This window comes from Gossypium arboreum, chromosome 1, assembly GCF_025698485.1.
Source record: "Gossypium arboreum isolate Shixiya-1 chromosome 1, ASM2569848v2, whole genome shotgun sequence".
In the NCBI taxonomy this organism is placed as follows: Eukaryota; Viridiplantae; Streptophyta; class Magnoliopsida; order Malvales; family Malvaceae; genus Gossypium; species Gossypium arboreum.
This window is the reverse complement of record NC_069070.1, coordinates 510018-582106: the sequence shown is the minus strand read 5'-3', so window position 1 is coordinate 582106 and position 72089 is coordinate 510018. Positions and strand designations below refer to the sequence as shown.

General features: G+C 29.7%; 6 protein-coding genes, 1 long non-coding RNA gene and 1 other non-coding gene across 10 annotated transcripts; 6 read left to right on the top strand and 2 right to left on the bottom strand.

Annotated features, from left to right (window-relative positions):
* Nucleotides 1–3885: 3885 nt before the first annotated feature.
* On the top strand, nt 3886–4951 carry LOC128292915 (uncharacterized). The gene is made up of 2 exons (XR_008282992.1): nt 3886–4257; nt 4556–4951. It is a non-coding gene; the product is annotated as an uncharacterized LOC128292915 (long non-coding RNA).
* A 17078-nt stretch (nt 4952–22029) lies between these two features.
* Nucleotides 22030–22872, top strand: LOC108482449 (zinc finger protein 10). Its single transcript, XM_017785581.2, has one exon. It carries the CDS (start codon nt 22096–22098, stop codon nt 22759–22761), a length of 666 nt encoding a protein of 221 aa, XP_017641070.1. The 5' UTR covers nt 22030–22095; the 3' UTR covers nt 22762–22872.
* Nucleotides 22873–32164: 9292 nt separating this feature from the next.
* On the top strand, nt 32165–36303 carry LOC108480089 (acetylornithine deacetylase). Its single transcript, XM_017782940.2, has 10 exons — nt 32165–32570; nt 33499–33743; nt 33843–33951; nt 34041–34179; nt 34631–34688; nt 34770–34787; nt 34900–35022; nt 35111–35264; nt 35349–35382; nt 36028–36303. The coding sequence occupies exons 1-10, from the start codon at nt 32172–32174 to the stop codon at nt 36129–36131; spliced, it is 1383 nt and encodes a 460-aa protein (XP_017638429.2). The 5' UTR covers nt 32165–32171; the 3' UTR covers nt 36132–36303.
* A 1431-nt stretch (nt 36304–37734) lies between these two features.
* LOC108481055 (mitochondrial carnitine/acylcarnitine carrier-like protein) lies at nt 37735–40350 on the top strand. Its single transcript, XM_053025664.1, has 4 exons — nt 37735–38050; nt 38116–38187; nt 38266–38657; nt 39646–40350. Exons 3-4 carry the CDS (start codon nt 38266–38268, stop codon nt 40148–40150), a joined length of 897 nt encoding a protein of 298 aa, XP_052881624.1. The 5' UTR covers nt 37735–38050; nt 38116–38187; the 3' UTR covers nt 40151–40350.
* An 8532-nt stretch (nt 40351–48882) lies between these two features.
* LOC108482130 (abscisic acid receptor PYR1) lies at nt 48883–49817 on the top strand. Its single transcript, XM_053025655.1, has 2 exons — nt 48883–49551; nt 49685–49817. Exons 1-2 carry the CDS (start codon nt 48943–48945, stop codon nt 49763–49765), a joined length of 690 nt encoding a protein of 229 aa, XP_052881615.1. The 5' UTR covers nt 48883–48942; the 3' UTR covers nt 49766–49817.
* A 12690-nt stretch (nt 49818–62507) lies between these two features.
* LOC108480113 (protein HAIKU1-like) lies at nt 62508–64789 on the bottom strand. Of its 3 annotated transcripts, XR_008280046.1 has the most exons (3): nt 64556–64789; nt 62920–64334; nt 62508–62748 (listed from the first exon to the last, which is right to left on the bottom strand). XR_008280046.1 is itself a non-coding variant. In XM_017782988.2 (2 exons), the coding sequence occupies exon 2, from the start codon at nt 64018–64020 to the stop codon at nt 62998–63000; it is 1023 nt and encodes a 340-aa protein (XP_017638477.1). In that variant the 5' UTR covers nt 64021–64334; nt 64556–64789; the 3' UTR covers nt 62508–62997. The 3 variants fall into 3 exon arrangements, 2 of the variants coding, with proteins under 2 accessions (XP_017638477.1, XP_052881611.1); XM_017782988.2 differs by having other exon boundaries at nt 62508–64334; XM_053025651.1 differs by having other exon boundaries at nt 62508–64094.
* A 4197-nt stretch (nt 64790–68986) lies between these two features.
* Nucleotides 68987–69076, bottom strand: TRNAM-CAU (transfer RNA methionine (anticodon CAU)). The gene is given in 2 exon segments: nt 68987–69022; nt 69039–69076. It is a non-coding gene; the product is annotated as a tRNA-Met (tRNA).
* Nucleotides 69077–69161: 85 nt separating this feature from the next.
* On the top strand, nt 69162–71655 carry LOC108480673 (uncharacterized). The gene is made up of 2 exons (XM_017783748.2): nt 69162–69326; nt 70672–71655. Exon 2 carries the CDS (start codon nt 70846–70848, stop codon nt 71314–71316), a length of 471 nt encoding a protein of 156 aa, XP_017639237.1. The 5' UTR covers nt 69162–69326; nt 70672–70845; the 3' UTR covers nt 71317–71655.
* The last annotated feature ends 434 nt before the right edge of the window (nt 71656–72089 follow it).

The window sequence follows — 72089 nt, the reverse complement described above, 5'->3', positions numbered from 1 at the left end:
TTATTTTGTAAAAAACGACATGTTTATCTAATTTACCCTTAATTAAGGAGTCCGCTTTATTAAGTAACAATTGCTTCATTGGGTTGTACAGTAATTTTATATAATGCTATTGATTTTATTACCATATTATTAGTCATGTAACGATTTTGAAGTCAAATATTAAACAAATGTCATGGGATTCCAAAAAGGATGTTTCATGAAATATTATGATATTGAAAATGAAGGATGTGACGTTTATATTATTAATAAATCAATTTTGAAATGCCAATTATTAGATTGATCCAATGTTGGGTTTGGATCTCACTAAATCTTTTCACTACATTTTGTAAAATACTAAGTTGTTTATATTGATATTAATTTTTATTTTCTTTAGGGAATTAAAATAAATGAGAAGTGATTTAAAGGGGTGTGGAAAGATATCTATTAATAAGAAGAGCTAGTTTCGACATAATGATAGTTTATTTTTTTCATTTTATAAGTAGTTTTAAAAAATTGACGTGTTTTTTTTAAATATTTTATTAATTTTATAGGACATTTGTCAACTTTTAATTCTACTTGTGGAGTTTAAAATCTCTACCCATTGTGCATCAAATATTATTGAGTCTTAGCTCAATAGGCATCGGCATTATTACCAATATAAGAGGATGTGAGTTTGAGTGCGCTGAAATACATTACTCTATTATTTTAAAGGGTTTATATAGCCAATTTATAATTGTTGGGGCTACCAAGGCCACAGCTTACTCTAAATACAGTAGATGATTAGATGACCAACCGATGAACAATATCTGGGCAATCTATAAACAAAGTGCGAAGCCAGAAATTGAACATTTTTGGAGCTCACGTTGGTCTTGTAAGAACTTGAACTTGACAATCCAATCCGTTCATGGATTCCATTTCTTTACATTTTTCAACTAAAAATCACCAACCCAATCATCAATCAAGCTTGTTATTTCATCAAACTGTGATTCCACTCTTTCTTTTTAATTTTTTTTTTTTGTTTTCCAAATGCTTAACCAACAAGGAAGGACATTTAGGATGGATTGGATGACTCTATTACATATTCTTGACAACCATGACTTTTAAATCTTGTCATATCTTTACTTTAATTTGCACTTGAACTTTAGTTTATTCTTTAAATTTTGATGGTTACACTAGTAAGATATTTTGCATTTTCGAAGTGAAAATTTTAGTTCAAATTTTAGAAATGACATTGTTAAGAGGAACCATCACAATCCCTAAAAAGATTAGCCAACATGAACCATAAGGATGAAGTCAAATTATTTTTTAGGGGCAGAATTAAGTTATGTATTCTTTTTAGAGCTAAAATACAACTTTATCAATGTATCAGCTGTCGAAACCATCTTTCAAATTTAGAGAAAAACAGGGATTCGACTTTTAAAACCAAATGTGGAGTCGCCACCAATCTTTTTAGTTTAGGTGTGATCGGATCACCTAGAAATTTGGTTATTTTAATAAAATATTTCTTTTTATTAAAACAACGATTTTGGCCTTACGAAAATATGAGAAAACTGGTTCGGGAGTCGATTACGCATGAGGAAGGATTAGCATCACTACGCCCAAAATTGGTACCAAATTGATTAAATACTGTCCTTATGTCTAGAATTTAAAAATATTTTTTGAAATGTGATTCCTTTTATAAACATTTGAATAGCCCAAGTTGGTTGTCAAAATTCTCTTGTTTCAAAGGAATACAGCATCACATCCAACACGATAGGACACGATCCTTTATACCCCCGAAAACACGATAAATTTTGACTTCCAAAAGTTTATATGTCAAAAACCACAAAAGGATGCCCGATTATTTAGTCCGACGAGAAAATTGAAACCCAGCACAGTAGGGCACGACTCCTCGAATTTCTAGACATCGGACATTGCCTTGTTTTAGAATTTAGAGAACATGAGTGAAATTCTAAAGGAATATTCGATTATTTTGAACAAACAGGAAATCACAACCCATCACGATAGGGCACGATTCCCCGAATTGCCAAACATAGAACATTACCTTCGTTTTGAAGAATTTTTAAAGACATGAGTGAAATTCCAAAGGAATATTCGATTATTTTGAACAAACAGAAAATCGCAACCCAGCACGATAGGGCACGATTCCCCGAATTGCCAAACATAGAACATTACCTTCGTTTTGAAGAATTTTTAAAGACATGAGTGAAATTCCAAAGGAATATTCGATTATTTTGAACAAACAGAAAATCGCAACCTAGCACGATAGGGCACGATTCCCCGAATTGCCAAACATCGAACATTACCTTCATTTTGAAGAATTTTTAAAGTCATGAGTGAAATTCCAAAGGAATGTTCGATTGTTTTGAACAAATGAGAAATCACAACCCAGCACGATAGGGCACGATTTTCGAATTTCCAAACACCAAGTATTGCCTTCGTTTTAAAGAATTTTTAAATGGATAATTATAAAAATATCTTAAAATGCGTTAATGCGATTTGAAATAAAATGAAATTAATCTTAAAGATTTGGACCTTACAAAACCGAATTTCATAAACTAAGTGGAAAACAATGATATGGGATAATACACACGCATAAGATACGATATTTGATGAGTGGAGATAATGTGTCTTATTTAATCAACTAACAAAGTAAATAATTAAATATAACTAACCTAAAAAATATAACCCGATTACAATCATGCATGGAAATAATTGATATAATAATACAATAAAGAAAATAATAATACAACAATACAACACAACAAAACAATACATAAAAATGTGCCAAAATAATATACATAACATGATATAAAACAATCAATGCAAGATGTAAAAAACAAAAACAAAATAACAATTAGAAGCCAATGTGATATAAAACGATTTTAAAATAATGACGAATATAATTTACACAATATGTAAATAAATGAATTTAAAATTATTAGTAAAAACAAACTAAAACATATATACATAATTACTAAAACATATGTTATGGGATGAATATTTTAAATCGAATGATATGCAAAGTATTGAAGAATATTGGTTTAAAATTGACGATTTACACGTAATAAAGAAAATTTTAAATTATGGGTGAAGTATAAAATAATAATAAAATATAATCTTTAAAATATAATGGATCTACAAATCATATATATATATGTATATAAATAAACTTATAAATAATTGTTTGTAAAAATATCATAGAAATGTACACAAGATTAAATTATTTTATTATAAATTATAATAGACTTAAGAACATGTTTATGTACAAAGAAGACTATATGTATAAAATGTATAGGTTTAACAATGTATGTAAATCAAATACATGTACTAATATGAATAAGTATAAAAATAATTTAAATTTTATGCAAAACATATATACAAAAACATATTAGAATAGCAAAAATATATGTTAAAATACATGGATAGAGTCAAAAACCACTATATGTATGAAATAACATTAACTTTATTATAAAGTATATATACATGTGTATAATAATGTAAAGGAAATAAACATTTATATAAAATATACAAAATGTGATGATAACATTACAAAACAAATTTACAATAATAATGTAACAATTACCAAAGTTGTTTAAAAAGTAAAAATAATTAATTAAGAATAAAAAGGGCTATAAAACAAAAAGACTTAATTAAAATTAAACTAAAACAAAGGGAAATTTCGAAAATAAAACAATAATAACAATAGGGACGAATATGCCATGCGCGCAAGTGCGTAAGGACTAGAACTGGAAATAATCCAGGCCACAAAACGCATCAATAAAGCGCGGACCAAAACACAAATGTGCACAAATTATAGGGCGGATTAAAGAAAATAAAGAAATCTGGACTAGGCCTAATTAAGCACTAATGCGAAAGGAATCGACTAGATGTGCAAATAACCCTTCACCGCAAAAACACGCGGGTCTTGAGGGTATTCGAGTCGGATTTGATTGGGCGAGCCTACATGGCATCGTTTCAAGGCTATTGAATCTTGCCTGAAACGGCGTCGCTTCATGCCTTCAATTAAAAGGGAAAATCAGCTTGAAAATTAAAACATTTCTGCAGAACTAAAGGGAAAATTGGAAACCCTAGATGATTGCTCTTATTCAGCCCGCCGTTCGGCCCTTATTCCACCATCACGATTGGTGGATAATAGCCTACGGTGGAGCTCCCTCTTTCCTCGACTCTAAGGTTTGATGATTCTAGCCACGAAGTCCTCTCTCCGCCTTCGATATCGATGAAGGGGATGGAGATCTCCATGGCGCACTTACAAAGGTAAAGCTTCTCTTTTCTTCCTTTTCGATTTTTATGTTCAAAATGCGTAATATGTAAATCTGGAGAAACGAGAAAACGGAGAGGAAAACAAATCGAAAAAAAGAACCAAATCTGAATCTCACCTTTCAATTTTTTTGTGCGTTTTGTATTTCAAAAAATGTATCTATTGTGCGTGTCCTCTTACAAGAATCAAAACTCTTGGCTTTATAGCCGAAAAGAAAGAAAATCAAAAAATAAAAATACAATTCTTTCATTGTTTCCTATTTGCTGCTGCTTTGTTTGTCTCGTTCGTTTGCAGGTACAGAGTATGGGGCATGCGCTGGCCCTTGGCGTGAGGTGTACGGAGGCGCGGACTTGGCTACTGGAGTGCTGGAGCGTACAGAGGCGCTGGAGGCTAGCTGCGGCGCAACCATAGGCTAGGGTTTCTACCTTGGTTTTGGCTTTCGAGCGTTGGGCCTATTGTATTTGGGCCGGTTTTATCATTGGTCTTGGTGTGTTGGGCCTGTAAACTGGACACTTAATGGACTATTAACATTTGGATTTTTTGTTTATTTATTTGGGCTTGTATTGGGTTCGGGTTTAATTTTTGTTTATTTTGTATTTTGGTGGACCCGGGCAAATTGGCCCGTTTACATCAGCATATATCTTTATAACTTTTAAATGATTAAAATGTTATCAAATTTTAATGCTAAAATGTCATTTATCATTTTATAATTTTATAAAATATAAAAGGACTAATGTGATGTATATTTTTTATTTTAGAGACTTTAGTTCCTACCAATCTCTTAATATCGCCCTTGATGAATCGTAAACTACTATGAAAAATATCTAAAGATTAGATTTTATTGATTTTTCTAATTTCCTTTAAATTAGAATTGTGATTTGTCTAACCTGTAGACCCTCCTCTTGAGTCAATTAGTTGGAAGCATGAATCATGATGCAGGTAATATGATACTGTTTTTTCTATCATTATACAGTGAAAATTGAAATGTTTTTGCTTAATTACTGTTCTATATTCAGTCAAAGCACATTAATATCCAGAAATTTGGATTACCAAAAATTTATTATGTTTTGGGACTTGGAAACCATATGATAGCTAGCTTTAACCTTCTATTAATTCTAAATCATCACATAAGTTGTATTGCACTTTTTTTGTTAAATTGTGCTATTAATTTTTATATTTTATAAAAGTTGTGGATTTAGTCCCTATATTTTAATTTAATTATTTTAGTTTTGTACTTTATAAATTTTAAAATTTTAGTTTTCATCAAACAATAATTATTAAATTCATTAAATTTTCTATTTCAGAATATGATGCGGAAAATATTATCATGTGTAATGTCATGCCAACTTATTATTTCCATATATTATTTACTAAATAATCAATTAATAAATGTTATTTTGTCTCAAGATTGAAATTTTAAAATTTTAAAAGCATAAGAACTTAAAATGACTCAATTAAAGAATATGAATTAAATCTACAATTATGCGCATAGTACAAGACTAGTAATTGAATTTAACCAAACAAATTTAAAGCTTATTGTTTTGGTCATGACTAAAATTTCAAAATTCGAAAAAGTATAGAGATTAAAATTGATCAAAGTAAAATATAGAGGCTAAATCCACAACTAATTTTTCAAAACATAGAAACTAATAGCAAAGTCTAAACTTTTTTTTGATATGTTTCATGTTCGTTTTATAATTCATGTTTAGGGTCTGTGGCTAATTTTCTTAACAATATCGTCTTTAAAATTCAAATATTTTTTTTTAATATAATAAACTTTATCAGTACACCCAACATTTATAAATAATAAAAAATAAACTGCATTTCCTATGAATTACTTTGAAACACAAATAGCATCCAAACCATTCTTTTTTCTTTGGAAAATCCACACAAAAGCTAACTTGTTAAACATCATATATATTGTTGAATCAATCAATAGTAGTTCCTTTAAAATATTCCTTTAATCGTAACCCCTATACTTGAAAAATAAAAAGGAACCTATTTGCATAAACAAAACCATTAACGCATAGATTCCATGGTGTTTAACAAATTAAAAGAAAAATCATGGATGCAACACTATGATCATGAAGGGAACCATGTGGATGATTAAGACTTTGTTTGTCGTTTTATTATCTTTTTTTTTTTATAATTTTTTCTCACAACTTGCATTTAATTTAAAACATGGGTTTTCAGTTTGTACAATGAAATGAAGCTGGTATATGATTAAGCTTTCTTCTCTCTTTTTTTTTTTTTTAAATATATGGTCAAGAAATCAACGCAATATTTTTTTATTAGCTATGGATTTAATTGAATTTGACAACTTAAACACATGCTTAATAACATGTAATTAAAAATAAGAAAAAAGCCAAAATAAAGGTAAAAAACCCTAATCTTATATATATATTGCATGTCAGCATGTTAAGAGGACATAACTTTATAAGGGCCCTAACTATGAGACATAGCAAATGATGTTTGCAGTTAAGGGAGATAGAATAGGGAAATGAGTATATATTAAAACAGGCATTGCCCTTCACATGATGATGTTATTGTTTATCTATTCACAAGGCAACTGCTTTATTGTTATTATTATTATTAATCAAAAGTAATTGTTAGGTTCAATGCATGTATGCCCCAAAATGCAGGATATGCTTATCCCTAATGTAGTACTTTTACTCTTTAAGTTTAATTTTGTTTAGTTCAAAGGTTGTGTTGAAATAAATTCTTTCCTAATAATGATGATTTAAAATAAGGATCAAAGTATAATTTTATCAATATACTATTAAAATGACTATATAAACATTTTTTTTATTTGGGACTACTTTTACTCTGTCTCCAAATTTTGAATTTAATCGAAATGCTTGAAAAAGAAGAGATTTTCAATTTGACATGAATTCACTTTATTATTTTCTTCGTCCTATAATAAGAATCCAACAAATGTCAATTAGTCATAAGTGTAATGATACATAACTTGCATTGCTTAAATCCTTATTCCTACACCTATTGTTTGGTTCAAAATTAAACAACCCCAGCTATTACCTTTGATTTTAAAGAATACAATATGTCGAAAAAATAAGCAATAATGTTCAATTATTCCAAAAAATTCTCTCATCAATATTAGAATTCTAATTTAAACTTAAAATTTTGATCTGATCAATTTGAGTTCAAACTTGATTCAATTTAATCATAAAAATTTATAATTTGAATTTATTCAAAAATTGATCCAAAATTAAAATTGACTCAAACTTGAAATTACCTGAATCTAAATTAATTCGATTTTTTATTTATCATACTCTAAAATTTGAGCATCATACTCAAATGATTTAAATTCAAAAATAATTATCTAAAATTAATCTAACCCTCCTAATTGAATAAAAACTTGATGAATATGAAATTAACACATAACACATTAGAAATCATCATAAACAAGTCCTTAAACATTTTTCGACCGACCAAAACACCTTTCATTACTAAACTTTAAATTCTTTCATACTCTAATTCGATCTCTAATCTTCTCTTGACACCTACATTTTAACCATCTTTAACTTACTTATAACTCTCACCTTCCAAGTAAGCCATCCTACATCACCATAACCCCACATAAAAACCTGTCAAATGTTTAAATCTTCACATATTCACTTAGGAAAATTGGGAAACCCAATTAAGAAGAATCCCATTAGCAATTAGGAGAAGGAACAATTGGAGCATTAAAAAAAAGGTCATCACTAAAAGTTTGCCACGTGACCCTCTTGTCACGTGTTAGTGAAGAAGAGGCCCAAACATCAATGCGTTTCCATGTGCATTTTGGGTTTTCGTTTCGGTGGCCTATTCCTTACTTTCACGGTCCCACGTGACTCCATTGTTGCCGGTCTTAGTTGAGTTTTTTTTTTTTTTTTGGGGGGGGGGTGGTTATGATTTTTTCTTTTTTAGTTTCTATTCTCTTAATTAACCCTAATTTTTGGTTTGTTGGTTAAGATAAAAGTTTTGAATTCATGAGTATTTGGGCTCCAGTTTCATACTTGAGTGAACTCATAAATTTTAGAAAGATCGAAGTTAAGTTATTTATTAATGTGGGAGTTAAAATATAATTTCATAACTGTATTGACATATATTTTTATAGTTTTTAAAAGGATAAATTAATGAGTGTCAAACTACAATTTTATCATTTATCTATTTATAAATTTATAAATTTTTAAAACTAAAAGCATAATTTTCCATTTGAGCAGGGGCATAACCCACGCTTACTCCCTCCCTTCACCATTGCCGATGTCGTATGTCATGTGTAGATTTTATTTAATTCTTTTCGGATTAGCCTAATTTTATTTAGTTTTTGTTTGATGTGCATTGTAGTAATTAAATTCTATATTATAATTGAACAAATATATAATTATATTTGTATTATCCTTGTAACTATACTAAATTTGTACTAGTAAAACTTTAAAAAAATAACCTTATTTTTCCTACTTTAATTGTAATTTATTTTTATTTATGATTGATTGGTTCAATTCTAACATTTGGAACAATATTAACATTCTAATTTTCAAATTTACTATTTATTTAGTTTTTAATTACAATTATACAAGAAGTTGTATAATATTATTTATAATATTATTAAATCAATGGTTGAATAAAGAAATTGAGAACAGCATTTTAAATTAAAACCTTTGGTTTAGTTTAAATTCAATTCAATTTCGAATTGATTAGTATATAAATATATTTGATTTGATTTTAATTTTAATTTATAAGTTATTATTTGTATAAACCCAAATTTCATTTTATTTTATTTATAATTAATTTTAAGTTTTATAGAATAAAAAATAATCATGACATATTTAAAGTAATGAAAATAATTTAAAAATATTATTTTTAAAAATTATGAACCTCTCTAGGTTAATGGAATCCGAATGATTTGGCTAAATTTAAAATTCAATTTGAGTACAATTTCGATCACTAAATTCACACAATAAACTAAAATTTGCCATGTTATCTTCTTCCATCTTAATCTAAATTTATTTATTTTTCTTTGGTTGTCTAAGACTCTTTGGTATTCATGTCCCAATTAAATTTAAAGTAAAATTAAATTGATTCTCTAAATAAAACAAGTTTTTCTCAATCCATGAGGTTAAAACCTTTATAAAAAATTGAGTTGATCTTGATTAAGTTTTGAAGAACATTTCTTCACTAAATATTGGAAAGTAATGGTTCAATATCGGCATGAAAAGTAAAGATAAAGAAAAGCATTGTAAACATAAAAAAGAAATTAATAATTAAAGCCATCACTAATCTCAATAAAACATGTCCTTAGCTTCAAAAAGGAATAATCAAAGGACGAATATTGTGCCACTTATAATGAAGACACCCCAATTTTGTCTAGCTTTTATTTATTTTTAATTGTTTCAATGTGGAAGAACCCTTTCAAAGCTTTTATGTTATTAGTTGGGGTTTCTTCCAAGAGATAAATTAAGACTTTTAATGAATGGAACAGGAACCCATTCATCAATATTTTAATCAAACAATGACAACCAAAAGTCTAAACAAGAAAGATTATAATATAATATTTTAATTAAGAGAATATAATAATAGGGTAAATAGATTATAAAGCAAATCATAGTTAATGGAGCCAAAACAGTCCAAATAAGAGGCCTCCTTTTGAGGAGCGGAAAGCATAGACGCAAATGAAAGCTGGGTTACATGGTGCCTAAGAGTAGGTAGGGACCAAAAAGTTTGGTAAAATTATCGTTGAAGATATGTATGTTAGATTAAAAAGTAAATTAGTTATTTTAAAAATTTTATCTATTTTCAATGTTAAAAATTAGTTCTTATATGTCAGCATGAGTTACATGTGACATATCATGTATAATTATCTAATTATTTTATCAGTTATACCAGTTTTTAACAGTAAAAATGGATAAAATTTTGAATAGAAGGGACCAATTACTCTTTAATCTAACCTATAGGGACTAATATGCCCATTTTTGAGTATATGAGACAATGCAATTTGACTCTTAGTTTAGGGCTTTCATGGTACTTTTACCATAATTTTGTGTTGGGAGGTCAAAATTAAATCATAAAATTTTCGGAACAACAAAATGTAATTTCATCAATGTTTTAACAAATATTTAATTAGTTAAAACTTGATATTAGTCTTTGTACTTTGCAAAAGTTATGGATTTAATCTCTGGACTTTAATTTAGTCATTTTTAGTCCCTATACTTTTTAAACTGACAAATCACAGTCCTTACCAAACAACAACAGTTAAATTCATTAAGTTCTATTATTTCCAAAATCAAATATGCTGAACATATAATCATATGTATAATGCCATGCCAGCTTGTTATTTTCACATATACTAACTAAAAATCTAGTTAATGAATTAACAACTATCATTTGCATCAAGACTAGAATTTTAAAATTTGAAAAGTATAGGGACTTAAAATGATCCAATTGGAGAATATAGACCAAATCTATAACTATTAGCATAGTACATGACCGATAATTGAATTTAATCAAATGAATTTAACTACTACTGCTCTAGTTAAGATAAAAAATTCAAAATTTGATAAGTACAGAGATTAAAATTAACCAGTTCAAAAGTACAAAAACTAAAATTAGCCAAACTATAAGAATTAAATCTACAACTTTTGCAAATTACGTGGACTAATAACAGAATTTAACTTATTGAAGTAGTATTTGAAGGAACAAGGGAGCTAATGCTTATGTCAACATTTCTTGAATTTGTCCCTGGTAACAAGTCAAGATAAGCTAGTATTCATATTGTGTCCATATAATTTCTATATGTTATAATCATATTTAAAATAGTATTATATTAATAATTTAAAAATTTCTACGGATTAAGATATTAAGTGAATAAATTATTTAATTCATATTAATAATGATAGATATAGTTTAGGTAAATTCTTTCCTAGGTGAATTTTTATATTGTATTGTATTTTAGTTATGGCAAGGTCTAATTAGTTCTCCAATCATCTCTCAATATTGGAGCCCATTGTGTTGATTATGGGCCTTAAGATCAAAACTTGGTTGAGTTGCTTGGTCCAATGTAACCAAATAGGGACAATTTAACCTTGTAAAGCCCAAAAACACAAATAATACTAGAATTCTCTCAACCACTTTGTTGGTGAAAAATATTTTTTAGAAATATTATTTTATAAAAACTAATATTGGTTTTGAAAGGGAAATACATTTTTTAAGTAAAAAATTATTTTTTAAAAAATTTGAAAGGGCTAAATAGTTCACATATGTATGTAAATAAACTTTATTTATGTGCCAAAGTTGGATTCAAAAAAATTTCAAACCTAAATTCGAATTTGACCTTGTCAAAAATTACCAAAACTGGATGGATCAATTGATCGATACATTGATTCGAGGCAAAAAAGAAATCAATTGATCCGAGAATTAATATGAAAATATATTAAATTAAATTATTATTTTTTATAAGGGCTCAAAATGTAATTTTTATTTAATTATAGGGTTGAAATGAATTAAAGTGAATTATTATTTCTAAAAGGGACTGAAAAAGAATATTATACTATTTTATTAAGGGGCTAAAGTTCCTGCCTACCTCCTAGTTACGCCTTATATATCTATATACTAAAAATTGCAACATGTGGATGAAATAATTATTTATAACTGCCGGTTTTTTTAAAATAATGAATGTTAAAAGAAGTTATATATATGATAATTGGTCAATGTAGGTTGTGTTGGTTTCATAAAAATTATTTACAAAAAAATTATTTTGTATTTTTTATATTTGTTTTATGAAAAATAGCTTGATCAACGGAAAATTATTTATAAGTCAATGGAAAATAAGCCTCTTTTCTTATAAATTGACATATCTTTTTAAAAGCATAAGTCATTTTTGAAAATAAGCTCGTTTATAAGTAATTTTGTTTTATATAAAATTAACTTGAACCAAACCTAAAATTATTATATTAATAATAAATTTTAATTTTAATTTTAAAATATTTTAAAAATATAGTTTTAATATCAAATATTATAATATTCAATATTATTAAACATAAATATTTAATTATTTATATTTATTAATATAATTAATATGATTTATTATTTTAATGTTACTACGGTGAGAGCAACTATCCTGGTTAATGGGTTAGCTACAAATTTGGTCGTGGATTACGCCAAGGAGATCCTTTGTCTCCATTCTTGTTCATTCTGGTTATGGAAGTGCTTCACTTATTAAACGATTTCACACTTACAGTTTGCGGACGACACGATTTTGTTTTTAAAGGCAGAGGAAATGGTAGTGGAAAATATGAAATTTATTCTCCGTTGCTTTGAGACTTTTTCGGGGTTGAGTATTAACTTCAAAAAATCGTGTATTGTGGGGTCTGGAGTTAATGAGGAATTTCTTTACCGTTTGGCAGCTATATGTAAATGTAAGGTTGGGGTGTTGCCTATTTGCTATTTGGGTATTCCTTTAGGAGCAGATTCGAGAAGGGTAGCTACTTGGGACGTGGTGGTTGAGAAATTTAGAAAGAAATTGGCGGGATGGAAATGTAGAAGTATGTCATGGGCAGCTAGGATAGTGTTGGTTAACGCAGTATTATCGTCTTTTCCAATCTATTTTATGTCTTTATTTCAGGCCCCGATGACTGTAATTAAAAGAATTGATAAAATTAGGAGAAATTTTTGTGGGGAGGTTTGGATGGCAAACAGAAAATGGCGAAAGTCAATTGGAAGCAGATTTGCAGACCAAAAGAAAATGGAGGATCCGGAGTTGTTAACCTTGAGATTAAGAACAAAGCTCTATTAGCAAAATGGAGATGGCGAGTGATGGTGGATAAAAATGCGCTATGGAGCAAGGTGATTTTAGCTAAGTATGGTTCTAACGCTAAACAATGGCGATTTGGTGCGAACAATTTGAAAGATATGTCGACGGTTTGGAGAGAGATTGTGGACAACTCTTTTGATGCTAGAGTGAATAGATGGATGGGAGATAAAGATTTCAAATGGAAGGTAGGGAATGGATGGGATACGTTGTTCTGGGGGGATCATTGGTGTGGTAATAGTCCATTAAAATTTGAATTCCCTAGACTTTTTCGTCCAGCTAAATTCAAAAATAGTTTGGTTTTTTATTACTCTTTGGATGGTGGTTTTTGTAATGTTAATTAGGAAGGTTTTTTCGTCAAAGCTTTTTTAGATAGGGAATGGGGGATGCTAAGTCATCTCTTGGATTTGGTGGGTGGTGTGGTATTGATCCCGGAGGTGGAGGATCGGATATTATGGATGCACGATAAAAATGGTGAGTTCTCTGTGAAACAGTTGACTAAATTAATGGTGGATGGGGTGGGGGTTGAATTTATTTTTTAATTAGGAAAGGGGTGAAAATTCTTGATACTGTTAATGTATGTCCTTGGTGTAACAGGGAGCGGGAGAAGACGGACCATTTGTTTTTTAACTGCATCTTTATTAATGGATTTTGGAAGAGGATCTTTAATTGGTGGGACATCGGATGGAAAGGGGTGAGTAATTTTGAAGATTTTTATTCATTCTATTTCAAAGTGAAAATTTTAGGATCTTGTAAAAGTCTATGGTTGATTGCAATTGCGGTTGCTGTTTGGTCAATTTGGCTTGCGAGAAATGAAATGGTGTTTGATAATAAAGTGTTGACAATGGATACCTTGGTCTTCCATGCAAAGATGAGGGCTTTATTATGGAGTAGGGCTGTTTTTGATGAGTGCAGGTTTCATGAGAGATTATGGTGGTTTTGTCCATATAAGTGTTGTTTATCTAAGTCTGATTCTAGGGGTTGGTGTTTTTCACCTCATGGTTGGCTTAAATTTAACGTTAACGGTATTGTTTTTGAGGGTGCTCGAGGTGGTGGAGGAGTGTTGAGAGATGAGGATGGAATTGTTAGAGCCTTATTTTCAGGACCAATTGATGCAGGTGATTAAGAGTCAACTGAATTGGGAGCTATAATCAGTGCTCTTGATATTTTTATTGAAATCGGCTAGAAGGGGACTGTTTCTTTGATTATTGAAATAGGTTTAAGGGAGGTTTTTAGTTGGATTCTGGAGAAAACAAGGAGACATTGGTCACATCAAGTTATATTTGCTGATTTGGAAAGGAGGTGGAGCAGGTTGCTAAGGCGAATGGAAATGAAATGGCAGATTCTCTAGCTATTGCAGGGACGAATAGAACTAGTATGTTGAAGGCTTGGTGGTGAGTTGATTTGTAATGTCAGATTTCATGTGTATGTTTTGTGGTTTTGAGTATGTCTTGTAGTACTTTTTGGGTGGTCATTTCTGCTGTGTTGTTTGAATAACTTTGGTCTTCGGAATGTCAAGTTTGTATTGTTGATGAGTGGTCTCAATAAGTAGGATTCGTTGGTCTTGTTTGTGTTATCCATATTTGCTTTTACAAGTTGTAAAGGCAGCAATGAGCAAAAAAAAAAAAAATTGATTTATTATTTTAATAAGTTATTTAATATTTATATTCATATTTGTTTAAACCACGCTTAGCTTCATTTATCCTTCCACTCTAGTGTATCACTATCCACTCTCATATATTTAATATATGTAATTTAAATTAAGTTTTAATTAGGCGTTGTGTATTTAAGTTTATATATGATATTAATTATTATAAAATAAATTCCGATTGTCAAAAGAAAATGATACTACAATATTTTGTAACAAATATATTTATGTTGTGTTTATTTACTTAGAACAATTTTTAGAAAATGGTCTCGGAAAATTTTTCAAACAACGGAAAATATTTTAATTTTTCAAACAACGGAAAATATTTTATCTGAGAATCATCCAAACACCGAAAATATCAATTTTTCTAAGAAAATCAAACTATTTTCCAAATATATATATTTTTGAAAGTTGTTTTAGTGAGACAGTATTAAAGTACTACATTTTTTTAAGAAATAAAGGATTTATAAAAATTTTAAATTACATTTACTTTTTTTTTATGAATGTATTGTTTTAATTTATTTCATCGCATTTAAGTAACTTGATTCAAAAGTTCTATATAGTGGAAATATATTTAATTGGTCTGGCATATAATGGGCCTCATTTATATATTTAGGCATGGCATGTAACATATTGGGCCTCTAGATGGGTTTTAGGAACAATCTGATTTTAATTTAGTAGGTTAGTTATTTTTAGAAAATGTAGACTAGATGTAGGATGAGCTTTATTTATAGGAGTAAAACTATCATGGAGACCTTTGTACTAAGAATTAGATTGTATTTTATTTCTTCTACTAGAAATGGTAAATTAGTTTTTATACATTAGATCAAAAAGCAAACTGGTCTTTCAGTTAGAATTTTCATCCATTTCTATTGTTGAGTGATGATGTGTCATTGTCTGGTTGCTTGAATTAGTCTCTCTACATCAGCATAAGGTGCAAGGGACAAATTAGTTCGTTAAAAATTTTCATCCATTCCATCCATCTCACTATTTGTTAAAAATTCTATATATTTTTAACAAAAGAGCTACTTTACTTTTTAACTTGAGGACAAATTTATCAAATTTTAAAGTGAAAGGGGTTAAACGCGATTTGATTCTCAATAAAAAGACAATGGTAGCTCTACCATATGGAGATAAACAATAGATACATAAGTATGCAAAGCAATAGATATACAATAAAACTAGTGATATTTCTAGATCAAATTCTTTGATGTACTCTTTAGACTAAGAATTTATGTGGAGATCGATCACTTGTTTTGATAGATACAAGGGACAAATTATATTATTAAAGGATATAAAACACATATTATATAGTAGCTAGCTAGGATATGGACTTGTACATTTTCATCCTTTTATCTTTTTACTGATGCCTACTTATCTTTGTCTTAATTGAAACCATGCACAAGTAGAAATGGATTTAATTATTGTCTTACTTTTTCAATTATGTTGAGATTAAATTTGTTTGGGAGGATTTAGGTAAAAATGTTAGGCTCGAAAATAGGTTTAGACAAAAATATTAGGCCTGTTTAAATTATGGGTCGGACTTGGGCTTGAACATTCAAGGCTCGAGCTCAACCCGAGCTGACCCATTTTTAAGTCTTTAAAACTTAATATTATGTTATTTTTATATATTATGTAATTTATAATACATAAAAAATAAATCTATACTAAAAATATAATACTACTCTAATATAAACATTAAAATAATGTTAAGATTGCTATATAAAAATATTCAATAAATAAAAAATATTTAACATTATTAAATATTAAATTAAAATAATGTAATTTTTTTTAAAAAATAATATGGGTGAGTCTAAAATGGGCTTGGGTTAGTCTTTTACAAATATAAGTGGGCTTGAGCGAAATTTTAAGCCTATATTTCAGGCCGAGTCAGGCTTGGGTAAGTATAAAATATGTTAATATCATCTTTAAACTTGATCTGAATCCAACTCATGAACATCTCTAGCTGAAATTTAGGATTTAACTTGTCTGATTTAATTTTGATCAAATTGATAACAATGTTAATTGTTGTGATTTATATATATTATTTGTACTTAACCACTAATAAATTTACATGTCTGATGAATCTTTAAGCTTGTTCTTTTTTTAAACAAAAATTCATATAATCACTTTAACCTAGACTTTTCCATGGGTCGAACTACTCATCCAAGTTCGAAGGTCCACCCAAAATTTGGTAAGGTTTGGGCAAAAAATATTAGACTTGAAAAATAGATTTGGGTAAAAAATTGTCTCGTTTAAAATATAGGTCGGACTTAAGCTTGAACATTCAATGCCTTAGGTTGGTCCAACCTGACCTATTTTCTAATATATTATATTATGTTATTTTTATATGATGTATAATTCATAACACACACTAAAATTAAATCTATAGTAATATATAATACTACAATGTAGACATTTAAAAAATGTTAAGATATCTATATATAAAATTTAAAAAATGAAAAATATATAAAATCGGTTAAATATTAAATTAAAAAAAAGGGGCAAGCCTAAAATGGGCTTGAGTTAGCCTCTCACAAATATGAACGGGCTTAAGTTAAATTCTAGGCTTATATTTCGAGTTAGATTAGGTTTGGACTAGCATAAAGTATGTTAATATCATGCTTGAGTGGGATCTAACTTATGAACACCTCTATTTTAATCGTAACAACAAAAGATGTTATCAGTTCAGACCTATTTATGACGAAACAAATGAAACTAAACTAAAACTAGAATTAAATCACTAAAAATGAACCGATAAGAACTATATTAATAAAATCATAGATGTGGCACATGTCATCCTTAACTAAACCTCGTTACATACTAGAAAAATTATTTAATATTAATTATCCAACTTAATTACAACCAAACAACTCTCTAAAAGTCAACTTGATTGATTGCTTAATTAGTATGTTTCAATGAAAGGAGTCTATATTTTATTAACTAAGCAAAGGGACAACAAATTAAAGTCTTTTTGTATTAACATTTGATGGCAAGCAATTAGAGGACGACGATGCAAACAATGGGTATAGAGAAAAAAATTAAGATTAATTCAAGGAAGTCTGTATTCATTTGCTTCTAAAATCACCTTTCTTTGACATATCCATGGAAAGTTTAAAATATAATAACAGCGCTATTTTCTGGTGCAGTAGTAGTAAATGATGCCGCGGCGGCTGAGATTAGTGCGGTGAAGGTTGCTCTAGAAGTTTTTTTGGCTATGAATTGGAAGATTAATGATTCTTTATTTATTGAAATAGGTTCATTGGTAGTGTTTTTGTGGTGTGTTAACAATGTTATGAGACCTTGGACGCTTTAAGTAATTTTTGCAGATATTGAAAATAATATGTTAAAGGCTGGAACTGTCGTTTTCTCATTGGCGGATAAGAATGGTAACGAAATGGCTTTCTCCTTGGCGATCACAGGTGTTAATTGGGCACAAATGTTTAAAGCTTGGTGGTGAATATTTGTTTTGTTGTATTGCAGGTTTTTTTAGATGGACTGTATTCTTAGATTGTTTGCTGCTCTGTCCGTCTTTGACAACAGTGCAGTTTGAATGAAGCAAAAAAAAAAAAAAGGATAATCTCTTACTAGTGGGTCTTACTAGTCATTTTCTTTTTTAAAAAAGTATGGGTGAAGTTGTTTAGGAATCAAATATGAGATTAATGTGGACTGAAAACATGAACTCAAATTCTTTATTCTTCTTCTTGTGATTTAATCGACGAGTTTTGCTAGTAGCTTTGAAAAGATATTAAATAGGCTATAAATTATAATGGTTAATTTGGGTTTTTAGTAAAACTTGAAATGTTGTTCAACAAAGTAAAAGAAAAAGTTAATTCAAAGAGAATAAACCAACAAGATAGAAAATTTAGATACTAATTTACAAATGTATTGAAAGTTTGGATAGAGAATTTAGATACCAACAAGGTTGAGATAGATAATTTCATTGGAAATGTTTTGCAAATATTATTTGAAAAAGCACATTGGTTTGCATTTCTTCAAGTCGTGGAAATAGATGTTGTAACAAATTTTTCGACCGATTATTTTGGAAGTTAAACATGGGAGTAAAAGAATAGCAAAAAACTATAATTGTTAATGCAATTCGAATTAACAATCTCACCGCTGTAGAGTTTAGCTCAGAGAATGAATTCACTAACTATTATTTTTGGTAAACAGTTGATTAAAGCCCAATCAACTCAACTCTCACATGGATAATTGCAGCATCAGTGTTGTCTAATTGTTTGCACTCACACTCCCCATAATAACTAATAAATGTCAAAAGTAATATATTTTAATTCTATTCTTAATGCATTTTTGAGTGATTAATCAATACAAAATGGTGAATTTTATGCTCCTGATTCTTTAAATTCATGTTTCTATACTTAGTAGAACATTTGGGGGAAAAATGAGTGAAAACGGAGTGTAAATCGAATAGTTGGAGCAGATTTCAGGAGCCACATGGGCTAGGCCTTCCCACATGGCCGTGTGAGCCACACGGCACTGTGCCAGACCGTGTGGATTTCACGATTCGCACTCTAGACACGCAAAAAAATACAATTTTTAGGTTTTTTGGGCATCTTAAGACCTATAAATACCAAATATAAGAAGAGAAGAGGGGGCCGTCAGAGAAGATTGAAGAAAATAACTCGAAAAATGCCATTGAAGTCGATTCTAAAATAGATTTCCATAAAGATTAAAGATCTCCTTTTAATCTCTTTGAAGTTTATTATGAGTTTCTTGATTTCTTGTGGTTATACTGACTTTGAAATGTTTTTATTCGCGATTATGAACTAATTTTCTAAATATCTAGGGAAGATGAACCCTATGATGAATTCTGGTTTTTTATTTCTGTTTTATGCAATAAATACTTGAGTCTTGTTCTCAGTTATATGTGCTTAAATCTTGATTTAATATTTATGAATTATTAACTCATGCTTGGTGTGCTTAATTCAGAGGAGGAATAGACCCTATTTAAGAGTAGATCTAACATAATTGAGTGGAGTTGCATGCAATCTTAGAAATAGAATGACATAAATCTACTGAATTAGAGTCAAATGTAATAGGGGAATTCATAGATCAAGTTAATGCGATAATAGGAGTTTTAATTAGAAAAAAATTTCAATTAATCAACCTAGAGTCAGTTGCTTATAGTTTAATAAATTGTTTAATTCATATTGATAATGATAGATGCAGTCTAGGTGGATTCTTTCCTAGGTATTGTTTCGCTTCTTAGTTATTATTCGATTATTTTCCTGATTTGTTTTTTGTCGAGTTCTTGGTTAATTAATTTAGTAAATTTTAGTTTAATTTAATCACTTCAATTTGTCAGTTAAATAATAGAAAAACGGTAATTACTAGTACTTTTAGTCTTCGTGCGTAAGGATAAATAATACACGGATATAGCAAAATAAAATATATAATATATATTTTCTGCTTCTATTTCTATTAAAACTAAAACTAATAAAAGCCCCTCAAATGACTAACTATCGATACTGGAGTATCCCGTAGTAATGAATGCGCACGTGATTTGGGATAGAGTAATATTGTTTGTTCTATCTATGTAAGACAAAAAAAACTCCACCTCGGAACTTTTAATTGAGATATGAATACACTACACCGGCTGCACAGAAAAATGGGTTTTGCACCAATGTAAGTAAAATCCGAAAAACGTTTTATAAGATTAAAAAGGCTCGTTGAGCGCCTCATGGATATGTCATAATAGATCAGAACACTTGCCTCGGATTGACTTCCAGATCATAATTGCTCTAGTGAATAACTAAAGAAAAAATAATAGATAAAAAATAGATAGATAGATGAGAGATAGAAGAGAAAGAAACTAATTATAAGCGTCTCTCATAGGATCACTAATTGTTGACTGTTGGCGGGTCTCTTTGTATGTGTTGTCCGGAAAGAGGAGGACTCAATGATTATTCGTTCGACGGAACCAGAAGTAAAAATTTTGGTAGATAGGGATCCCGTAAAAACTTCTTTCGAGGAATGGGCTAGGCCGGGCCATTTCTAAAGAACAATAGCTAAGGGACCCGATACTACCACTTGGATCTGGAACCTACATGTCGATGCTCACGATTTCGATAGCCATACTAATGATTTGGAGAAGATCTCTCGCAAAATATTTAGTGCCCATTTCAGCCAACTCTCCATCATCTTTCTTTGGCTGAGCGGCATGTATTTCCACGGTGCTCGTTTTTCCAATTATGAAGCATGGCTCAGCAATCCTACTCACATTGGACCCAGCGCCCAGGTGGTTTGGCCAATAGTGGGCCAAGAAATCTTAAATGGCGATATGGGTGGGGGTTTCCAAGGAATACAAATAACCTTTGGTTTTTTTCAAATTTGGCGAGCATTTGGAATAACTAGTGAATTACAACTCTATTGTACCACAATCGGTGCATTGGTCTTTGCGGCTTTAATGCTTTTTGCCGGTTGGTTCCATGATCACAAAGCGGCCCCAAAATTGGCTTGGTTCCAAGATGTAGAATCTATGTTGAATCACCATTTAGCAGGGCTACTGGGGCTTGGGTCCCTTTCTTGGGCGGGGCATCAAGTACATGTATCTTTACCGATAAAATTACCCTAACTCACATGACTTGAGCTTGAAATGACCCGAATCCAAGATAATTTGACCTTGACACAATACCTAGAATTACCATAGTCCCTCCCAACCAATAAATAGGAGAATAATGTGCTTCAGTGCATTCGAACCCACATCCTCTTGTATTGATAATAATGTCCATGTTAATCGAGCTAAGACTCAATTGATTTTATATATATTTTTAAATATAAATAATTTTATAACTAAACTTAAAAATTACCATGATTCTCAATGATTATTTTAGCTTTTTTAAATACCAATTAAATATAAAGTTGCAACAACTAATATATAAAATAACAATCCCATTAATAAATATTAAACATGAAAATAAAACGTTATATGGTAAATACAAGAATCATGAATCATGTAATTACGATCTTATGTGCACATATATCAATAATTTCTGAAATAGGAATGTGTCTTATCTCTACACTATATACTTAATAATATAACAAAACTAAATTGAAAATGCATGAGAAAATTGAACCAATGAAATAGAGTTGGCGTTGCAGCCAAAGTATGACATTGTAGCTGCAAACACATAGAGGAATAGGATAGCTAGCTAGATGAGTTTGAGTAGGCAAATTAAACTTTAATTATAATAGCACAAAATCCAAATGCTTATTACAAGATTTGGGGGATACGCCCGGTGTTAGGGTTTCACCTTTATCTCTATATCTTTCTTTTACCCTCTTTTTATCCTCCATTACTCTCTATATATAACCCATTCTCTCCCATCTCCATCACCTACCTTAAATGTTTCAAGTACCATGGCTACTGAGCTTGGCCTTCTCTCATTGAACCACCTTCAAAAGTTAGCTCAATCTCAACAACACCAGACCCATCATCATCATCATCATCATCATCAAGTTAACCCTAATTCAACGGCTGGCTCGTGGATGTGGAACCCCATCAAGGCTCAAGAAGTACCCCATGAACCAGATGATTATGAGTCATGGGAAGTTAAGGCCTTTGCTGAAGACACAAGCAATGCTATGGGCACAACTTGGCCACCAAGGTCATATACTTGCACTTTTTGCCGACGAGAATTCCGGTCAGCTCAAGCACTCGGCGGTCACATGAACGTTCACCGCCGTGACAGAGCTCGTCTTCACCAAACACAACCACTACCCCACGGTGGTGATGCTACTACTGTTCCATTAATCAACCATACTCTCCTCTACCAATTCCCTAGCCCTAATGGTCTTTTCTTCACTTCTTCACCTACCAACAATGCATGTTCCATTGATTCACCTTACCATCCTTCGGTGCCGCCGAAAAATTTTCCGGCAACCCCTCCGGGGTTGAATAGTTCTTCTTCTCTTTGTTCCTCATCTCAAGATCTCAAGGAAACATCAATGGAAGATCTTGATCTAGAACTTCGATTAGGGCATAGACCAAAAACAACAATAAAAGAACAAAATCAAAGAGCTTGAATTTGCAATTTTTTTACATTTATATATATTTTCCATGTTTGAGATATAGTTTTGATTAACTTGGTGTGAGATTTTTTGTCATTTTTTTCTTCAAATTTTTTTGTTTTCTTGTATGTGTGAAAGTGAAGAAAACAAAGAACGATTTATTATTATATTGGTATTGTTCATATCTGTTTACGAAATTTATTATTATAATTATTTGGAAGAATTAAAGGAAAACAAGATTAGGGTTTGAGTGAAAATGTGGTGAAATTTTTGCAGTGCAGTGTCATTATCTGGGTTACAGGTTTTTTTCTGCATAGATTCAGTGTTTCTCTCTCTTTGGGCATATATTTCCGTGGGCATTATTTATTATTTAAAGGAAATTGGATTGCCATTAGTTTCTGCATTTAGGTACTTGGGAAACAAAGGAAATTGGATTGCCATTAGTTTCTGCATTTAGGTACTTGGGAAACTAAGTATTTTTACCAAAAATAAAATGAAATTTATGGATGGAATTGATGGGAGAAGATAGATAAAGTTAATTTAAGCAAATTAATTCTAGGAAGGTTTATTACTTTCATCGCATTTGTTTGATTAATAATTTAAATTTTAAATGACTTGGATCTAAAATAATTTGAATCCAAAATAATTCGAACGAGTAACCCAAAATGATTTGAACACAAAAATTTTTTTGCTCAAATTTAATGATACAAAACCTAGAATAACTTAGAATCCAAACTAACTTAAACCCGAACAACCTAAACTTGAAATAATTTGAACTTGAAATTGATCTGAATAAAAAAATATTGAAAATTTAAAATCTCGAATACACTCAATCCAAATTGATCCGATTCAAAACCATCTCAGCGTGACCAACTGTAATGTAATTCAAGGAAGGGTTCATCATTTCCATCATATTGACAGTCAATTTTGACTCAAATTCTAAAATTCGACCTGATGAACTTGAATTCAAACCCAATACAACTCTATTAGGCCTAAAAAGACAACAATTCAAACTTAAATTGATCAGAATTCAAATTGACTCAAATCTAAAATGAACTAAATGTAAAATAACTTGAACCCAAAATAATTTGAACAAGTAACTCAAAATGATTTAAATTTAAAATGATAAAACCCAACATGATCTAAATAGGAAAAAAACCTTGTCTCAAACCTGAATGACTCGAACCTAAATTAACTCAAACTTACACAACTTAAACCTGAAATAATCTGAACCTAAACTTGACCTGAATCAATATAACCTAAAAATTTTAAAATTCAAATTAACTCAATCCAAAAGAAAACTTATTTAAGATTTCACCAATGGTCTGTTCTAATCAAATTGCATTATATATATATTTATGAATATATACCTCACTTATTCAGGTGTCAGGATATTAATTTCATTATTATACCATTTTACTTGCTTTTGGGTATTTATTTACATTTGAATTGATTATCTTCTTCATGATCGAAAAGTTTTGAGAAATAAAAAATGTTGGGTGAAGAGAAAATATATCAAATGTGCTTTCAATTTAACCCACAAAAACCAAAGACTACCCCTCTTTCCTTTTTTGCAGTTAAGACATTCTTTGGTATTATCTCATAGGGATTTGTGAATCTTTTATGAATATAAATTATTAAATCACAATTTATAGGATTTTATTTTAAATGATAGTTTATAATTTATAAATCTTGGCAGGGCAAAGCCAGAATAAATTTTTAGGAGGCTGAATGAAAATTTAATTTTTTATAGTCTATATCTTTATAATTTTTAAAGGATTAAATCGAATTTTTGTAATTTTAAGGGGGCCAAAGTATAATTTTACCTTTACTAATTTAAAATTTTAAAAAAAATTCAAGGGCCTAAATATAAATTTTCCATTTTAGGGGGGGCCAGGGCCACTCCAGCCCCCCTTGTATCCGACTCTGATTGTAGGTTTTGATAATATCTACTTTTTTTTATACAAGGTATAGAATTATTTATAGTTCCTCCCTAAAGCTTAAATAGAAAGATAATACACTTTAGCGCACATGAATCAACATCCTCTTGCATTGACAACAATATTATTAATATTGTAGTCGAACTAAAATCGAATCTCAATAAGCAAAATTTAAAGAATGAAGAAAGGCTAGCTTATTACTATATAATTGATTAAAAATAATAAAGGTTTTTGTTGAAATGGTAATTTTTTTTAAAATTTATTGTATCACATGTTCAAATTTTATTATAATTGAATTTTATGGATTTTATATAAAAATGTAAAAATATCTTCATAATAATAAAAGGATATTTTAATAAATTTTCAACTAAATCGATGCTCGATTAATTAAGTAACACTAACTTAATTAATAATTTAATAGAGAGAAAAAAAGCCCCTCTAGCTATATTACAAACTAAATCTATCTAATTTATGACATTTAAACGTAATATTAGATTGATTTTCTTACTTTTTAAATATTTTAAAATTAGCTGATTGAGTCTCAATTCGATTGGAATGTGCATTGTTTTTAATGTAGGAATACGTGGGTTCGAGCAAGTTAAAATACATTATCCTCCTATTTATGAGTTGAGGAGAGGCTATGGATAGTTCTAAACATTGTGTCAAAAAAGAGCAGATATAATCAAAATATATAATAAAATACATTATTAAAAATGAAGTTAAATTATATTTAATTTTTAAAATTTTGGATGTATTATGATCAGATTTAATAATAATATATAATTATACATTGTTAGTACATTTAATATTCAATGAGATAGAGTTTTGAGTTCTACCTTTTGATTCAATGGGTGCCATGGAGAATAAATATGTGAGGGGAAATGTACTTAGCCAAAGATGACCAAAGCATTCACGATGATTGGAGTTTCAGTTAATTCATTTTATGAAAATTAATTTTTTCAATATTCTTTCTCGCAATATAATTTTCAAAATTTAAATTTAAGTTATTTTTATTACCAGTGCACCCAAGTGTTGGTGTTCAACTTTTAAGACCTGCAAAACAACATATGCAGCTAGCTAGCCAGCTTTCCATTTAATTGCCAAAATGGAAGCCAAAGTAACAAACATTCCCTTAAATTCAGATCAAAATGCAAGAGTTTTTTTTTTTTTAAACCATTTATTTCCATGTCATTTTCTTATTTTCTTATCCCAACTGTGCCCTCTGTCACCTAAAGATGAAAGGTCAAATTGTGATTTTGGTCCTTTTATTATACATACTCAAATTTAAGATGGGTAAATTCCAGTAGTAATCACTCAACTATGTTTCTTTTTTCTTTTTTCTCACCCAACTATAAAAAGTTAGAAAATGGTCATCCAACTATTAAAAGTTACAAATTGGTCAATTAACTATTCAGTTTTATCTTTTTTGGTCACCCAACTAAATTGGATTTTTGAGTGTCCATTTTTATCTTGGTCAATTGGTGACCAAAAAGACAAAACTGAATAGTTGGGTGATCATTTTGTAACTTTTCATAGTTAGGTGAACAAAAAAGAAAAAAAAAAGAACATAATTAGTGACTATTAATGTGGTTTACCCATTTAAGATTTAATCCATATACTTTAATTTGACATAATTAAATCTCTTTACTTTTATAATATTATTAATCAGTGCAATTAATTAACACGGTTTATAATTCTTGTTAGGATATTGACATGATTTTTTCTTAAAAACTCTCTTTTAGAACACTAAAGAATCAATGTCCAAATGATGAGTTAGAAAATGTGTCTTTTAAGAAATAATCTATGCCAATATTTTATTTAAAAGGATCAAATTATACCAAATTAATTATAAAGACTAACTCCCAAATTTAAGCACTATAGAGGGATCAAAACAACAATTTGACCAAAATCAAATTTACTTATGAATCCTTACCGTCTTTAAACTCAAAACACTACCACTGCGTGTGTATTTTGTCTGTCAAACTATCTAATGGGGAGTAATTAATATTCACACACATAAATATAAATATTTGTGGTCCATTCAATTCTACAGAGAGGTGATCAGTGACCCACAAAAACTCATGGCCTGAAATTGAATTTGGCTGAGCTAGCCATGTGAAGGCTGCATGGCTTCATGTGTATCATGTGGCACTGTTAAACAAGCACACAGGCCATTTTTATTTCCTTGAATTCACTTAAAAATTAGATTTAATTAACTCGATTTAATCTAATTTAATCATTAAAGGTCAAGAATTTAAAATTAAAAATGACTTAAAAGCAAAATAATTCAACTCAGAAATGACATAAACAAGTAATTCGAAATGAACTAATTGACCTGAATAGAAAAATCAACATGACTAACTCAATTTACCTAAAACCAAAATAACTTAGCTTAAAATGACCCGAATAAATAATTCGAAATGAACTGACTCTGAAATAACTTGATTAGAAAAACTAACATAGCTAACCCAAATGACCTAAAACCAAAATAACCCAAATCTGAAATGATAAAATTTATTTTAAAATCCAAATCCCACCCACCCAACTTGTTAATTTATTTCTTAACAGACAGTAATCGATGACCACCAAACTATATATGAAGCCTTCAATTTATCAACATGGCCCTTGTTTCTACAACTTAGAGTATATAAAGAAACCCCAACATGGAACATTCCCCTCTGGATCTGAAATAAGCTGGATGAATTAGTTTGCAGGAAAAGTACACGAATTTTACACACTTTAACTGTTTAAAAGATAGATATAAGGGGCAAGATATAGAATTAGTTTACTAACAAAGCACCATAAGTTTTTTGTAAGCTGATGAAGGCATTATTAGGTCAATGAGAATGATGGTTATAATAAGATAAATAAGGTTTATGTATAGAGAGAGTTTGCCAGACATAATAAATATAGTATGTATGTATGTACGTTACTGAAAAAACAAGCTTTGCAGAGAGATAAGGGATTGGACCACCTTTCACTTCACTCCTAAATTGGCTGCAAATTGCAATGCATTGAGGTCCGAGGAATAGTACTTTCATGCAATTACAAGATGGATGGAGTAAGAAAATTTTTTCAATGGAACCAGAAATGAATCATGAATTATTGAAGGGCTAAAGTGCAATTTACCATTATATTAACATGTAATTTCATAAAAAAATTAAGAGGCTTTGCTTTCATCCCTGATGCCATAGTTATATACCCTTTACTCCATCCTCTTTTTACCTTTTTTGAGTTAAAATCTTTGTTTCCACCCTTCACTACACTTGTCCCTAGTCGAGTTGTTTAAAAGAGAATTTCAAAAGGAGTATTGCTTAGAACTAGTTTAGCATTATTGTTAGAAAATGTTTAAGTGACTGAACTATAAATGGAGTGGCAAAAGAACATGCGCTCTATTGGCTGATTTGTTGTGTGGCGAGTTTGTGGTTGATTTTGTTGGCACAAAATGGACGTGTTTAAGAACAAGGAGGTACCATTCGATGCGATTATTTTTCTGATTAAACTTGGGTCTTTATTTTGGATTAAAGCTTCATTGGTAACAGGATCTATTTGTGAGGCTACACAGTGGGAGGACCCCTGTGCTTGCATTCCCTCTTCCTGTTCAATTAGTAACTGAATTAATACTTAGTGGTCACTTCTTGGAGTGAGATTTCTCAAATTTAATGTAGACGGTATTCCAAGAGGATCTTCATATAAAGTTGGTTGTGGTGAAGTTGGTTGTGGTGGTGTTTTTAGAAATGAATTGGGTAAATGATTTTCTTTATTGTCTCAATCTTTTGGTTTCTAAGATGTTGGTTTAGTTGAGTTAATATCATTCGGAGATCTTTATCAAGATAAAATAGTTGAGTTAGATTTAAGTTTTATTGTTTCATGATCTTTTAAATCACTTCCTCGACTTTGGAAATATGTTGAAACTTTCAAAGTCATTGATCATTGTATTATAATGATTCCTTATGTCAAAATTACTCATGTCTTGTGAGAAGTTAATAATTGAATAGATTTTTTAACAAATATAAGCATAAATGGAAACACTATGTTCATAGTTTAGGATTGAATGTCATCGTGGTGTATTGTTGTAATTGTTGATTTTCTTTTATCTATTTTATTTTAATAAATTTTCTTGATTTAGCAAAAAAAAGATTTGATGGTAAGGCTACCAAAAAGGTGAAAACAATTTTAAAAATTAAAATAAATAAAATTTATATAATTTTTAATTTTAAAAAATTAATTAAATGTTGATGTGTCACCTATGTGGTAATTCACGTGTATGCCACATCAACAAATACATTTTCCATCAATTTTGAGGTCTGAGGTGATTTGATAAGAAATACAAATTCAAGAGCTTAAAAAATGAAAAATTAAATGAATGACTTTTTTTTATATAAAATTGAAAACCAAATAAGTCATTATGTCAAAATAACAATAATTATATATTGGCTAAACTATCAAAATAGTCATTTTTGTTTACCTCAGATTACATTTTAGCTATTTATGTTTGAAATGTTACATTTTAGTCACTTATGTTATCATATTATAACATTTTAGTTACTGAGTCGTTAATTGTTGTTAACGGTATTACGGTAAGTTGAAGTGGCACGTTAAATCATCATTTTAAACAAAAAATTTAGGTTAAATTCTACAATTGATTCCTATTTTTTTTTCATTTTGAGCAATTTAATTTTTTTCTTTTATGTTCTTTTAACATTCTTTTTTTCCCATTCTCTTCTGCTTCTCCCTTTCCTTTCCTCCCTACTTCATTTCTTTTAATGTAGTTTTTCTATATTTCTCATTTGTTAAAACTAGTCCATAAGCTCACCTTACTCGAAAAAATTAAATTGTTCAAAAAAATAAAAGTATAGGGACTAGTTTTAACAAATGAAAAACATAGAAAAACTACATTAAAATAAATGAAGGAGGGAGGAAAACAGAGGGAGAAGTAGAAGAGAATGAAAAATAAAGAAAAAAAAAGAAAGTTAAAAAAACATGAAAGAAATTGAAAAAATATGGGGATCGATTGTATAAATTAACCTAACATTTTTGTTTGAAATGATGATTTAACTTGCCATCAGCTTACCGTTACACCTTTAACGGAAATTAACGGCTCAATAACTAAAATGTTACAATGCGATAACGTAAGTGACTAAAATATAACATGAGATAAACAAAAGTGACTATTTTAATAGTTTACTCTAATATATTTGTTGGGGTCAAAATAAATTACTCATTTATTTGAATTTTTTATAATAAAAAATAAAAACGTTATTAATATTAAAAGAAATTTTAGTTGGAGTGAACAAGCAAAATAATCAATTGTCCCATAAATTCGACTCTAAATTCTTTAATGTGATTGGTTACATTAATTGAGCCGTTGGAGATCTATTACATACAAAATGGTCCTCCTATGACAGAATAAATCACCTCATTAATATCTCTAGGTACAAATATTAAAACTGAGACTCGAGATGCAGCATTTCCATAATTTTAAATCTATTTTCGAATCGAATTTAAAATTCTAAATCAACTTAATTTAAATTTAACCCGACTCATAATAAAGCTAATAAATTTATCATCCAAGTTAATGAATCATCAAATTAAAACATGATTTTTTTCTTAAATCGAATTATAATTCAGTCCAACTTATAAACAGTTCTAATATCGAGAAATGGTGATGGTGAGTGCATGGGGCTCATATTCCTATGTCCAACAAAGTCAGTAATCATTGCCTTTCTCTTCTTATCTTCAACTGCATGGGAAGCCACTTCTGTCTGGTCTGGTCCTCCCTTTTAACAATCCCTGTCATGTTTATTATAGTACGGTCACTATTCTATATATAAACACTATCTCAGTTTACTTAGATTTCTTATACGTTAAATTCAGAATCCGAAATGGTTGAAATTTATAATAATTCGATGAATCAAAACAATTTGAAAGGAAATAATTCAAACAATAAATAATTATATCATAAATCTAAGGTTTCGTATTAACTTTCATTTAAGCTTATTAAATAAGTAGGTTGAATTGATATTTCAATTTAGATTAGTTTGAAATTTAATTAATTCGAGTTTTAGGATTAAATTTTTGAACGAATTATTGTATATTTAAATTATTTCAAGTTTTAATAATTTTATATTCAAATCATTTCAAGTTTGAATCTATTTAAATTTAAGTATGACGAATTCAAATTATTTAATTTTTATTATCAAATTAAGTTGGAATAAGATTCATCGAATAGTTTACTAGTATAGCCATATTTAAGTTATTCAAGAATTTAGGCCCATGTCTTTCAACTGGGTAAAAGCATTAATAGGCTCATGAAGGCTTCATTTAGGCCCATTGCTTGCTTAAGTTTAACCCTACTGGCATGTTAATATGATGAATCGAAAATGGTGTTTCTAGGAAAAGGTCGTGACATGTTAATTAGATTAGTTACGGGCATTACTTGTTTCGAACATTATAAAAAGTTGTTGAAATTAGTTTGAATAGGTTGGATTATGAATCGATTGGTATATAGGTACAAAACAATGTAAACAACCAATTAATTCATAAATTAGTGCGAATTCGAGTTAAAAAATAATAATTGAATTTGTATGTATAACTCTATAAACCCTTGAAGTGGAGAATAATACACTCTTAAGCACATTTGAACTCATTTTCTCTTACATGTTTCAATAACAATAATGTCAACTGAGTTAAAAATATAAGATAAATTTGACAAAAGTATCATGGAGGCCCCTGTATTAAGAGTTAAATTGCATTTTGCTCATTTACTCAAAAAAGGTAAATTAGTCATTATACATTAGATCAAAAAGCAAATTGGTCTTTTTTATTAAAATTTTCATCCATTTATACGGCTAAAAGTTGAGTGGCAACATATAACCAGGTAGTTACATTTGGCATGCCACATGTACCTCATGCTAGTAATTATTAACAAAAGACTAGTTTGCTTTTTGATCTAATGTATAGGGATTAATTTGTCAACTTTGAGTAGAGTGGGCAAAATGCAATCTGACTCAGTGGTAAATGTATTATGGAGGCTCGTGCACTAGGAGTCGGATTATATTTTGCCCACTATACTTAGAAAATGAGTAATTTAGTTCCTATACGTTAAATCAAAAAGCAAATTGGTCATTTTTATTAAAAATTTTATCAATTTCTATCGCGTACCTCATGCTAACAGAATAACCTGACAATTATGTATGGCATGTCACATGTATCTCATGTTAACATATAGAATCAACTTTTAACGATAAAAATAGATGAAAATTTTAATAGAATGATTAATATATCTACTATTTGATCTAATGTGTACTGACTAATTTGCCCATTTTTTTAGCATAGGAGACGAAATGCAAACTAATTCCTAATACAAGTGCCTCAATATACTTTTACCACATAAATTTATACCAAACTATAGAACTAAATTTCAAATTCGAATATAGTAAACGGACCAAAATCAAAATTTAACCTTTTATACTAGTCCTTTTTATGCCAAACGTGGGACGATTACCTTGCAAAACGCAAAACTCTCCCCTGTTTCGTCCTAAGAATCTTTCTCCAATGGCAACTTCGAACTTGAAGCAAACACTAGGCGATCTAAACAAGGAATCCTTCATCTCACTGCTAACCAAAATTATAGGTGAATCCAAGTTCTTACAAAACAACCCACCAGAACTAATCCCGGAAGAAGACAGGGTAATCAAACATGTACTAGATTGTCTGCTCCCTTACAGCACCACAACCGGTGGTCCTTTGATCGTTAACCATGTCACTTATTTCCCTGGTAGAGGCAATCTCATTGTGGAATATCCTGGGACTCAACCTGGAAAGATCTTGTCTTTTGTTGGTATGCATATGGATGTTGTCACCGCTAACCCAAATGATTGGGTACTCCTCTTTTATCCTTTCAATATTTTTATAGATTTTGATTTTGGGTTTCATTTTTCTTCATCATTCAAAACTTGGGTTTTTGTTTAAATGTTTGAATGTTTGAATGTTTGAGTTTTAGGGTCATGTTTAGTTTCTGGGTTTGGTTTGTAATGTTATGTAATTGTAATCGTGTTGTTTAAGGATTTGGGTGTGTTTTGATTCTGATTAATTCTATGGATTGTGGCTTGAATTAGCTTTTTGCAGCACTTATTTGTGTATATATGTGCTCGGGATGAAGCTAATCCAGCACTTTATAATATATATATGCTTGGGGTGAAGTTAATTTTGTTTAATTTCTAGTGATTTACAGTTTTCATACAATAGGAGCTATGGATTTCGGCTTGAATTAGCGTTTTGCAGCACTTATATAGGTAAGAGTACCATGGAGGCTTTGATTACATTTTGCCCCTTCTACTAAAAAAATAGTCAAATTAGTCCTTATACACTTTAGATCAAAAGAGCAAAGGGGTCTTTCTATTAAAAATTTCATCCATTTCTGTTGTTAAAAACTAGTCATGTACGTCAATATAGTCAATATAAGGTACAGATGGCACAGTACATGTTAGTTGTTAGTTATATTGTCAGCGTATAAATGGATGAAATTTCTAACTGGACCAATTTGCTCTTCAGCCTTATGTATAAGGATTAATTTGCCCATTGTTTAAGTAGATGGAGCGAAATGCAATCTGGCTCCTAGTATAGGTGCTTTTATGGTACTTTTACCCACTTATATATTTATGTGTATATATATTGTTTGGATGAAGTTAATTTTGTTTAATTTCTAGTGATTTATAGTTTTCATACAATAGGAACTATGATATTGTGTCTTGGATCATTTTTGCTGAATTTTTCTTAGAATGGAAAGTCGATAATGGGGTTTTTATAGGATTTTGATCCTTTCTCGTTGAGCATTGATGGCGATAAGCTTCGTGGCCGTGGAACTACTGATTGTTTGGGACATGTTGCACTTGTGACTGAACTAATGAAGAGACTTGCTGAGACAAAACCGAAGCTAGAATCGACTGTCGTTGCAGTTTTTATAGCTAATGAAGAGAACTCGGCTATATCTGGAGTTGGTGTTGATGCTTTAGTGAAGGATGGTCTGCTTGATAAACTGAAGGGAGGCCCACTGTGCGTAGTTTTCATATTAGTAGATTGAAACATATTCCGGATGGATAATGCTTATTGTTTCTTGTCATTTTTCATATACTAAATCTTTTGATTTTGCAGTTTCTGGATTGACACGGCTGATAAACAACCTTGCATTGGTACCGGTGGTATGATACCGTGGAAACTTCAAGTGACGGGGAAGCTTTTTCACAGTGGTTTACCGCACAAGGTATACAATATAAACAAATAGAAATCCTAACTATTCATGTTTTTCGATTCTCTATGTACTTGTACTTCAAAGATTTTCTTTATCTATAGGCTATAAATGCATTGGAGCTCGGCATGGAAGCACTTAAAGAAATTCAGCTACGGTTTTATAAAGACTTCCCACCCCATCCGGATGAGCAAGTATATGGATTTGCTACACCATCAACCATGAAACCAACGCAATGGAATTGTAAGTTTTAAACTTTAGATGACCTACTTATAGTAAAAGTATTATGGAGGCTCTTGTACTACGAGTCAGATTGCATTTTGTGCCTTTTACACAAAAAATGAGCAAATTAGTCCCTCTACATTTAGATCAAAGAGCAAATTGGTCATTTCTGTTAAAAAATTCATCTATTTGTATTTTTAAAAACTGACCTGACTGATACAACAACCAGGTAGTTACATGTACCTCATTCTGACAAACATGGACTAGTTTTTATTAGTAAAAAGAATGGAACTTTAAACAAAAAGACCAATTTGCTCTTTGATCTAATGTAAAGTGGCTAATGTTCCCATTTTTTGAGTAGAATGGTCAAAATGCAGTTAGACTCCTAGTAAAAGGGCCTCTTTGATACTTATACCCCTAGTTATTCTCGAGAGTAGAGGTTGTTCATCAATGAAATTCTTCTTACCTGCAGATCCAGGTGGTGGAATCAATCAAATTCCAGGAGAGTGTACAATATCAGGAGATGTCAGGTTTATCCTATTTCCAGAATGTTTATCAAGTCTCTTGACAAAACATGTATTCTTACTAAGACTCTTTTTCTCGGTTTGTAGGTTAACTCCTTTCTACAAGTAAGTAACCCTCGAATTCGATCACATCTTTTACACCTTTCAAGTTATTTACCGGTGGAAGATTATCATTCCGTTTCCGAACAAATTTGCTAGTCCCGATTTTCTATCTCAGTGTAAAAGATGTAATGAATAAGCTTCAAGAATACGTAGATTACATAAACGAAAATCTAAACAAGCTAGACACACGGGGTCCGGTTTCAAAATATATCCTCCATGACGAAAACCTTAGAGGAAGGTATGCCCTCTTTCTGGTTTTTGTGCTAATCTTTCTCATATATAGTTCTATAGGTTTTTTCGAGTTTTACGGCATATTCTCTTTACAGCCTTACTTTGACTTTCGACGAGGCAATGTCCGGTGTTGCTTGTGATCTCAATTCTCGTGGATTCCATGTATTGTGCAAGGCAACTGAAGAGGCTGTTGGACATGTGAAGCCTTACTCAATTACCGGAAGTTTGCCACTCATTCGGGAGCTACAAGTATGATATATCCATAAACATATTAGTAGTTCCTGGCCTTAAATTAAACCGTCATTAGCTAATCTTTTTTGCTCATTTTGTCAGGATGAAGGTTTTGATGTTCAAACTGCTGGCTACGGTATGAGAACATATTGTGTATTTCATAACCACATTGTGTATTTTCGGTTTAAGTTACTAAAATCTACGGTAGATAGAGAGAGCATTTACGGTATATTGAGGGTTATAAACTAGTTGGCTGATCGTGTACTATATGCTAGATATCAAATTAGTCCTTTTACCATAAAAGTGAAACAAAATTTTGAACATTAGCAGGGACGAAGGCAGGCATTGACCTTGGCCCTCCCCTTAATTTTTTATGAAATTATATGTTAGTATAATGGTACATTTGCACTTTGGCCCCCAATAATTTATGATTCGTCCCTGAACATTAGCAGGGATGAACGCAAGTGTGCTTTCCCCCTCCCCCCAACCCCAATAAAAAATGGTAGATTTTCCATTTAGCCTCCTAAATTTTATGAAATTATATGTTAGTATAATGGTACAAATACACTTTGGCCCTCCAATAATTCATGATTCATCGCTGACCCTCCTAAAGCAATTTTCTAGTTTCGTTCCTGAGCTAGTATATGTTCTTGCATTGTTCCATTTCTGACTTTTTGCCAGATTCAACGAAATAAAACCGTTAGAATCTTGCTTCATACTTGTTTATGGTGTTTTACCATGAGAACATTGTTAATGATGTTTCATGCTCGGGTATATGCAGGTTTAATGGCCACGTACCACGCCAAGAACGAGTACTGCCTTCTTTCCGATATGTGCCAAGGTTATCACGTATTTACCGGCATCATCGCTCAGCTAGAGGATTGAAAGATGACAATAGATTAGATATGAACTTTCATAATAGTTTTCTCATCAATAATAATGACATTTGAACTGTTTTTATGAATATGACTATATCATTCAGGTCCCTACTGCACAAAATTTATTGTTAGTTTGTTAAATGTGGTTTTATTTATTTAGTGCTGTTTGTTGATGCAAATTGTAGGTAGGAAAATGGGTAAATTATGGTTTCGGTCCTTCTATTACGTTCAATATTAAGATTTAGTCTGAGTGTTTTAATTTGATACAATTAAGTTAGTTAATCTTAGCAGGTAGCACCATGGATTGTTTCATAAATAATTCATCATGTTCTTTCCGGTTCTGAGTGTTTTTATTAATGGATTTTCGTTAAATTTGAATATGTGGAGTTGTGATTTAAAAATTTAAAGGTCAATTGATACTATATTATTATTAAACATTGTATCGGAGTTTTTAGAGATAAGAGATAAAATTTTGAAATTAAAATTAAGGGACTAAATTTTAGAAGTTCCAAGAATACAAATGCTGAGAGCATAATAAACCTCATAAGTATTAATTATAAATTATTGTATTGTTTACAAACTTAAACACATATCCTCCTTCACCATTACTTATATATATATATAAAGTCAAATTTTGATTAGGTTGTATCATGCTTAAATTGTGATTTAGATTTTACACCTTGGATAATTTTAGGTTAAATAATTTTGATTTGAGTTTAGATTATTCTAGGTTCATATCATTTGGGTTTGATGTTATGATTTTTTAAGTTTGAATCATTTTAAGTTTATATTAATTTAAATTTAAATTGTTTTGAGTTAGGATCAATTTAAATTCAGATTAAATGTGTATTTAATTGTTAACTTTATATAATCAAATCAATTCGACTTGATTTTTAAATTCCAATTAGAATTAACAGATATAGTTATCAGAAAGTAGAGAAAGTAGGCAGTAGGAAGTAATGTTTCAGAACCCGAATTGAGATTAGTTTAGATTCAAATTGAACAAGTTTTTGATTATCAAATCAACTTATCCAGCTTTAAATTCCAATTATAATTAACAAATTTATCCAAAAGTAGGCAACATGAAGCAATGTTTTTGAAACTCAAGTTGGGATCAATTTAAATTCAAATTGAAACTTTATATAATCAAATTAATTCAATGAATTTTAAAATTTTAATTAGAATTAACAAATATAGTTATTAAAAAGTAAGCAGCAAGAAGCAATGCTTTCGAAATCCAAGTTGGGGTCAGTTTGAATTTAAATTAAACAAGTTTTTAATTGTTAACTTTACATAGTCAAATCAACTTAAATCAATTTTAAATTCCAATTAAAATTAACAAATATAATTATCACGAAGTAATATTTTCGAAATTAAATCAATAGTTTAATTCAACAGATTTTTTAATTCGATTCAATTGATTCGTATCATTTCTCGAATCAATTAATTTTTTATTTTGTTGTAGATATACTAACCGATTTTGTATGCAACCTGTTTGGGTTTTGAAAACACTAGCACGAAAAGACAAATGCGAATCCCATGGGCTTACAAGGCTCATAACATTGCAACGTCAGCCATCATTTCCTCCTATAATATGGGAGAGAACCAACCTCTCTTTTATGTTATCATCACCTATATACGTGTGTCCTACTGTATAGTGGGTACCTAGTCACCATTTACCAACCACTCACTGTGTTACTATCAGCCAAAAACAACCCAAATAGAACAACACTGGGGAAGTTCTTAGCCTCTGCTTGCAATCCTTAACTCTGTCCACATCTCCCAAAAACCAAACAATCCCACCTCAACCACAAAAATCTCCTGTTTCTTTGTGTGAAATCCACTCTTTCTCCTTCAAATTCCCCCTTTAACCCAACCACTCTCTTGTGGCTCTCAATCCTTAATAGCCTAAAAAAAAAAAAAAAGGTACTTTGAGTGAATTTTACAGTTCTTTTCTGGGATCTGATTAATGGGTTTTCTTTTTTAATCAGATTTCGGCACTTGGATTGGTACTTAACACTCTACTGGATTTGATTCAGCTTCATTTTATTGCATTGTTCAAGGTAAGAAGGTTTCATAGTTATCTGGTTTTCATTTTGAAGCACTGTAATTGAGTTTCAATTCCCATTTTACTTGTGTAGATGGGTGATGTAGCTAAGGATTTAACATCTGGAACTGTTGGAGGAGCAGCACAATTGATTGTTGGGCATCCATTTGATACTATTAAGGTTAAGCTTCAGAGTCAACCTGTTCCGCTTCCTGGTCAACCACCTAAATATGCTGGTGCTGTGGATGCTGTTAAGCAGACTTTAGCTGCTGAAGGACCAAGGGGTTTGTATAAAGGTATGGGAGCTCCATTGGCTACCGTGGCTGCTTTCAATGCTCTCTTGTTTACAGTGAGAGGACAAATGGAGTCATTTTTGAGATCAGAACCTGGTGTACCGCTCACTGTTAACCAACAAGTCATTGCCGGTGCTGGCGCTGGTGTTGCTGTTTCATTCTTAGCTTGTCCCACTGAGTTGATCAAATGCAGGTTAGGTTTATGACTTTTCATATCTATTTTCGGGTTAATTGCATTAGACGTCTTTAAATTATGATTGAACTCTAAATTGGTTCATAAACTTTGAAAGTTTTGGTTGAGTCCTCTTAGTACTAGAATTGTATCAATTAGCTTTGGAGATTAAATGCTAGGTCAATCTAACCTAGAAAGCGGCAAAGTTAGGAAATTTTTTAGAGCTGAAATTAAATTAATTTTTTTTTGTGAGAGATAAAATGTAAAATTTTCATTGTAAGCATAAAACTTAATAAAATTTAAAAAGACTAAATCATAATTTTATCATTTTATGGGGTTAAAATATAATTTTACGATATATTAATTTATAAAATTTTGAATATTATTGGAATTAAAGTGCAAATTATCCATTTTAAGGGGCTATGCCCTGCCTACTCTTCTAGTGCCCTTGAACATAGAGTATATTTAAAACATTATAAATATTTATATACATATCGCATAAATTATTTATATATAAGGTAATAAAGAAAATAACCTTTCTAAATTGTAATAACACTGTTCAGTTTTTAAACACATCAAACATACTGTTGGTACAAAAGTGTTTTAAACATGCTCCATGTTAGGGGCAAAGGCCTAAATGGGATAATTGCGCTTTAGACCCCTTCCCAAAATATATAAACTTACACGTTCATACATGGTAAATTATAGTTTGGCCTCTAAAAAATAATAAAATTTTGATTTAGTCCTAAAAAGATGCTAATCAATACTGTGTTGAAATTGCATTTTAACTATAATAAAAATATATAACTCAATCTCGACTGAAAAAAAAGTTTTGACTTCACTCCTGCTCCATATCAGATCCAAACTAGAATTCAACACCTAAACTGGATCTAACTAATACAATATTGATATATTGACGACTCAATTAGAAGGTTTTCAACATGCATGAGATAACTATTTACTCATAAAGCCCTCATATTAACTTTGGGGTCTTATATGTTGTAACCAGATTACAAGCCCAGAGTGCATTAGCGATTGATGCTGGCTCAGCTGGTGTAGCAGTGAAATATGGTGGACCAATGGATGTAGCCAAGCATGTGCTTAGGTCCGAAGGTGGTGCAAGGGGTCTCTTCAAAGGCTTGGTTCCCACCTTAGCTCGTGAGGTTCCTGGCAATGCTGCTATGTTCGGTGTCTACGAAGCATTGAAACAATATATGGCCGGAGGGACCGACACTTCGAAATTAGGACGAGGGTCATTGATTGTGGCAGGAGGCTTAGCCGGAGCTTCATTTTGGTCATCGGTTTACCCAACCGATGTTGTTAAGAGTGTGCTCCAAGTAGATGATTATAAAAATCCTAAGTACAAGGGGTCTATGCATGCATTTAGGTCTATATTAGCTTCAGAAGGGGTGAAAGGGCTTTATAAAGGGTTTGGACCTGCCATGGCAAGAAGTATCCCTGCTAATGCAGCTTGTTTCTTGGCATATGAAGTGACAAGGTCTAGTTTGGGCTAATTTAATCAGTAGTTGTTGTTTCTTTGATTTGGTCACCAACATTTTTTGCTTTTGTCAAAAGCCTTTTTCTTATGTTAATGAATTTGATGATGCTTGAAATGGAAAGGTGGTCATAGGTTCTTTGTAAGTTATTTGAGTTCGGCTCAAAAAAACTTTGAATTCGATTTGGTAATTATCAAGTAGATTTTAAGATTGAGCAACTCAAGCTACCAATTGAGATGAATTCAAGTACCATAATACTTGATTCAAACGGCTCACAAATTTAATTGAACTTTTCATTTTAATATATTTTATATTTTGAAATTATCTTTTACCTTTATTATATAAAAGAGCTCAAGTATAAATTAATTTAATCGAGATTGAATTTGAACTAAAGTATAAAAATTTATAAATAAACTTAATTGAACTCAAACTCAAATAGCTTAATTATGTCTTGAATTAAGCTCAAACTACCACTATTCAAATTTAATTTTTACTCGATTATACTCCTAATTGTATACATTTAAATTTTCAAATTAAATGTTTATAATTGAATTGATTTGAATTTTAAACTTTTGATTTTTACTTTTTCACCTAATTTTCCATATATAGATGATTGGATGTATAATTAAATTAATAAAATCGTCCATTTTTATTTAACTAATTCAATCAAATCAACACATCGATTAATTTTCAATCTAATTAAACGGATGAATTAATGGAGTCAAATTTAGAAACATTTGAGATTCTCTTGAAGGGCTGGAAAAGGAATGCATGTTAAATCAACTATATAAAAGTATTTGATGTCATTTCAAGCATGGATTTCGTCACAAAGCCATTGGTATAATTGCGGCTTATTCTCATATTTATTTGGGGATTTTGACAAAAGTGGCAGTGGGGATGAATAGAAATTTTGGATACTTTGATTCCCCTTTTTATATATTGTTGGCATAAGATTAAATTTTGCAACTTGATATATACTTTATTCACTCATGTGTGGCTCTTGGAAGCAACTTTTTAAGGTAAATTTAATTAAAGCAATTGATTCAAGGCAATTTAGGTCTTAATTGCTTACAAACTATTTAAGATTGGGTCTTAATTGCTTATGTAACACCTTTAACTCTTATCTATCACTGAAATAGGGTTATGGAGCATTACCAGATATTTTAAAATAAATACGAACAATCATATAATAATAAAACATACACACCATAATTTAACCATAATGTCCCTTTATTGAGCCCTCGAGGCTCAAATCACATGTTAGAAACAAATCGGGACTTAATCGGAAGTTTAGAAAATTTTTCGTTAAATTTCAATATTTTTCTTAAGTATAGGGTTCACACGCCCGTGTGGTATAGGGACATGCCTGTGTGACCCTATGACATGCCCGTCCTTCAGGCCGTGTCCTACCCCATGTAACTCTCTGACTTACTCACACGACTAAGTCACACGCCAGTGTACTAGGCCATGTTCCTCATACGGCTGAGACACACGCTTGTGTCTCTACCCATGTGGTAATAACTGAGCATTCTGTTTTGAAAATTAAAAGTTGTAAGGGATACACGGACAAACCACACGCCGGTGTGCAGGCCGTGTGGGCTCAAAATGAGCCTTACACATCAAGTATACCAACTCTGCAAACCTTGAGCACCAAGCAATTCAATTACCAATAACCAAACCAAAATATATTCAAATACACCTAAAACATACAAAAACTATCAATCTATTGATCTATCTAATATATTTTCATAAGTATTTCACATATATTATCCAAACCAATTCAATTTACTTCATTTAAGCCAAATCAAATTTCATACCAAAATATATTAATTTATTACCTTAACATAACACGTAAACTTATATATAAGTAACCAATAACATCTTATAACATATTTTACATTCACTTTTCAAAATGACAACTTAAACATTCCTAGGTACATGCCATTACCAAAAAGAAATTTACTTCACCACTTTGAGTTCGGGATCTGCTTTGGATGTTGATTTAACGATCTAACTTTAACCTAACTTGCGCATGAAAAACAAACCGTATGCTAAGTGTAAACTCAGTGGTATTTTTATAATCCGAATACTTTTAAAAAAAATAACATTATAAATTATACACTTTTAACCATATATATAAACACTAATCAAACAATAATTCAATTCATCCATTTAACCTTCATTTCTCAACAATAGCTAATTCAAGTCGCTTTTCTCACTTTAATTCACATATCATTTAGCATTAACAATACTCTTTTCATGAACCCTTGGTTCATGCATTTCATTTGTACAATTCAATTCAATGTCCAATGTTCAATTTCACATACAATATCATTCAATATTTATCTTATTGCCAATTCATTTATTTACTCCTATTAAGACAACTCGGACTTTGGCGAATATACAGATTCAACCAAAACACACTAGTATGGCACCTAGTACCTCATCGGATAATTCGAAGTAATAGACTGACACCCAATGTCTCATCGGCCTTGCCGAAGTAAATTGGTACCGAGTACCTCATCGAATTTATTCGAAATAATAGTTTGACACCCAGTGTCTCATCGACTCGTGGTCGAAGTATCCCAGAACACTTCCAATCCGACTCAGCCCGATACAGTTAATAGGGTTTTCAAATAACTTTTCAATTTCCAATCAATACACATTTCAAATAACAATCAATATTTTCATCAATCACAAATTCATATAATCTCAATTCAATATAAAAATAATAACAAACAACACTAACCTTAATTACCTACCATAAACATTAATTTAAAATACAACGATTTAAAATTAATAATTTCGGATTATAGAAATACAAACTATAATTTTCGAATCACTCCTCGTCGACTCTCTTTTCCTTTCTTAGCCGAGGTCTCCGGCACAACATTAGCTACGAAAAGTAAAACAATTTAAAATCATCAATACGCACAACTTCACCTTGAATATTTCAATTTCTACTAAACTTTTGCCTAAATTCTAATTTAATCCTTAATCAAATCTAATTTTATTTTCTTCACAATTTATTCTTTATTTTCATTCAATATCTACTTAAACTAATTTCACCATAAAACCCTAAATTTTGAAATTTTACAATTTAGTCCCTATTACTTCAAAACTTATAATTTGTTTTACAATTCAATCCCTTTTTCACTTCTAACTTGAAATTCTATCAATTTAACCCCTAATTCTTTAATTTATTCAACATGAACAACATCTAAAAATTCACTAACTTCTAAAATTTCCACAGAGATCAAGTAGTATTTAGTTCTAGGATTCTAAAAACATAAAATTCTCAAGAAAAGGAATTAAATTAACTTATCAATTTGAGTTTGAACCCTTGAAACCCTAATTTTTCCCTACCTTTTTCTTTATTTATTTTTCTTCTTTCTTTCCCCTGTTTCGTTTCCAATTTTGTTCTTTCTTTTCTTTTTCTTTTATGTTTTGTTTTTATTATTATTATTTTAATAAAATAATAATATAATATAATATAATAATAGTTACTTATAAAATAAGCAAATTTATTATTATTTAATATATGTATATTATTTACACACATGGAGTTATATTTTCCATTCACTTGTAACTTATGGTTTAATTATTATTTTAGTCCCTTCACTTTTCTTTAATTTATAATTAAGCTTTCACACTTTATTCAATTTAATCCTTATACTTAATTAACCTTAATTCAAGCTAATTCTCCTAACTAAAACCTAATTAACCACACAACTAATTTCGTAAATATTTTAAAAATATTTACGAATTTGTTTTACTAAAACGGAAACACAAAAATATACTTTCTGATAACCGTAAATTTTAGGTTGTTATAGCTTATTTTATAATAATTAAAATACAATTTTATTCATGTATTGACTTATATCATTATAATTTTTAAAATGACTAAATTGAAATTCTAATTTTTTTTTCATTTACCCAATTTCTCTTTCACTTTCTTCCCCTCTCATCTCTTGTGGCCCCTGCTTAGGGTTGAGTAAGAAAAATCAGTCTAAATTAAGATGTTTGAACGGTTTATAGAATATGAGTTTAAAAATCACAATTATTCGAAATTAAACTAAATTTTATTTTTTTATTTATCATATAATTAATTTTAATTTTTATGATATATATATATATATATAATATTATTTTAGCATCATGTTCCAATCTTCTAAAGTCAGGCCCTTTCTCTACATGTGATATGTTTACATATTAATAGAAATTTATATTTATTCATATTATTCTTTTTTAAGACTATATATTGTTTCTGTTTGAAAACAAATATTAGATAGCTAATTAATTAAGTTACCTTTTAGTTTAGCTTTTTTTGAGTAATTTTATTATAAATTTTGGTCATAATTATTTTTTTAATATAATGTCTAGAAATACTTATCACTCCTTCTGATCTATAAATAGGAAGATAATGTACTCCAGCGCACTCGAACCCACGTCCTTCTACATTAACAATAATACCCATGACAATCGAGATAAAACTCAATTGGCATTCTAACTTATAATTTAAACTTGCTTTTTTTGCCAATCACCTATTTGGATATGCTAATTTTAAATTAATTTGGAACTAATTTTGTCCCTTGGTTGCTAATGACATATGTAGGTGTATTTCTCTTTCCCCATCCCTAATAAACAAAAGAAAGAGACCTAATTTCTCTCATGGGAAGTTGAACCAAGTCAAAATATTCACACAAACCACAAGCAAACATATATATATATATACACATTCAAGATTCAATGAATCCAAGTTTCAGATCAATAAATTGAAAATAATTGAAATACCTTGATTCAAAGTTTCATGGTATTAATATAATATATAATTATTTTAATTTGATTTGATATATGAATTTCAAATTTTATCTAAATCTATTAATAATTATAAGTTTTAATTTGACTTCGTATAAATATATTCATAATTTTATTTTTATTTTTAAAAATATAACTATTTTTATATAATATTCAATACAACTACATAAGACCTTTAAATAATTTAATAAATAAAGACAATAACATTAAAACCAAAATTAAATAAATCATAAGATAAATAAATTTTAAAAATAAATAAAAAAACTGAAAATATAATGTAATAAATATAAATCAGACTAATGCAACATTTTTCTTTAACAAACAATAACAAAAATAAATTTAAATATAATTTTTGGTTCAACATAAGCTTAAAATATTAAGTAAACATTAGTCTTAATGAAAATTATCAGTAGCCACCAGCAACAGTCTAATATCTTCTTCAAGCCAGCATCTCACATATTGCGAAGAATCGTCCAGAATAACCAGCTGCTCAATTATGTCTCCATCTCCTTAGTTATACAGTTAACAAGTTTATTGGCATTCCGCTAAATATGTCGAAATTTGACTTCCCAATTTTTAGAACACCAATCGTGAATTTGTCTGACTTCAGCAACACTACTTACTGTAGCCAACTCGTTATGAATAGTTTTAATCAACATTGTGTTGTCACTTTCCAACTCAACACGCTTGAATCCTATAGCCCAAGCCAATTTCAGTCATTCAAGAATCGCTCTAGCTTCAATCTGGAAGATATCATTCATACCTAATACCATCTTGAATCCTACCAACCATCCTCCACTAGGTCCTTTCACTGCCCCTCCTACGTATTATTAATTAACAATATTTACCCACACATTTAGTTATTTTAAGAATAACAATTAATAATATTATTAATTTTAAATTATGTATTAAATTTTAAATTTTAAAATACTAAAGAGACAAAACAAAGTAATATTTTAATTAGAGCATCAATTAGATTCTTTTCAGATATAATTGGAGTGAAATGAGATCATGCCAAAACATTATTAAAGTTAAAATATAATATTATATTATTTGTGGATGTATACAAACTATGAAGGAATTGGTTTTCTTAGCTGGATTAGGGTGGAATGATATGTCTGGTGGGAGAATATAAAACCCTTTTTAATTTCAATTTTAATCAGTAATTATATTTTTAAAAATAATTATTCGCAATTAAGTTATTTTGAGAATAGTTGAATATTTAATTAATAGATCATAAGTTGAATTTATATTTAAGTAATTATTCAATCTGGTCAAATAAATTTAGGGATTCAATTCAGATAAATTATGTAGATGAATAAACTTTAGTCAAGAAGAGTTGATAATTTAATTTTAGAATATAATATAAACTTTATTTTAAAAATAATTTTTAATTATTTTATTACTTTTTTGAGAAAGGAACTGCCCCCACCTAATTGAGATTGTGGTCTAGAAAAAGCAAAATTGTTTATGTCATTAAAGATGTAACTCTCTTTGATAATGTTGATACGTAGAAGCCAACAAAGAAAAATCAACTAAAGACCATGAAAATATTATATATTTATTTAATTTAAAATAGGAAATTAATACGAATAAGCCTGGAACTGGAAATATGGCTTTTTGGCTTTTGATTAAATTAATCAAATATGGAAAGAAAAAAACATACATTACAAAGGGTTGATATCTGTCCATGTTGATGTCTCTCTGGCTGTTTGCCTTTCCCATTGTATATCTTTGAAGTTCGGGGAATGTGGTTGTCGTGTTCCTCTGTAATCTTCTTTTTAGACTCACTCCATTGAGGATTTGGATATGGTCGATTCATAGTGTTCAAATGCATAAGAATTTAAGTTATGAATATGATATATTTCAGTCTTTGATCATTTGTAAATATCCATGAGGGGTAAAGTTGAAATTTTTTTAGACGAAACTAAGTTATAAATTTATAATAGAATTTCATTCTTATATTAATTAATATATTTATAATTTTTAAAAGATTAAATTAAAATATTATTATTTATGGGGTTAAAGTGTGCAATCTTCCAATTGTTAGGAGGGTCATGCCCTTACCTACCCCTCCCAATAATTATTATTATTGTTTGTAATTTCTGCCAAACTTAATCATATATAATATTATATAAGAACAATTTAATCAATATCAAGTTGTCAAATTTTGACAAGAAATATAACAATGTTAATGATTGGACTGAGATTACACCTTGAACTGCTAACATTACATGATGCACCGCCAAAGGCAGTTGTGAGAAAAAATAAAAACATGTTTGGTAACACCTTACCGCCTTATCTATAGCATCAGCAGCCATATTCGTTGTTCGTAGTACTTGTTGAATCTCCACTTACTAATCCCTTGTCATCTAGTTACGAACGTCCAATGCTAATCTCGACAATCCCACCACTTTGACTCCAAGTATTAGGTCTCTTGTTGTTTTATTATCACTCTCAATTAGTAGCCAACGCAACCCCTTCTCTCAAGCCGTTTCCAGCCCATCAACAATTGTTCGAAATTCTACTTCTAAGATCAAGCTAACACCTATGTTGTGGCCATACCCAAATACCTAGTTGCCTTGGTCACATTTTACTATTCCACCCATCGTCACATTTTCATATCGTATGTCAACTTCTCCATCTATATTGAATTTATACCACTCTGAAGAGCTTCCCAACAGCTAAGATGCAATCTACTGTAACTTAGAGAACTTAAAGGCGACCCGCATCACTACTTTAGACCAAAACAAACTAGACATGACCACTTCATCTTTACTAAAATTTTGACCCATGAAAATAGCCGGATTCCTCCTTTTCCAAAGTCTCCACAAAGTATTTACAAACACTATTTCCATATACTAAAATAGTGAAAAAGAATAAATTACTATATCTCAATATACTAAAATATTTAGCTTGGAATTATGATGGGAAATAATTCTTGCGTAAAGAAGTATTATTATGACATATTAAAGTTCATATTTCAATTTTTTCAAAAACAATGTCCATTTTTCAAAGCCTTCAATCTCACATATTATATTTATATATTGAAAATAATCAATCCCAAACTTTCATAACCCATGTGTAATAAATCATCCATTTCATCTTGATCTATATATATAGGAGAGCCTTTGATTTTTGTTGAATTTCATATTTTAATCTAATCTAATCAATTTTGTCGATTAAATCAAACTGATTTCTACTTGATTTTATTATGAAATTCAATCAAAACTAAACAATTTCATTGTTTTTATAGATATGATACTTACTTTTAATCGTAATTTATTGAATTCTTAAATTAGAAGAAAAACACACTCAAGTGTGTTAAAACTTAAATCTTTTAAATTTGTCATTTGAACTAAAGGATAATCGGCTAAAGCATAAATAAAATTACTATGTAGATTTTTAGAATTGAATTGTATTTTTTTTCTTTTACTAAAAAATAATTAAATTTATTATTATATGTTAAATTAAATAATAAATTTATAATTTCAATTAAAATCTTTAACTATTTTTACAGTTAAAATAGACATATGTAAAAAATAACCAAACATATCACATATATCTTACCATGTATAAAGAATTCAATCAAAATGAATGCCAACTTCTATCCATAATATACAAGAAAACGTGACTTAAAAGCTTAATTGACCAAACAAAATTATTGTTTCAGTCTATTTTTAAGAAAAAAAATAATTAAAAATGATTTTTGTTATATAGAAATATATAAAATGGACCGATTAGAAATATGTTGATCTGTCAAGCAACCAACATCAAATACTCTGAGCCCAAACCCACCTGTCCCGTTCATCTGTTGGCCACCTCATTCATTTTTTCCTTTTTCAAAAATTAAATTAAATTAATAATTTAATTTTAATTTTCCAATTTTACCCTCATCTTTTTTCATAATCCCTTTCCCTTATAAGCCCCCAATAAACCCCCTCTTCTTCCTCTTATCTTCCCTCCTCCTCCTTCCCTTCTGCTTCCCTCCCATGGCTGAACCAGAATCCGAACCCACCACCACCCACCACCTCACAATCCCACCCGGTTTAACCCAAGACGAGTTCCATGAGTTAACCCCGAGTATAACTCAGTACCACACCTACACTTTAGGTCAAGGCAAATGCTCTTCTTTATTAGCTCAACGTATCAACTCACCAAGCGACCTCGTTTGGTCGATCGTCCGCCGTTTCGATAAACCACAAACGTATAAGCACTTCATAAAAAGCTGTGCCGTCAAAGACAATTTCCAAATGGTCGTGGGTTGCACGCGTGACGTCAACGTGATCTCCGGTTTACCGGCAGCCACAAGCACCGAACGTCTCGATATCTTAAACGATAACGAAAAGGTAACTGGGTTTAGCATCATCGGCGGTGAACATAGGTTGACAAATTACCGGTCGGTGACGACGGTACATGGGTTTGAACGTGATGGGAAGATCTGGACCGTTGTTCTGGAATCATATGTGGTTGATGTACCTGAAGGGAATACGGAAGAAGATACACGGTTGTTTGCTGATACGGTTGTGAGACTTAATTTGCAGAAATTGGCTAGCGTCGCTGAAGGGTTGGCGCGTGATGGCGATTGTAATAAATCACAGGTGATGTGAAAATAAATATATATATATATATATATATATATATGTGGGGAAGAAATAAATATTGTCTCTTTTTCTTCTCTCTCTCTCTTTTTTTTTTTTTTAACTTTTATCTTAATTTGTTTTTGTGATTTAGGGTTTAATTACTTCAGTCCCTGTACTTTTCAGACTTTTGGAATTAAGTGCTTCTGCTTTTCTTTTAGTTACAAGAGTTTAATCATTAATGAAGATCCCAACAGGCTTATGTTAAGCCTACGAATCATTAATCATATTCAGATTGTATTTTACTTCATTTATATTTACTTCATTTACTTGTATTTTACTTCATTTATATTTACTTCATTTACTAAAAATGTAACGTTTCAAAAATCGGGTCAGAAGAAAACTAACTTTAAAACTAAGAGAGCTCTTCTCTTGATTATGAGTTTAGATTTTAAAAATTTTTGAAAACTAAATTGATCTGATTTAGTGGTTAAATGTTCTGATTATGTGGTTAGATTTGAAAATTTTTGACAAAGTGAATTGATCTGATTTAGTGGTTAAATGTTCTGATTATGTGGTTAAATGACCTGATTATGTGTCTGAATTTTTGGGTTTGAATCTTACCTCTGGAAATTTTGTTATTTTTATTAAATCTTTATTTTGAACATGTGGATTATAAGTTAAATTCAGTCAATTGATGACAAGAAATTAGCTTCAATGTAATTGTCTAAATTCGGCTTAAATTTTTAGGTCGGGTTTAATGTGTTAGAAAAAATGAATAAATTAGTTTTTTTACTATATAAACACAAACTGAAATTTTTAACTATTATTAAAAATTGGAGTGTGACTAACAGGATTAAATTTTAAAGGTATAAAGAGTAGAGGTCCGAGGGCAGAATTAAACTGTTATATTTTCTTTTAATTTTTGTTTTACGAAATTACGAGAAAACCCTTATACGAAATTGTGGGTTACTTACTATTCTTATTAAGCTAATAAGAATGTTTGAATCAATGAATTTGTACGTAGATGTTTTTCATTAAGACAAAAGGTGTCTTAATGTCATATATGACTCAGCTCCCTCGAATCCGGTATCGTTTTATCGAATATGTTCTTTTGACTCTCTTTTTTCCCATTAAAAGGGCTCAAAGAATCTAATTTTGTTGATCATATCTTTCAAATAACTATTATATATATATATATATATATATGCATGTAACATGTAACATATTCTATATATGTCCATAGCTACATATGATATCAACAAGTCATTATGGTTTAAATTTTGATGATATATTTTTTATTTTTGATTTTGTTTAAATGTGATAATATGATATTTAAAGATCACATCACGTCGATATATTTTAACAAGGTTTTACTGTCAATTATGAAGTAATACATATCCTTGATATGAGTTAATACAAACATAAACCTAGTAATTCAACTGAAATACACAAAATTTATAATCAAAATGGTCGATATCAAGGGTAACAAATGGGAATAAGCAATGATGGGTGAGAGAAAAAAGGCCCCTAGTCCCTCCAATTCTAAAAACAAAAGGTACAAAAGCAATCTGGTAGTCTAGTTGAACCAAAAGAAATGGCTACAAAGGTGGGGGGTGGAGCTAAAAAGCTAGTGATTGGTTCAATAGTGGTCCCCCACTCCTATATATATAGAGATAGGAAGAAGAGACCACTAAAACCACCAGTTGGATCAGGTGTGTGGGTCTTCAGTTTTCTGCATCAAGAATCTATATGAGAAAAAAAATTAGTACAACAACAGTTAGGTTAGGTGAATTATGGTGGAATTTCTTGGGAGACCTTCCAAGTTCCAACAAATATATAAATATAGAAAAAAAGGGAGTAGTTTTGGTAAATCCATATAGCCCCCATATTCTATTTTAAGCAATAAATGTTAAAAAAAGTGTGTTCCTTTTTTAAATCAGTATTTGATTAATTAGTGTTGAATTTAAACTTTAAAAATAACATTATCGATAAAGATAATCACAATGTTTAAAATATAGAGGCTCTGAACCTCTCCTACATTTTTGTAAAATTTCAATTCAACCTTTTGAGTTTTTAAAATTTTCATTGCAAACTTATAATTAATTCTAATAAATAGAATAAATTTGTGTTTTGCCTCTAAAAGTTTTTTTTAATTTGATTTCTTTTATAGAATTTATAATTTTTATGATAAATTTATTAACATTTTTAGTTTTGTATGGTAAACTAATATAAAGTAGTATCTAAATATTGATTTGGTAAAAAGTATAATAATTATAATATCTAAGTATAAATTAGCATCTAAATATTAATTAGGTAAAAATAAACTTAAATAATTACAATTGGTCGGGCCTACTCTATTTTATATAAATATCTTGATCCCCTTTATCAATATTTCTAGCTTCACCCCTACTGAAATGGTTAGTCTTCATAGACCATACAACATACATAAAAAAATGCTTTTATTATACAAAAAAGCCAGTATTCGATCAATTAATATTGGGTGTAATAGTAAGCCAAATTACACTCTTAGGAAGAAAAATTAAGTTTAAACTTTGAAGATGACATTTTTGGGAGGGACAACCATAAACCTCAAAAAATTTAACATTCATAAATAATAAAATAAAAATACTTAATCATACAAAAATAAAATGTAACATTCCAAAACTAGAAAGATTTTCATTAAATTTGAAGCGGAGTAGCATTAAATTATTTCATTTTAAGAGGTAAGCTCTTTCCGCTTACTTTAGTTTCTGTTGAAATTTGAGATCTTACTCATCATTTATTTTATTATTAGAGGAGGGGAATGAATCGAATTGTTTGGGATCGAACTAAATTCTCATACCTATAACATAATAGGCAAACTATTGGGTCAAGAAATTATTGACTATTCCTCATATTTTTAATCACTCGATTTAACAGGTGTTGGTGTAAAAGGTTTCTTCTTTATATAGACATTGATCCTACAATATTATTGACAACAAATGATATGGATCGACGGATCACAATCATGCACAGTTTATAATTATTACAACAGCTATTATCAGTGCCCCAATTTTTTGATGTCTTATTGGTGGGTTTTTTGATGTCTTATTGGTGGGGTTATCATAGTTTAATTTTTAAGTCGGCTCTTATATTATTGGATTGCAACTCAATAGATCATACATTCATTATGTTTTACTATTATTATTATTATTACATGTTGTTGCTCATGATTTAGTATGTGTAATAAAAAATTAAAAAAAAAACATGTTAGGTACAATATGGTGGGATTTTCGTCAATAATGTAAATGTTTTAACGATCTACGAGGTTCGGGCACGTTTGGTTTTTGTTTATTTCATTCTTAGGATGGAAAGGAGAGTCCTAAGTGGTGATTGCCATAAAATCCAATGATATGAGTTCGATTTTACTCAATTTGATAGGATAAAGTCTTTTTTTTTTTAAACTGAGTTTTGAAATAAGTTTAATTTTTTCTTAGTTATACCGAATTTACTTCTTCAATCAGTTTGAATGGGTCAAAATCGAAATTAAGATTCACTCTGAGATAATTATTACATATAACTTCAGTTTAAAAATATATTTGAAGTTATAAAATATATGAAAAAAATTTATATTAATACTTACTTTAGTATAATTATATTTAAAAATCTCATGTTGTAACTTATTGATTAAGTGTTATCTTCTCTAAGAATAGCTTATATTTGAATTATTATTGTACCAAAAAGATTATACTTAGAAAATAAATAATAGTATTATTAAAAATATTTTTTATTTTGATATAAAACATAAAAATTATGACATATTGGGTCGTGTCAAAGATAGGTATATCTCTTATTTTTCCAATCGAGTTTGAGGTAGATAAATTAATATTTGATTTTGAATTGAGTTGATATTAGATTATGTTAGGGAGTACCGGGTCAAGGTCGGGTTGGCAAAAGAATCGGTTTCCCTCATTGCGATCTCTAATTGTAAGTTTTGGTATAATACTTAAATTTCAATTAAATTTAGAATCGAATAAGATCATATTTTTAAATTAAACTATGATTTTTGTTTGTGATTTTGAGAAGAATCAGAAATAAATGTAGTTAGTTTTATTTTTCTTCAAAAATACATATGATAATGATATAGAAATAAATTTAAGGTTTTAAGATTTGAAATTTTTAGAAACTATTAAATTAATTTTCAAAATTATATTAATAATAAAATACAAATTATAAGTAAAAGAATATCGATATTATATCCTAATACGTAATTCAAGTTTAACTATGTCATATATTTCCAATAGTGGCACCAATAATTCACCTAATATTGTACGAGAACCAACCAATATTATATATATGCCATATTTTTTTCCTTACATGTATTATAGTTATTTGTTTAATTTTTCTTACTTAAATCACAATTTATGTCTTAAGTTGAATGGAACGGTAATTAAAATTCTGATCAACCACTTATTTAATACGGACTCAAACCATATTACTCTATCCCCTACCTTTAATATTGTACGATAGGCATGTTATTTCATGTATTTAGAAAGTAGTTCTATTTTTATCTCTAAATGGATGATTCTTGAAATCTAAGATTAAATTATTTAGCAAAAATGTTATGGAATTTTGGGTTTAAATCTCATCGTGTCGTATATATTTTTAGGATTTTATATGAAAAAGAAAAATATCCTCAAAATAATATTTATTGATTTGTTAAAATAATAGTCTTTTAGTAATTTAAGAACTGAGTTGGGACTTAATTAAAAAACGACACAAACCCAATCAAACTCTTTATAAATAGTAAGTATAGATTTATTATGTATACTTTTTTTATATACTTCCTTTTATACAAGTGTAAGATCATGATTTTTAATCTTTATTTTTTGATACAATACTTAAAACTACCCGTAACCTCTCTCAACTCTTAAATAAGAAGATAATACGTTTCAGTACAGTCGAACTCACGTTCTCTTAGCACTGACAATAATTGAGTCACTTAGTTGGTGATATAAAATTTAATTACGCATTTTATAATAAAATAGATGCATATTCTTAATGTAGATATGATTTAGATGCAAAATATCTATATCCATATATAGATTTGGTGATATGTTTGTGGCAAAAATATAGATAGATCAGCGAGTAGTATGCTGCTTAAAAATCTTATCCCCAAACTCCAACATTCTTTAATTAATTGTCTGGTTAGGTATATGCCCTATAAAGTATTCAACTGAAAATAATTATTATATAATTAAAGCTTGCATTGAATGAAGTTTTTTCTTCATTTAGGTATTTTATTTTCCTTTCTCTGATAAGGTTTAGTGTTTGATGGAGATGAGTATGTCAAAAACGGTGGTTATCAAGTTTCTGGTTGAAATATTGACTTTAATGCTTTACTGATCAAAACGTTTGCTCTATGGAAATGATCTCAAATGTCCCCATTAATGAATTTTGAGAATGACTATTATATGGTAAAATTTAGTTTATGGAGGATTATACGAAGGTTTTGGCTAAGGGTCCTTGGGTTGTGTATGGGAAGTATCTCATGATTTAGTTATGGGCACTGTCGTTCTCCACCTCAAAACTTTATTTGAACGAAGTCGTGGGATGGATTCAGTAGTTTATGGAGTGCAATGTATAAGAATAGCTTACCAAGAGCTATTAGGGAGGTGGGTGATATTGATTATAATAGGGATAATGGAGTTAGGGGGAGATTTGCTAGAATGGGGCTATGTGCAAATTTCCTCAACCTCTCATCTCCAAAATTAGAATTGATGATCACTTATAGAGGGTTGACCACAAATCGTTGCCTAATATTTGTTTTCAATGTGGTTGTTATGGACATATGCAAGAATGTTGTCTAATAGTGGAAACTATGGAAAAACAAAGAGATTTATCTTTGAATGAAGTACATTTTATTGCCAGCAATTTATCTCTTCAAAAATACTTGTAGCAAGGGGATTTGCACCAAAACTTGTTGGTTATAATGGTATTATTTCTTAATTTATCTCATATTTTACATAATTTTCCATATCGATTCAATATGTATATTCATAGTATCATTTTTGTCTTTGAAGTATTATAAATTTAAATAAATTTTGACATGTTAATTATTCATTTTATATGAAGTTTAACACGTACATATAATCTTGATGACACTAGGTATGCCTTAAATTATTTCATATGTTTACATCAAAAATATTTAATTTATCTTCTTTCATAATAATTTAATTTTACAATATGTTCGGAAAGAACGAGGAAAAGTTAAATAAAGTGAGAGAAAAAGATTCATTTTCTTTATTTGAACAAGCGAATTTTATAAAGAGAGAGAAAGAAAAATAATTGAGAATCCCTCGCTTTATTTAGCTTTACTCCACTTTTTAATATCCCAATTAAGGGGAAATGAGAGGAAAGAAAATGCAAATAACTCTACAATATTAAAATAAAGTGAGAGAAAAGGGATTCATTTTCTTTATTTGGACAATTGAATTTTAGAAAGAGAGAGAAAGGAAAGGAATTGAGAATCCCTCGCTTTCTTTAGTTTTATTCCACTGTTTAATATCCCAATTGTGAGAAAATGAGAGGAAAGAAAATGCAAATAACTCTACAATATTAAAATATTATTTTTATCCTTCTAATATTTTAAAATTAACTCTAAATTTTAAATTTTAAATTCTACATTTACCGTATATTAATATAAATATTATGCTCAAGATTTAATTTATTTTCTTAAAGCAAACAAGAGCATATTTGCAAGTGGCCCTTTAAATAGAAAGTTATCTATTTAAACTTTTTAAAAAATTTAAAATTTTAATTTAATAAAAATAAATATAAACTATTAAAAATTACAATTTAATTTGGACTAGAATTACTTTTAAAAAGCTAATCATATATATCACCCACCTCCAAGACCGAAGCAGTCTTTAACCTCCAAATTAACATCCCATCATCACAAATCATATGCATTTTCTCTTTTTGAATATTTCCATCTCATTTTGTCTGTATCTCTCATAATTATCATCTTCTTTATTCATAGTTTTCTTTTCCCTTTTTAACAAACTCAACCCATGAGTAAGAATATGTAAGATTATGATTTCTCATCTATAATGCACTCTAATCTATTGTAAAACTTCCATTTTAGTTTTGTATCACTTTATTCAATTGTACCAAATGGCAAAAGAAAAATCAAAATTCAATTATTGTAAACTTACCAAATAAGTATAAAAATGTCATTTACCATTAAAAGGTTACCTACTAACTAAGATATTATTTGTTAAATTGATAACTATAAGTAGTATTGAAATTATATTAGAAATTGTTAAATATCAAATATAATTATATTCTAAATATTGATTTTAAAAGATTTTTTATTTTTTTATTTTTAATCTTATTGATACATTATTTTATATTATTTTGAATAATTTTGAGTCGAAGTTAATTATGATCATAAATAGAAAGGTTTTAATTCTTTCAAAATTCTTGAGTGCCTAATACTTTTCTATCTAATCAATCCAACCACTGGTTTAACTTTTATTAGGAAAAATATTTGGTATATTATCTATGGTATTTTTAGACTTCACAAACAAGATCAAAGGATTGATAAGTGTCTTATACATGTATTTAATGCACATCAAATTTTTTAAGACAACTTGTACAGTGGCAGAGCCAAGGGGAATTGGTAGGGGCCTCGGCTCCCCCTAAAATAGAAAATTTCTCATTTAGGACCTTTATAATCTATATAATTTAAATTTTAAATTTTAAATTTATCTCCTTGTTCATATTAATATTAGGATTATTATCTTATATATCGAGTGAAGTAAAATATTCCGCATAAAATGAAATTATTTGGTTTTAGAGTATAATAAAACAATAATTAAAAAATACTTGACATTATATTAGTCCACATCATCTGATTAACAAAATTTTAAAGGGACGAAATTTTCAAATTTAGCATAATACAAGGATAAAACCTAAAATTATACCAATTTAATAAATACTGTAAACCATGAATAATGAAGGTCGTATGGATTTAGATAATGATTACTAATGTAGTGAATGGTGGAGACAACTTTTTTTTTTATTAAAAAGTATTAATCTAAGCCACGTGAAGAAGCACTATAATAATATCCCAAATATGAAAACAAAGTTTAGGGTTATGGAAAAGGACTTTGCTCTTTTTAGATGGCGAAAGGCCAATTTTCATTGATGTTTGCAATGCAAGTGGCCAACTTGTCTATTAAAAAAATCAAAGATTTTGTGTACTTTTTACCTATAATTACAATATTATTTTATTATATACGTTAAATTCTACTATTAATTTCTATATTTTACGAAAATTGTGAATTTAATTTTTTATTTTTCAATTTTAAGATTTTGATCCTTACCAAATAGTAAATATTAAATTCTGTTATTTTTCAAAATTTAATGCGACAAACATATTTAACTATTATTGTTTGGTCAAGACAATTTTAAATTTTGAAAAGTATAAAGACTAAAATTGACCGATTCGAAAAGTACAAAGATTGAAATTGATCAAAATAAAGTAGGACTAAATCCATAACTTTTACAAAGTACAAAGATTAGTAGCAGAATTTAACCTTACATATAAAATTATTTGGTATAATGATGGCAAAGTTTTTTTATTTTCACAAATAGTGGCATGTCGAGTATGATACATTATTACCATGTTCGGTTCATTTGACTAGAATGTAAGATTTTGGTGCTTGATTGAAGGAATATAAGATTACCTAAAAGCACATTTTATTAAATTGTCTTTGATATAGAATTTTTTTTAAACAAATTTAACACGAGCGAAGCCAGAAAATTTTTTTAAGGGGGACCGGGGCCCATGCCAGCCCCCTGGCTTCGCCTCTGAAATTTAATCCCTTTATATTTTTTAGCCTCAATTTTCATAAAACTATGATAAATTATGACAATTCTTGTTTTCATTACAATGTATATACTAATAAGTATATATATGATGTTGAAATAATTTTATAAATCATATATATTTTCGTAATTAACATACTAATAAATGAATCATTAGAATAAATATTATAATCTTAATTTTAAAGTATCACATATGTCACTGAATTTTCATTTTAATTACACTTAAATTTTATACGAGAAAGAAATACCAAACTTGTTAAAATAATAAAAATATACGATAAATTTATCTAAAGTTTCAAATTATGCTCATAATCTTAGATAACATGTGGTATTGAAATTACATTCTATATTACAACATTTTGACATTATTTGAAAATGTAAAATTAAGGGTATCCAAAATGTTTGAATTTAAGTAAAGTAATTTTAATTTGGAATATGAGATTACAAGGTGTAATGTAAAACCAAACACGCCTTAAAATATATGTTTCAAGTGACCAATAATTAGTTTTTAACTTTTTTTTATATACAACACTTAAATTACTCATAACCTCTTAATCTTTAAAATAAAGAATGTTATTCGCTTAAAGCTTGTATCTTTTATATTATTAGAATAATATGATAAAAGATAAATTACCAACTCATAATAAATATTAAATGTTTTACTAAATTTAGTGTTATTGGATTAGTTGATTCGAAATCGATTAAGATATCAATTTAAAAATTACATTAAATCAATTGAACTGAATTTTTAAATATTTTTTATTTAAAAAATAATTTTCATCAAACCAATTCATCTATTGTTAGTTTGTATAGATTTAAGAGGCTAAAGGCATTGTATAGCATGTTAATGATCTTGAAAGGGTATTTGCTTTGTACCTGAATAAACTTGACATCGTAAACTATATTGTGAAAGTTATTTATGCTGGTGCTCATTGGATTACTGATTTTGTTTAGAATATGCGATAAGTTTTCTATATTAATTTTTAAGAATTTAATTTTTCTATTTTCATATTTTAAAATTTAAATTCAATTGTTAATATTATTAAATTTATTTTTGAAATTTAGATTCATTATAACGTTATTTTTTAATTACATTACTACCAAGTGAATTTTCTTTTAATTTCAAAGTGTCATACTAACTAGAGTTTTAATAGTGTTAACAACTAAACTTGAATTTTAAATATCAAAATTGTGATCCCACGCATTTGTCTGTCCCGAGTTATTACTATGTCTATATATGAAATGATATATTCCTTTGTAACTTTACAAATTGCAACATTATTCTTAAGAAATTACATGAAGAAGCCTTTTGCTTTCGGCCTCGTAAATTTTAAGCATCATCTTCAATCTCCCATTTTTAAGGCTAATTGGGCATTTTTCAGTTCAAGTTTACCGGGTTGTTGGCAATCTATGGAGCCTTGTCTCCTAGACACCAATTAGAACTTTGAAGAAATTATATTCCAACAATAAATTTTTTAATTCCACAAATGAGATTAGGATAAAATTAAGAAATTATTATGTGTTATTAAGTGATATGAATATAATAAATTTCATCTTCAATGTACTAAATAATAACTCATACATTTTTATATAAATAATTAATTGTTTGATACATAAACGATGTAATTTTTTAATTCCATAAGTAAAACCGAAAAAATTAAAACCTTTTTGACTCAATCTAAATTGAGCCAACCTAAACTAATCCAATCTACCAACTTGACAAGTATATATACGTGTCACAAGCCACACAAAGAAGTCCACGACCAAGGCGCACTCTAATGTTTCCTCTTATTCACTGGGAGTCATTCGGCCTGACAGGACTGACCCATTACTGGGAAGAAATTAAAGGCTCATCTACTTTAGTCCTAATTAAATTGTAAACATTGCATTTTACTAGGATAATTATTGTAAATCCTAAATAATAAGCATTTATAGAATTTAAATCCCTATGGGAACTAATATCAACTATTGTTATAATCCAATTTATATCATTGGATCTAGGGAGCTTAACTATAAATAAAGTCTTCCCCTTCATTTATAATGATTCCATTTTTAAGTTAAAAAATCACCTAAGGCCACGCGGTGTACGAGATTAAAATTCTAACCCCGTGACATACGTACGTACTATAATTACAGTCTCTAAGCCAATTTGGGGTTTGGGTCACTTAAGGTTTAAGTCATTTGAGATTGATATCATTTAGATTTGAAATACAGGTTAAACAGACACCAATTTGAATTGAAAAATTAGGTTAAATTCTTATATTAGTTATTTTACTTTGTGGAAGTTATAGATTTAATCCCTATACTCATATTTGATTAATTTTAATCCCTATACTCCTCAAATTGTGCAATTATAGTCCTACATTTTTTCAAATTTTCAAATTTTATTCTTGACTCAAACACTAGCAATTACATCCATTTTGTTAAATTCAATTACTATTCCTATATTATGAAGCATAGACACAGCTCTTCTCCTCTTTTACCGGTGTCATACAAGTGTTCGACACGGACAAGCCGTGAATATACCCGAATACGTACAGGATATGTCGAAATATATCAAAGAAAAAAAGTAACACACGATCAAGACACTAGTGTTCGAAAATGGATACGGTCGGACACGATCAACTGGCGGCCGGCGAGCAGAAGAAGCAGTCTGCTGATGAAGAAAAAAGAGGAAGAAGACTTGTGGCAGTAGAAAGAAATAATCGTCTCTAGAGTTAATTTTTCTATTAAGTTGTTTTTAGTTAATGGGCTATGCTTGCTTTTTATTTAACGCACGCTATGTTTTGAGTCTTAGAAACTATTACAAATAACATTCAATTCTTAAAAAAATTAACTTATAATATTTAAATTAATTAAGATTAAATTAGATTAACAAATGGTACTATTATTTTAATATATGGTGGTAAACAAATAAAGTATTTTAACATTAAAATACATAAAAAAAATTATTGCTATGTCTTGCCGTACTTATATCCTTATTTTTTTGAAAATCATCATGTCACCGTGTTGTACTTGTATTGCATGTCCGTGTCCATGCTTCATAGATCTTATACTATGCTTACAATTGTAGAGTTAGCCCATATCTTCCTATTAGATCATTCTCAATCTCTATACTTTTTAAATTTTGAAATATCAACATTAATACAAATGACAATCGTTAATTTATTAACTGAATCTTTAATGGACAAATATGAAAATAACAAACTAACATGATAATATGTTTGTCGCATTAGATATTGAAAATACCAAAACTTAATAAATTTAATAGTTATCATTTGGACTGAAATTTTAAAATTTGAAAAGCATTACGCTAAAATTGACCAAATTAAACTGCAAGGAGTAATAGAAAAATTTAACCTAAAATTACCAAAAAAAAACCTTCACAAAAAAAAAAAAAAATCAATCTAGTAAAGTCACTAAATACAAAAACTAACATTAAATTTTAATGAAAGATGGTCCATTTCCTTCCCCTCAAAGGAAAGCAGGCTAATGTCTCTAATGGATTCAAAGCCAAGCATATCGAAACACTTTCCCCTAAAGTTTTGTTTCTACCCATTCTCTCAACAAACCCTAAGCTTCAATCCAACTTCCAAAGCATATATATATAACATATATATACACATATTTTTAGATGAAAGTCCCTTAGAGATCACTATATTACAGGGACTGTACAAAATTTAATCCATCAAATAAGACCAATCTGGAATAAAGCTAACATTTACCGTTTAATAGAGTTAATCTTTTAAGATTGTTTATGACTCTGTACATGAAATCTTTTGTTTGGAATTGAATTGCAATTGAGAAATATAATTTTCAAGACATTTTTTATACAATAAATGTTAATTTTGTTACAATTTAGACTAATTTGATTCTTTTTAATAGTTTAGGGACTATATTGGTCTATTTAATAATAGAGAGACTAATTTGATCCAGTCCCTAAAATATAGGGACCTCCCGGGTACTTTAACCTATATATATAATATGAAGCAACACAAAATATGACACCATTGGAACCCCTCATATGTACAACTATACCTATGGGCATCATCAAACAAAGTGAAACATTAGGCATCATAACACTTGCAAAAGGAGTCTCATTTTAACAGCAAGAACCCTTTTATTTTAATTGACATGGAAAAAACAAATAATGAAGAGTGCTTGAATATTTTATTGCCACAAGCTCATTCAAATGAACAAGAATTCAACTAAAACTAACTAGGATTCGATACACAACAATACAATAACATAAGAACTTTTCAACTAAATTACCTACCTATGAATTTTCCTTTTTTCACCTGAGATCCTAAGAGTACGACCCTCCTTTCATGTTTACAGATCCTGTCAGGATGTTCAAACTCAAAAGTTATCCAATATCTTCACTATATTCCTATGTAAAACTTGTCCCGAGGATACAAAGAGCATTGCAGCAGTTATAAAAGCCTAAGTGCAAACTTGCGAAATCAATATGGACAACACAAAAGACAGAAAGAAAATAAAGAAAACACTTACATGAGCAGTATACATTGTACTTGAAAACGATCGGGCATGAAAAAGTTACCAATTTCCTCAACGAGTATGGAACTAGGATTATTGATCCCTCCATCTTGGACTTGGGTAAGGAAAAAAACCAGAAGGTGACAATGGGAAAAAACCAGGAGATGGTGGAGGTTGAGGCCCTGGACCTAAAACCCCTGGTTGACCCATGGAGGAGAAAGCAAAATTAGGACTAAGTGGAGGAAATTGAACCCCGGGAGAAAGTAAACCGTAAGGGGAGCGAGGGGACAACAAATTCATATAGCCAGTAGGTGACGGCAAAAGGAACTGAGAAGTTGGTGAAGGTAAAAGGCCAGGTCCATTCATTCGTGGTGATGGCAGATTGGACATGGGTGGAATGGGACCATTCATTCGTGGAGGAGGGAGATTAGGTGCCATTGGTACAGGACCATTTACTCCTCTTGGTGAAGGAAGAGCCGGCATTGGTGGATTAGGAAGCAAACCAGAAGACGGTGGTGGAACGTGAGGTTGCCCTGGAACCAGCGGATGTAGTTGAGGTTGAACTTGATTTCCAACTGGACTTGGATCTATAAGAGAAGTTTGAAGATATCGCATATAAGCAGATATAGGAGAGTCAGCTGTGTTTGCCCATGGAGCATCACCAGGAACCATAGGTTGCATCATTGTAGATGGTGGTTGTCCATATTGACCAGGTGGTCCAGGCCTAACTAAGCCAGGGTTATTATATGGACCAGGAGGTGGAACCGGAGCCGGTGCATGAGCAGGAACAGGGGCAGGGGCAGGAGCCAGGGGAGGAATATGAGGCCGATTGATTGGTGTCAATGGTGGAGGCCTAATTCTCTGCAACCTCATACTTTGGGGTTTTGGTGGATTCTGTGGAGGCCTTGGCAAAGGATCATTATGTGACGGTGAACCAGTGAGTTGTTGAACAATGTTCCTGAAATCATTCTTGCTAATATTGTAAACTTGAGGCTGAGGCTGTTGCCTAGTCGCATTATTAGCGAAATTAGGTTGATGCAACGGGCTCTTCTTTATATTCTTCCCGATTTTGTTCACACCAAGATGATCATTAAGCCGATTCTTCGAATTATCCATTTCACCACAAAACCGAACCACAACAAACTAACCCCAAAATTTCCAAACACCCACAAAATCAAACCATTCAAAACCTTCAACAAAATATCCAAAAAATAAAACCCTTAAAATTCAAGCTCAAGCACCAGCTAGAAATCTTTCACAGCAACAACCTAAAACTTCACATATGCTACAAAAGTGTAGTAACTAAAAAAGCATCAAACTTTATGATTCCAAGTTCAAATCTCCACCAAAAATCAACCAAACCCAAAAACCCTAAATATAAATCCTTCAAATTTCCCCCATAGAATGGCTCAAAACCCTAATTCAGTTTCCTGCATCATAAACATAAAAATACCTAAACTCAAAAAAACAAATCTCAGATATGCTCAGATATGCAGACAACAATAAAGATCAAACATTTGAAAAACAATTAGTCCCAAAAACCAAAACCCATATCTTAAAATTCAATCAATTTCACAATAAGATTAAAACCGCAAGTAAAAATTAAAAATATATATAAATGAGAGAGAGAAAATGGGGAGAAAAAACATACCAGGTTTTGTAATTATGAATTCCCAGTGTAGATCTTCCTTCTTTTTGTAGAATGAGGGAAAAAGGGACTGAATTGAAAGAAAAATCAAAGGAAAAAGATAGCCAGAAAGGAAAGTAAACCCTAGGGCTAGCGAAGGAGCTGCTGGTAGAGACTAACGTGCGCTGTGGGTCGATGAGGAAATGAATATTGAGCTTCATTTTGACGATTTTTTTTTTCCTTTGATTATTTTTTTTTCTTCTATTATGCGTTGTGTGGGTCCAATCATTAGTGACGAAAAATTGACGTGGAAGATAATGGAATAATGAGAAAATAAAAATTAGACGTGGGCCAAAAAATATGTAAAGTTTACGAATTTAAAAATATTACAAAATAATCATTAAATTATTTGAAATTTTTTATTTAAGTAATCAGGTTGTTAAATTTGTTGTTGTGTGACTTTCCTTATTTACACCACTTGCATTAACCGAAATCTCTCATTTACTTTTTGTTCTACAATTTAGTTTTTTTCATAAAATAACTTTAAATGTCAAGAATTTTTAAAACTAAAATCTAAATATCTTTCTTTTTCGATATTTAACACTAACCATCAGATCAACTTAGATTTAAAGTAAGCTATTCTACTCGTCGATGGGACTGATCCATCGTATTGATACTTGGAGCTTGTAAGCCAAACTTTAAAAAAAACTTAATAGTCAGTTTACTCAAATAGAAACTTCGAATAGTTCAATGGCCATTTTGTAATTTTTTAAAATTTGGTAATCAAAACGTAAGCTTATTAATAGTTTAATAACCTTGAATGTAACTTACTCAAAAAGAAATTGAATTTGAGTATTATAACACAACTCGAAACTAGAATCTAGTCGATGCATAATAAATAAAAAGTCAGATAAAACTCACACAAGGAATACAATATGACGATAGTAAAACCCATACATCATAATTGTAATTTACAAATGGTGAGAATCAAATCTGAACCTTTAGAGCTCATAACCTCAACCTTTTATCAATAGTACCAAAGTTTTATTAGCAATATCTAATTAATTTTTTATTTTATAGAAATGTTTTTAATAATATTTTTATTAAAGTAAATAAATTTCAAAATAAAATTCTTTTAATATTTTTTTATATCTATTTCACCGTCCATATTGAGAATTTATACCTCTCAACCACAGGTGCAAAGCCAGAAAAAATTTTTAAGAGGGACCGGATGAAATTTTAATTTTTTATAATTTATATCTTTATCATTTATAAAAGATTAACTTAAACTTTTATAATTTTAAGAGATCCAAAATAAAATTTTATTTTTACTGATTTAATTTTTTTTTAAATTTAAAAATTTAAAATATAATTTTATATTTTAGGGAGATCGGGGCCATGTCAGCCCTCCTGCTACACCCCTGCTCAACAATTATCATTTTTAAATTTCGAAAAAAATTTAAACTCGAGTTTTTCGCTAATGGACTAGTACTCAGCTTGGATTACGAAGAGATAGGGACGGAAGAGTCAAATGTTCAAATGTAAACGGAATTAGCGGCGAGACCTTTGTACTACGTTTACTTTTTAGTCACGGTTTTGTGAGGGTTTTGTGAGGGCATGGGGCCCGCTAATCCACGTCATTTTGCTATCTACATACTTTGCCACATCAGCATTTTGACTCTCCCTACTTATCAGCCTCCATAGTTAATGATGATTTCACATGATTATCATGTTTTGGTTAAAATATGGCATAAGTCTCTATATGTTTCTTAAATTTGATATTTAGTCTTTCTATTTTTTAAATTTCAAAATTCAAGTTTATCTGTTAACATTGTTAAAATTATTTTGTTAAAATTAAGGTTTATTATAATGTCAATTTTTAGTAATATTGCCACCAAGCGAGTTTTTTTAATTTCAAAATGTCGTACCGACAAATTTAACCAAAATAAATCAATAGTATTAACAATTAGACCTGATTTTGAAATTTAAAAATAAAAAAGTAAAATTATTAAAAATAAAAGCATATGGACTAAATTGTAAATTTATAAAAACTATAAAGACCTATAACATAATTTAACATAATATTTTTATTTTATTTTTGTCTCTAAACAGGTAATTAGTGGCTAAAACTATTAGTATTAATGAGCTTTGTGTGTTTGTCATTGATTTCAACCATTACAGTAAATATTTATGAATGATATTATTAAATACTATAAATAGTGAAAGTTTGGTACCTAATATAATATAATAGTGGTAGTCCAATTTCTAATCTTTAAATATGAGGATAATACATTTCAACGCACTTAAAAGTCACATTCTTTTGCATGAGCAACAATATCCATGACAATCGAACTAAGATCAATTGATGTAATTTTCAAATTTTAAATATAAAGTATTTAAAGTATAATGTTAAAAGAGATAAAAAAATTAAAAAAATACTCTAAATAGTTCCTTATTGCTTATCATCTTTCATATTTTTTTATTGAAAAATTTTATCATTTGCTTTCTATTATAGAAAGGAATTTTTGTTAATTACGTTTAATAATTTATAAAATTTCGTACTTAAATTTTTAATACTTAATTCTTTTAATTTATCAGATAACACTATAGTACTAAAGTTAATCACCCCTACTCGACAGGTGAGAAATAATAATGTTAATTGAAAATAATTTTTGAAAGAAAATATTTCTTATCTTTTCATTGATGAGTTGGTAAATGAGTTAAGTGACACAAAACTTAGTAGAATTTTTATATAATATAGATACATCATGATTAAATTCTACTATTAGTTTTTATATTTTAATTTGGTTATTTTTAATTATTATATTTTTGAATTTTAAAACTTTAGTGATGATTGGATGATAGCTATTAAATTAAGTTTTGTTTTGTTGTTTTTAAAATTTGATGCGATAAACATATTATCGCGTGTGTTGTGCAATGTCAGTTTATTATTTTCATGTATTATTAAAAAAAAGTAAATGGATTGAACTGTTATCATTTTCATCAAAACAAAAAATGATCCAATCGGAAAACATTAATTAAATCTATAACTTTACGCATAGTGTAAGGCTAATAGAATATAACCAAACATGGATTTAATTGTTGTTGTTTAAGTCATGACTTGAATTTCAAAATTCAAAAAGTATATTGTTGGGGATCGATTCGTATAAACAATGAACAAGTAAAAGGAGAGAAGAATGAACACAAATATTTTATGTGAAAAACTCTCAAAGAGAGAAAAACTACGGACAAATGACGCTTTGGCTTTTTACTAAAAAGTAAACAAACGAGAGTATAATATGAAGAAAATAACTTAAATGTACAACATGTACATTACCCAAAACTCTGAATACAAAGCTCAAGATAACAAAGAGCAAACTAGTAAAACTCTCGTAGATTTTTCTCACAAAATGAGTATTAAATACTCTCTATAATTACCATAAAACTCTCATCGAAACTCACATGCGACTAAATATTGCCGCCTCCAAGAAAACTTGTTGATTGGCATATCAACACAAGGATACAGTGGCCCCTTTAAATTGGCTTAGACTAGAGTTCCAATCATACTAAAATATCTTTGGCATAATTAGAGCCCAATGAAAAGATAGCAGAGTTTAACTGGGAGAAGAATGCGAAGCACACCCCACGTACATAAACTAAAATTGGCCAATTCGAAAAGTACACAAACTAAAATTAACCAAATTAAAGTATAATAACTAAATCCACGATTTACACAAAGTATAGCGACTAATAGCATAATTTGACATATTTTTAAAATCAATAAAATAAATGTGAAAGGCTGAACTAGATTAATGGGTGAACCAGTTAGACCATCGATTTGTTTAGTTCAATTGAATAAATTAATTTAAAATAAAATAAAATAATACAAATAAAAAAATCTAGTTCAATTGATTCGATCGATCTGATCTATCTAATCGAATTATGGGTTAATCGGTCTAACCTCTTATACCAAATTAATACCCTGCCTAATTTTCGGTTGATTTGGTATGATTTTTGAAAACAGTGGTGAAAACAAATAAACAATAACTACAAATCAAGGTTTTTAAAATTGGATTAATAAGTGAATCGATCAGACCATCGATATGGCAATTCAAATTAAATAAATTATAAAAAGAAAGAAGAAATAAAACTAAATCCACCAGTCCAAACCGTTATTCTGTATTAATACCCTAATTGATTTCCGATCCAACCAGTCGGTCCAATCTGGTTCTGATAACATTGTTGGAAACAAATAAAGATTACATAAAAACCTCTCATAATTGAATAGGTGAGCAAACCAGTCAAACCACCACTTTATTCGATTAAATTGAATAAATTATTAAAATGAAAAAAGAAAGTTACTTGAGACTTATAGTTGAGTCAATTCACGATCTAGCCAATTCATATAGAGTAGTCTGGTTCAAAAAATAAATAAACATAAATAAAAGAAAGATTTGGGGTGAGAGAGGCTCGAACTCTCGACCTCAGGATTACTCAAACACTAAGCTATGAGACCTACGCGCTAGCCAACTGCGCCACCACCCCCTTTGACGCTCAATTACCTGTAAAATTTTTAAACCCAAATTAGGTTTTCAGAAAAAAAAAAACACCTTTCCTTTAATTTGTCTTATTATCAAAAGGTATTGACTTTGATTCTCGTAAACATCCTAAAATAGCCCCCCTTTTCTTCCCTTGATTTTCTTCATCCTTTTTTCCCTAATCCGACAACCCTCGTTTTCTTAGTTCTTCTCTTTGTTTCAAATCAATTTCCCAATTAATATCTGCATTTCAGTTGGTACTTATCTAAAGCTTTTTCCTTTTTTTAATCTTATTTATTTCTGTCAATCTTTTAATTCTGCATGTTGTTACAATAATGTCATTTTTTTATATTCTTTTTCTTGTTCTTCTGATGTTTGGATTTAAGGGTTTTTGTTTTATTTAGTTTTTTAGATTCTGGGTCATCCTTGAACACCAAAGATGTTTTTGTTAATGTGAAATTTGGGTTATGCTTGTTTTGATTAGTGGGGTTATTGTTTTAATTTTATGCCTATAGAATATAGATAGGTTTGATTGTGATTTTTTTTTATAGGTTTGATTGTGATTTTTTTTTACTTCAGTTTCCTCTTTCTTGTACAATCAATATTGATTCTTCAATTAATGTTTTTTTTTCCTTACAAAGTGTTCATTTTACTTCCTAATTAATTTGTTACATGATATAGATAATTGTTAGGTGCACTGGTAAGCTACATTGCAGATGGGGTTGAAAAGAATCTAATTAAATGTATTATAGAGTTCATGTATGATGTTGAGGGTCTAGACTCTTTGATAAGCTTCCTTGTTGCTAGCTCGTGTTATAAGTTGAGTCGAGCTGTTTATTGTTCATAGCTTTCAGAACTAAGAACGAATATTGGATTATATTATCCATATCAAGTGCGAATTTGTAGTTGAAACAAGATACAAGCTTTGATCTTATGAGTGAAAAAGGAAAAAGATTCAAGCTTGGTAGTTGTAAGAGGCAGATGGGGTTGAAAGAATCTAATTAAATGTTGAGGGTCTAGATTCTTTGGTGACCTTCCTCGTTGCTATTTGTGTTATGAGTTGAATTGAGTTGTTTATTGTTCATGGATTAGGTTCTGTATTTCTTTGGTAGCAAGTTGTAAGGCAATGATTGTATGTAAGTTACAAAATAAGTTATGATACTAGGGGTACGGTTATAATCTCTTTGATTTAACAACTTAGTTAGCCATATGATCGGTTTTGTTATTCCTCAGTGAAGTTCCCATCTTTCTTATTAAGAAAAAGATAGTTCAATGTTTGTTTCCTTAGGTGAGCTCAAAAGTGATATGAATCATGTTAATGGTTACATGAAGAATCTAATTATGTATCATAGAGTTCATGTATTGTTACTTGCTCATGTTATAAGTCAAATCGAGTTTGTTTATTATTCATAGTTATCAGACCTTGAACAAATTTTGGATTACATTCTGCATTTCGTTAATTATGTAAAGCTTGCAAAATAAGTTATGATACTAGGAGTAATGTTATATAATCCCTTCGATTCGCAGCATATTTTGTGTATGAAGTTACGGCATATTTCGTATCGAAAACCCTCAAATGATGTGTTTTGTTTTTGCATACAGATTTTGTATACGATGGCTAGATTGACATAAGGGTAACCGGTACTTGACTTGATGTTGCATGGAGCTTAAAATCCTCGATGGTAAGTAGTGAGGCGTGTTTTCCAGCATAACCGAAGTTATAACCAGATCGTTTCCTTGTTCGACTGATTTTACTTGATGTAAGATTTGTTCAAAATGGAAGACGAGCTAAATATGAATCCTAGTGGAGCACAAGGTACTTTAGTAACAAACTCAAGCAACAAAAGTTATAATGACATTATGACTCGTCGTCTAAAGAATCGAGAGCGGCAGCGTAGATATAGGGCTAGAAAACGACTTGAAGCGGACATGCAGAAATCGCATGTCCTATACCAACCAACTATACCAAATGCGGAGTTGCAATTAAATGGGATCCTTAACAATGTAACGAAACGTGTTCATTGTAAACGGGACTGGAAAAAAGATGCTAGGAGGGCTCATATATACAAGGCTCAAGAAGGTTCAATCTCTACTGTTGAAACCCAAGCATCATGCTTGCTCTCTGTGGATCCCGTAGGAAGAGAGTGTTCTTCGGAGGATTCACCTAACCTTCAGAACTACGAAACTAGGAAACCTAAGCTCGGCCGAAGAGATTGGAAAGCTGATGCAAGAAAGAAGAAGAGTTGAGTTGGTTGCATCGAGTTGGTCTGTAAAATAAATGTATTATCGGTGGATAGCAAATGTGTGGTAAGCCGGTTTTGTTACTGCATTTAGGAACGTTTGTGAACTTTTGCAAGTTCTATTTTTGTTTTCGGGTTTTAGATGCATTGCATAGTATATATATGTATATCGATGATGCAGAACTATTCTGTGCAAAGTTTAATTTGGGTTAGAATGCTTTAGGAAAGATTGTTGCAGACTACAATGGCGACTCGAGTTTTATAATGGTGTTGAAATATTTGTAATATGTGACATTTAACATTTTGATCATTGCTATCTCATCCTATATGATTGATCATTGTGAAAGTGCATCTGTAAATGGTAAATTTCTCATTTAGGTCCTTGTACTATATTGTGAAGTGCACTATACTTTTAAAAGGTAGCAAAGAAACCTCTATATTGCAAAAATGAGCAAAATGCTTCTTCTTTTTTGTTTATTTTTACCCCAAACGTGGTTTTCTTTGCCATTAGATTGATGATTTGGATTTCTAAAATGCCGATGTGGATTAAATGAGGTGGAAATTGAAGATGAATTGAATTAAAATGAGCAAAAATCCCAATAAAAATTCATAAAAAAATTGATTCAAATGATATTTTAATTTAGTTCTATCAGTTCGTATCGATCCATATAGATCAATTAATTTGATAGCTCTTTTTGGATTGATACTCCGATTAATTTAGTGGTACTATTCGAACAATCATGGGCAGCAAGCATGAGTCTATTACTCTCAAAACTCTCT

Bases quoted from the DNA above. Each gene is read 5' to 3' on its own strand.
- LOC108480673 (XM_017783748.2), top strand. From the start codon at position 70,846: ATGGAAGACGAGCTAAATATGAATCCTAGTGGAGCACAAGGTACTTTA.
- LOC108481055 (XM_053025664.1), top strand. From the start codon at position 38,266: ATGGGTGATGTAGCTAAGGATTTAACATCTGGAACTGTTGGAGGAGCA. The intron at 38,658-39,645 runs GTTAGGTTTATG...TGTTGTAACCAG, and splicing joins ACTGAGTTGATCAAATGCAG to ATTACAAGCCCAGAGTGCAT.
- LOC108482449 (XM_017785581.2), top strand. From the start codon at position 22,096: ATGGCTACTGAGCTTGGCCTTCTCTCATTGAACCACCTTCAAAAGTTA.
- LOC108482130 (XM_053025655.1), top strand. From the start codon at position 48,943: ATGGCTGAACCAGAATCCGAACCCACCACCACCCACCACCTCACAATC. The intron at 49,552-49,684 runs GTGATGTGAAAA...TTTGTGATTTAG, and splicing joins GCGATTGTAATAAATCACAG to GGTTTAATTACTTCAGTCCC.
- LOC108480089 (XM_017782940.2), top strand. From the start codon at position 32,172: ATGCCAAACGTGGGACGATTACCTTGCAAAACGCAAAACTCTCCCCTG. The intron at 34,180-34,630 runs GTAAGTTTTAAA...TCTTACCTGCAG, and splicing joins GAAACCAACGCAATGGAATT to ATCCAGGTGGTGGAATCAAT. The intron at 35,023-35,110 runs GTATGCCCTCTT...TTCTCTTTACAG, and splicing joins GACGAAAACCTTAGAGGAAG to CCTTACTTTGACTTTCGACG.
- LOC108480113 (XM_017782988.2), bottom strand. From the start codon at position 64,020: ATGGATAATTCGAAGAATCGGCTTAATGATCATCTTGGTGTGAACAAA.